This window comes from Bufo bufo, chromosome 2 (assembly GCF_905171765.1).
Source record: "Bufo bufo chromosome 2, aBufBuf1.1, whole genome shotgun sequence".
NCBI lineage: Eukaryota > Metazoa > Chordata > Amphibia > Anura > Bufonidae > Bufo > Bufo bufo.
In genome coordinates, this window is record NC_053390.1 from 128,759,356 (window position 1) to 128,831,444 (window position 72,089).

Consider the following 72,089-nt stretch of genomic DNA (forward strand, 5'->3'; position numbering starts at 1 on the left):
TAGATGGGGTCACTTTTTTGGAGTTTCTACTCTAGGGGTGCATCAGGGGGGCTTCAGATGGGACATGGTGTAAAAAAAAAACTGTCTAGCAAAATCTGCCTTCCAAAAACCGTATGGCATTCCTTTCCTTCAGCGCCCTGCCGTGTGCCCGTACAGCAGTTTATGACCACATATGGGGTGTTTCTGTAAACTACAGAATCAGGGCCATAAATAATGAGTTTTGTTTGGCTGTTAACCCTTGCTTTGTAACTGGAAAAAAAATATTAAAATGGAAAATCTGCCAAAAAAGTGAAATTTTGAAATTGTATCTCTATTTTCCATGAATTCTTGTGGAACACCTAAAGGGTTAACAATGTTTGTAAAATCAGTTTTGAATACCTTGAGGGGTGTAGTTTCTAGAATGGGGTCATTTTTGGATGGTTTCTATCATGTAAGCTTTACAAAGTGACTTCAGACCTGAACTGGTCCTTAAAAAGTTGGTTTTTGAAAATTTCTGAGAAATTTCAAGATTTACTTCCAAACTTCTAAGCCTTGTAACGTCCCCCAAAAATAATATGTCATTCCCAAAATGATCCTAACATGAAGAAGACATATGGTAAATGTAAAGTAATATCTATTTTTGTAGGTATTAATATGTATTATAGAAGTAGAGAAATTGAAACTTGGAAATTTGCTAATTTTTAAAAAATTTTGGCAAATTTGGTATTTTTTTATAAATAAAAATGATTTTTTTGACTCCATTTTACCAGTGTCATGAAGTACAATATGTGATGAAAAAAAACAATCTCAGAATGGCCTGGATAAGTCAAAGCGTTTTAAAGTTATTACCACATAAAGTGACACTGTTCAGATTTGCAAAAAATGGCCTGGTCCTGAAGGTGAAAATGAGCCCGGTCCTGAAGGGGTTAAACAATATTCTGGCTGCATTATATCTAATAAAAATGATAGTTGCCTAAGGGGCAAATTTTATTATTAATAGATACACTTTATAAGGGTTTTCCAGAACTGTAATATTGATGAGTCGACCTATCTTTAGGTTAGGTCATCAATATGAAAACAGTTGGGGTTGGCTTCCCAGCATCACCACTGTTCGGCTGTTTGAACAGTCTGCTGCACTCAGGAACAGGCATGAGACCATGGGAAAATGCAAATTTCAGAGCTCCGCAACCGGTTCAAACAGCTGTTCAGTGAACTGGCAGTAGTCAGACTGATCTTATAATAAAGTTGTTGTACAACCAGTAATATTGATGACCTATTCTCAATCATCAATATCCGATGGGGGTTGTTTGAAGAGGAGGCGCTACTTCCTCTTCAAGATTACACTGCTTGTCATCTCAGAAGTCTCGGTGGAGCAGTGTAATTACAAATACTTCTTTCAATCATTTGAATGGGATGATCACTTTTAATTACACTGCACTGCCGCTCTTGAAAAGGAAGTCTCCTCTTCAAACAGCTGATCTGACAAAGTACTGGGAGTCAGACCCCCACCAATCAGATATTGATGACTTATCCTGAGGATAGGTAGCCAATATTACAGGCTGCACACCCCTTTAATAACCTATCCTGATCCTATTTAAATTGATGGGCACAAGAATGTTTATGCCACCTTAATGTATTCAGGGGGGCTAGCTGCTTGTGGTCCTTTCCATCTTGCAGTACAATATCATCGGCAACAGTGTTAGGGCCCATGCACACAAATGTATTTTCTTTCCGTGACGATTCCATTTTTTTGCGGACCCTATGCGGATTCATTTCCATGGGTCCGTATAAAAAAAAACTGTTAATCCGTGTGTATGCTGTATCTGTAGGTCCGTATTTCATTTTCACAAAAAAATAGAACATGTCCTATTAATGTCTGCATTACGGACAGGGATAGTACTGTTCTATTAGGGGCCAGTTGTTCCGTTCCGCAAAATCTGGAATGCACACGGACGTCATCCAGAATTTTTGCGGATCTGTTTTTTACGGACCGCAAAATACGTACGTTACAGCCTTGTGCATGAGCCCTTACAGCAAGTCTTAGAGAAAAATGAAATACTTTTATGTGGGTTTGATTTAGAGCTTGATTCAGTGATTGTTTTCATTTTGGCTTAGATACTGAAATAACAACTTCATTTTTGATGCTTGCATTATGAAACACGTGTTTTTGATAATTCCTTATCATCACTGAATAATAAAGTAGTGATTAGCCTTAAGGCCACTGTCAACTCATGTTTTCAACTATTTCTGCAACTGTGATTAATTAAAACAGTGTGGTGTTCAGATTTTTGTCTTCACATTATAATTGCAGATTGGTAGATTACATCTGCTTTCAAAATATTTTTAGAAGCCCATCTCAGCAGTCACTTTAAAGAAATAGAAAGTAAGGTATTGTCTGCCATGCGACAGCTGGAAGACTTTATTTTTAATTGTGAATATTTGTTGACGTTTACCATTTTAAAGTGTTAATTTGCTCTTCTGAAAAATAGCTGCTAATGCTACTTAAAAAGCCACAGTTTTCATTATCAAGGTTCCGAACTTAAATAAAAGGTTATTTTAGAAATGAATGTAGGACTAAACAAAAGCAATGATTTATGCTTTTGCAGAACAATGGATTGGACCAGGATTAAGCTGGTCTAACAGAATAAAAGAGGATATACTGTTGAACTGAGGTTCTTAACAATACTGGGTTCTAGTCAGGGGTCGAGTCGAGGGGGAACGCGTGGGAACGGCGTTCCTGCACTTTTTTCATGGCAGGAACGCCGTTCCCTTTCAGGGCAAAAGGACCAGGAGGGGAAGCGGTGAAATCAGATTCACAGGGAGCGGAGCGGAGGCGAGGCCTTGCGTGACTCGCACTGTGCAGGGCAGGCTAAGTGAGGAGGGAGGGGGAGCGGCTTCAGTTGAGGACGAAAGAGGAAGCTGTGTGCAGCGGTGCTGGCTGCGAGTGACTCACTGACTGACTCCCCCCCTCCTGGCTGGCCTGAGAGCTCCCCTCCTCCTATCCTGAGCCTGCAACAAGTGCGACTGCCTGACTGTCTGCTGAGGTGAGCGTGGCTGGACCATCCGACCGGACCAGGGTCCTGGTTGTCCGGTCCAGACCAGTCTAAGTGTCTGTGACTGTCCCTGAGTGAGTCCGGGGGCCCGCCTGGTGGGAGCGCCGGTGGCGGTGACATAGTGATAACTTAAGCCCAGCAGCCCCAGACCAGACCAGTCAATACCCCCTCCTTTAGGAAACAAATCTCAGTCAGTACTCTCATCAGATGTGACTGCAGGCAGCACAGCAGCAGGCCAGAAGCGATCGATCAGCCAGGATTAATGTGCACAGCCTGGGTGGGAGGCCCCCCTTACCCTGGCCTTTGCTCATTGTAGATGTAGCAGTGCTGAGTTTGTCACTTGCCTAAGAATGAGGGGGGAAGTTTGTCACTTGCCTAATAATGAGGGGGGCAGTTTGTCACTTGCCTAAGGGAGGCCTCCCACTGTGCACATTAATCCTGGCTGATCGATCGCTGCTGCTCTCACATCTGATGAGAGATTTCCTAAGGGGGTATTGACTGGCATTAGGGACGAGCTGGTGGATGAGGGCAGCCACCCGGTCCTGCCTATGGATCACCCAGTTTGCACTTAGCTATGCCCAGGCCCCATGCCAGGGGGTCCCTGATGTATTAACTGACCAATAACATGGAGATCCCAGTGCCAGCTGCCTTGCTGGTGGACGATTGGCATATACTTCTGCTGTGGGCCACAGCAGAAGTATATGCCAATCGTCCACCAGCAAGGCAGCTGGCACTGGGATCTCCATGTTTATTTCATGTTAATTTTGCAGTTGCTTGTGTAAACTGGCACTTTACGATAAATGTTGCACTGAATTTTCAGCGAAATATTTTTTCTTTTCTTTTCTTTTTTTTTTTTGGGGGGGGGGGGGGGTTTGCAGTGGATCTTGGGTGAGTTCCCACACTTTTTTTTCCCAGGACTTGACCCCTGGTTCTAGTATTGTAGCAGAAGACAACTCAACTTAAAGACCATCACTTGTAGTGATGATTCTTATGTTTCTTTTTTGTTTTTTTGTTTTTACGTTTGATATACACTTTCTTAATTCTTTCAATATAAATTAAACGAGATGTGCCAAGTTTCCAAGTTATACCCTATTGACAGGATAGGCAATAACTAGAGATGAGTGAATTTTTCAAAAATTAGCCTAATTTTTGGGAACATTTTTTGTTTTATCCGAATTTATTTGTGGCAAATTTTGTTAAAAAACGGCTACTTCCTGGCTGTAGAGAGCCTTTATAGTGGTGTAGAACACTGTGTCTTGCAGTAACACGCATAGGGAGTCTGCTGTGGTAGTGAAATAATTCTGTGAGTCTGTATGACATGCAGATGACAGGTGCCGCTCTTAGAATCATTGCACACTTCACTTATTTGGCCAGTCATAAGGCCAAAACTGACCAAATAACTCAAGTATGAACTCAGCCTTACAGGTCGATGTTAGCACCAAGAAGAAGTGCACTCCTTTTACACCGTTGTCAGCTGATTCCACATAGATGTCTACAGAACCTGTTCTATTAATTGCTTATACAAGTAGATCCCCCGACAGAGTGGAGAGGGTGTCTGCAGTAAGTATGTTTTGACATCACTGATTATTTTGCCCTTCCTCTGATCAGTCAGAACAATAACCCCCAAAAAAATGCTGAACGGAAAATATATTTTTTCTTTTTCCACTAATACACGCCACAAAAGGACTTTACAACAGATAAGTGCACCGCTGAGCGGCAAATATATATATATTTTTTCCACTAATACACGCCACAAAAGGATTTAGAACAGATAACTGCAACGCTGAGCAGCAAATATATTTTTTTCTATTTCTGCTAATACACGCCACAAAAGGCTTTATAACAGATAACTGCACCGCTGAATGGCAAATATTTTTTTTCTTTTTCCACTAATACACACCACAAAAGGCTTTACAACAGATAACTGCACCGCTGAGCGGCAAATATATTTTTACTTTTGCCCCTAATACACGACAAAGAGGGCTGTAATTTTCGCACTTCACCACACAACGGCTAATGAGCCCTTTTTTCCCACTAATACAAGCCAAAAAATGCTTTAGAACATATAACTGCACCGCACAAGGGCAAATAAGACTTAGAAATATTTCCTTGTAATAAACCCTGTTAATGCCTGTATCAATCAGCACTTGCACCCTAATAAGAACGGTTTGCTGGAAGTACAGAGCTGTATAATGGCAATTTGGATCCCCAGTCAGTGCAGCAAGGTGTAATAGGAATGTTCCTATTACCCAGGCTGTCACCTCCCCTACTGAAACCTGTTCAACATAAATGCTGTGGAATGATTCCTCCCTATCTTTCCCTACACCTTGAATAATCTTTTCCTGCACTTGTAAATTGTTTTTATTAGCACAATTAAGTTTTTTCTAACACTGTCCCTTACGCCTGCACACATCTCTCCCTGCACTAAGTACACTGGAAAATGGCAGAATCTAAGATGGCTAATGCTATTTATAGGGCTGTGACATCATAGGGCTGGCTGGCTGCTGATTGGCTGTATGCATGGCATTATCGGTGAGCCCGCCTTCCCAGAGTTCCTTTCTCTATGTCCTTACACGTACAGCAGCCATTTTAGTAAAAAATGTGATTCGTTACCACGAATCGCGAGGAAATTCGGCTTCGGTGCAAATCAAATTTTTCCTGCAATTCGGATCGAATTCCACTTCATCAGCTTCGATTCGCTCATCTCTAGCAATAACTGGTTGTGGGAGGGTCCTACCACTGGGACCCCACCAATCAAGAGAACAGGGGTCTCGTTCCTGATTGATCGGAAGGCCGAGCATGCATCCTGATGTTCCATTAATTCTCTATGGAAGTGCCGGAAGTAGCTGAGCACTGTACTCCTGAGGATAAGGAATAACTTAAAAACTTGGCACAACCCCTTTAAATAATACAAAAAAAAAATCGAAGTAAGGATTGTACAATACATTACAGTACCCTAACAATGAATACTTATCTCTACCCTCCCCATGTCTCCCCACATGCTTCCCTCTCTTTCCTCTTACACTGGATACATGCTTTCTTATAGCCAACAGAATAATGCATATAAAGTTACCTTCTTTCTTTTTCTGAGGTAACTTTTCCTAAATTAATTCCCATCTACCGTATTTTTTGCCCTATAAGACACACCTGCCCATAAGACGCACCTAGGTTTTTGAGGAGGAATATAAGGGAAAAAAAATTGAACCAAAAGATGTGCTTTTGGTAGGTTTTGAACTAATGGTGGTCTGTGGATTTTATTAGCCCTTAAAAGTTATCAATACTCTTAATTTGGTTCTCTTAATGAGAGCACTAAACTAGTATTTTTTACTGGTTAACATCGTACCAGACTTTTTCCTTTTTCTTTATCCTAAGCATAGGATGCTAAGGATGCTGTCATGTCTCCAGGGGATGGGCAGGGTGAGCACAGACAGGTGAGTTTATGACATGAAATTTCCCCTTCTCTGTGTTGATATGCAACTGTAGTGAAGCCAGCTCCCTTCTCCATTATAGCTGATGCAGAGACAGAGAAGGCTGGATTAACTATTGAACATTCCCATCAGACATATCATATGTGCCGACAAAAAGGTAGGTGGTAGAGGACTCAAGTTTATGTGTTGGAACCAAACTGGAAGTGCAGCGGGACTGGTTCTTATGGCAGAACATAGAAGCAGTTTCAATATTAAAGGCATTAAAACCACTTGAAAACAAACAAATTTCTAGGAATCCTCTTTAACATATTTTGGAGCTCAATAATATTAGCTACATCTGATATTACAAGAAATTTTAGACTGGCATATTCTTATTCATAATCATAGTCATGGGTGCACATCCATAAGGCAAACATAATAAATAAAAATATAGAAAAATATAGAAATAAAAAATAATGGCTGCACATACATATAAGCAATAAAGCTGAGAAATGGGGATCATTCTAAATTCAAGTGGTACTATACCTACTATTGGAATCAATGGAAGCTCTTAGCGCACATTTTGATCAAACTTGTGTCGGGCCCATCCACCTCGCGTCAAGGTGGCTTCCGCAGAGGGGTCCCTATCACTAATATACCGCCTCTCTTGGACTTATCAAAGTCCACATTATCAGGGCAGTGAAGGAACCAGCTTCATTTGCACTTTGCTCAGAAGCTCCAGGCAGATGGGCGTGTGCTCAGTCTAAAAGAGGCGCCACCCTCAGATAAATATTACAAGAAAGTTGAGACTGGCATATTCTTATTCATAATCATAGTCATGGGTGCACATCCATAAGGCAAACATAATAAATAAAAAAATTATGGCTGCACACACATATTAGCAGTAAAGCTGAGAAATGGGGATCATTCTAAATTCAAGTGGAAGCCACCTTGACGCGTGGTGGATGTGCCCGATACAAGTTTGATCAAAATGTGCGCTAAGAGCTTCCATTGATTCCAATAGTAGGTATTATACCACTTGAATTTAGAATGATCCCCATTTCTCAGATTTACTGCTAATATGTGTGTGCAGCCATTATTTTTTTTTTATTTATTAGCTACATCTGGTCATAACCAATTAATAATTATGCTTTTTTGCCACCAATTATCTAACTGAACCAACTGCATTACCCATTTCTATATTTAAAGGCTATGTACACCTTTGGAGTCAATTTTTTTATGATTGCATTTAACTTATTTTTGGCTAAAAATCATATTTTCAATTGGCCTTTATTAAAAATATTGAGCTGTTCAGCCCCAAAGGGGTAAACATTTTTATACCTGTGTGACTGGTACTTTCACTTTCACTTTGTGGCAGTCATCTAATAAGCCTTATCTCTAAACTACTGAGAGGTCAGCAAAGGAACTGGAATAGATTTGAAGCATGTTGCACAGCTGGTAGTAGCAAGCACCAAAGTTATGTAGAGGTCGCCCCTCTACATAAAATTTGGTGCCTCCCCCGGCAGTGCAAAGGGATTAAGACTGGAGTCTAAATAAGTGCCCTCCATATTTTCCTAATTAGATCGTAAAGGTTTAGAAGGCACATTCACTTTAAATATATTTATCTTTATACTTCCACTTTAGCTACATTCTTGATCTCCTTCCAATACCCATCTTTCAATTTATTTGAATATCAGAAATTGTTTTAAAGTATCTTTTCTAATAAGAACATTTGCTCCAATCTCAGTGTTAGACATTAGACAAGCATCTCTTGAAAAGTAAAACCTTGCGATTTTGTGCTAATTATAGTGGGGGTGAGGAGTCTAAGAGCCCCTCCCGTTCTTCACCAGGGACCCCCACAATCGTGTTTTACTTAAACAGGTTTGCTCCCCCGGTTAGAAATGCACAACTGCATTTGGGGTTGAGCATTTCCTGCTTTTTGAGACCACATTATATTATGTAATTTGTATATGTATGTCTGGAGGTGTATAAACTCCAAATTTTAATGTGCCTGATTTTCATCTATAGGCAGCATTCAGTGCACCTATGAGGCCTGCATCATATCAGTCAGCTCTAGTTGGGACTCACAGCTTCCCCCCTCCTCCCATTGCATGTGTGGTTTCACACTGGAGGCAACTGGGAGCTGTTTGCTGTGAGTCGGACCTTACGCTTCTGTAATTCGCCCACTTGCCCCTGGTACTGCCCATATGGCACAAGTAGGTTAGCGTTAGGTCCTGTGCAATCTGAGATACCTTGACATGGTGTGCTGGCTCCGGTATGTCCTTCATATAAGGATATATTGGCTAAAGTCTCATTTTTAACATCAGTGTGAGAGTTTAGTTAGATTTTGTTGATTGCATCCACCACAGTAGTGCACCTATTGTTCTAAATGTTTATTTAAACAGGTTAGGTACTCAGATTGGATCCTCAGAATTGTCACTGGCTGCCAGTATTGGTATGTGTACAATTACTAGTGTTAAACGAATCAAAGCATTCAAAGCAGAATTCGATCTGCAGTTTAGAAAAAATTAAATTAGCTGTGAAGCGGAATTTCCTTGCACTTCGTGGTAACAAATTGGATTTATTTTTCTAAAATGGCCGCTACATGTGTTACAAAATGAAAGTAAGAAGCCCTGAAATTAGATATGACTCATAATGCCGTGCAGCTAGCATATCAGCAGTGATGTCATAGCCTTATAAAAAGCCTCATCCTGTGTAATCTCAGAAATTTCACTGTGAGCTAAGCTTAAGGAGAGACGTCACAAGCACTTATGCACTAGTGAGAGTGCTGCAGAAAGCTATTCATTGAAGAATATTGGATAGGGAGAGTGCAGGGACAGCGTAGGGAGATCATTGGGAGAGTGCGGTGACTGTGCAGATTGAGTGAAATCGCTGCATGCATCTTAATCATCTGCTGCCACAATCCCTATTAATCTGTTAGTTTATATAAAGAATTACAGTTCCAGGGTATTAAAGAGAGGTCTAATATATCACTGCATGCATCTTGTTTACCTGCTAGCACAATCCCAGTTAATTTCTTATTTTATATATAGAATTACTGTGCCTCAGTATTAAAGGACGGTTTAAAATATCTCCATCTGCATCCTGTTAAACTCCTGACACATTTACAGTTAATCTCTTATTTTATATACATAATAATTGTGCCGCAGTATTAACCCCTTAAGGACTCAGCCCTATTTCACCTTAAGAACCAGGCCATTTTTTGCAAATCTGACCAGTGTCACTTTAAGTGCTGATAACTTTAAAACGCTTTGACTTATTGTCACAACTGTGACTGATCCAGACAGGTCTGGGAGGAGAAGGTCGCAGCGACTTGCTACTCGCGATAGCTTGTGAGTTTGCTCCATGGCTCAGGGTATGTCATCCGGGTTTTGCCTTGTGAACCTTTTTGTCCTAAATGGGAGTTTGTAGGCATCCTTCTCAGGTGAGTCCTGTCTGCCACTCCCAGCTACTATATTAGTTTCAGTTTCACTTGCAGTCATTGCCAGATATAGTCCTTACTTCCAGTTCTATTCTGACCTTTGAAGGAGATCGTTTGATGGTGTTGCTGTGGAGCTCTTGTCCGGCGTGGACTGTCGTGATTGGGATCGCCTTCTCTGCTCGTGACTGGATAAGTCTATCTCTGCTATAGTTTGTTTGTTGCTGTCTTCTCCTGCTGTTCTCCTAGACATGAGTGATGGTGACTAGTGCTCCCATCGGCCTTTCCCCACTCTAGGCTTGTTAGGGTGACTGAGGGTTTAGGCATCCTGCTCGCCGCACGGGTTCACACCCCGTCTAGGGTATCAGGGCAGACAGGTGCCAGCTTAGGGTTAGTCAGGTAAGACTCCGTAGATAAGGGTCCCCCTTCCCCTCCGTCTGGTGCGACACGACTGCTGCTGGGATAGCAGTCGTGACAGTATATCTGGCCTTTTAAAAAAAAAAAAAAAAAAAGTGACATTTCTTTTTTTTTTGCTTTGTATTTTTCTGTTCCACTATGGATCCGGTTACGGTTTTGGCGAAACAATTACAGGGATATTCCTTGAAGTGGCAGGATTAAAAGCAACAGTGCTGCAGCAGCAATCCTTTAGTTCCACCGTTGCTATGGGAAACCAAGGTACTCCTGAGCCAAAAGTGGCTTTACCTGATAGGTTCTCAGGAGGGAGAGACCAATTTGTAACCTTCAGAGAAGCTTGCAAATTGTTCTTCAGGTTACGCCCTAGATCCTCCGGCGGTGAGGAACAACGGGTGGGCATTGTAATTTCTCTCCTGCAAGGAGATCCGCAGGCTTGGGCTTTCTCCCTACCATCAGACTCTCTGGCCTTACGATCAGTGGAGGAGTTTTTTGAAGCCCTGGGTCTCGTATATGATGACCCGGACAGGGTCTCACTGGCTGAGTCTAAGCTACGTAGACTTCAGCAAGAGAAATGGTCTGCTGAACTATATTGTTCTGAATTCCGTAGGAGGGCTACTGATACGTTATGGAACGACTCGGCCCTTAGGAGTCAGTTCTGCCAGGGGTTGTCTGAAAAATTAAAAGACGCGCTGGCGGTATACGAGGTCCCTGGGTCTCTGGAGGCTGCTATGTCTCTGTCCATAAGAATCGACAGACGACTCAGGGAGAGACTATTAAATTTTACGGAGGCCTCTATAGGGCAGGGATCGGTTTGTTATGATCCAGTCGAACCAATGCAAATAGGGGGCGCCACTAGACGGGTGAATCCTTCTAAGTTCTGCCGTAGGTCAGAGGTTTGTTTTCGTTGTGGGGGGAGGGGTCATTTTGTAAAGGTTTGTCCCTCAGAACCCAAGAGACCACAAACAAAGGAGCCGCCGGAAAACTAGAGTCCCCAGATTGTGCGGAGGATAACAGTCTGGGCGTATTCGTTTCCTCCATACGCATGTCTCAGTTTTTGTTGTCCGCTACCGTTGAGGCGGGCAATAAGACTGAGATCTGTTCCGTCTTTTTGGACAGTGGGGCGGGGGTCAACTTGGTGGATGCACGGTTTGCTCAGGCTCTGGGTTTTACTCCGGAACCGATACGCAGAACCATTCCTGTTTTTGCCATCGACTCCCCCCCTCTTACTCAGAGAGAGTTAACTCAGATCATCCATAATATCCATCTGCAGGTAGAGGACCTCCATAAGGAGCATATCTCTTGTTATGTCCTGGACGGTCTTCCGGCTCCTATGGTATTGGGGCTTCCCTGGCTGGTGACTCACAATCCAGTGGTGGATTGGCAGGCCGGGGAGATTGTGGAGTGGAGTGAACATTGTAAGGACAACTGCTTGAGTAGCAGGTGCTCTACACTCTCTGTAACATCTTTACCTGCCTTTCTGTCAGATTTTATGGATGTGTTCTCTGAGAAGGGTTTGTCAGGGGTTACCAGCTCATCGTCCATATGATTGCCAGATTAATCTATTACCTGGGGCAAAACTACCTAAAACCCGGTTATACAATCTTTCCGGCCCAGAGAGGAAGGCTATGAAAGATTATATTTCGGAGAGTTTGGCTAAGGGACACATCAGACCCTCTTCTTCACCTGTGGCTGCAGGGTTCTTTTTCGTTAAAAAGAAAGATGGGGGCCTACGTCCTTGCCTGGATTTCCGGGAATTAAACCGGATAACTATCCGAGATCCCTATCCTCTTCCTCTCATTCCCGACCTCTTTAATCAGGTTGCAGGTGCTAAATGGTTCTCCAAAATAGATCTCAGAGGAGCCTATAACCTGGTTCGCATCAAAGAGGGGGATGAGTGGAAGACGGCTTTTAATACTCCGGAAGGGCATTATGAAAATCTGGTCATGCCATTTGGTCTTACTAATGCGCCTGCGGTATTCCAACATTTTGTCAACGATATTTTTAGTCACCTTATCGGGAGATTTGTTGTGATATATCTTGATGACATCCTGGTCTATTCCCCGGATCTGGATACACATAAGATCCATGTGAGACAGGTGCTGCAGATATTAAGGGCCAACAAATTGTTTGCTAAGTTAGAAAAATATGTGTTCGCCGTAAAAGAACTGCCATTTCTGGGGTATGTGTTGTCAGATTCAGGTTTCATGGATCCAGAGAAAGTCCGGGCGATTAAAGACTGGGATCTGCCTGAGAACCTGAAGGCATTGCAACGCTTCCTGGGGTTTGCCAATTTTTATAGAAAGTTTATAAAGAACTATTCTTTGGTGGTCAAACCACTGACGGACATGACCCGAAAGGGATCCGATTTTTCCAAATGGTCACATGCAGCCAAAACTGCCTTTGCATCTCTGAAGGAGAGATTCACCTCGGCCCCTATTCTCGTACAGCCAGATGTCTCGCTTGCTTTTATTGTAGAGGTTGACGCATCAGAGGTGGGGATGGGAGCGGTACTATCTCAGGGCCCGTCCCCTGGTGAATGGCGTCCGTGTGCTTTCTTTTCGAAGAAATTGTCTACTGCAGAAAGGAACTATGATATTGGCAACAGGGAACTTTTGGCTATTAAGTTGGCTTTTGAGGAGTGGCGTCATTTTTTGGAGGGGGCGGTTCATCCCGTTAATGGTGATTACTGATCACAAAAACTTATTATATCTGGAGTCTGCTAAACGTCTCACCCCTAGACAGGCTTGGTGGTCGTTATTTTTTACTAGGTTTAATTTTGTAATAACCTATCGCCCGGGGGCAAAAAATACTAAGGCGGATGCATTGTCTCGAAGTTTTCCTGGAGGGGGTGATGTTGAGGTACCAGAGCCCATTTTTCAAAAGGGGGCGGTGGTCTCTGCATTACACTCAGGTTTAGAGGGGAGGGTGTTGGAGGCTCAGGGGGACGCCCCGGCCTCCTGCCCCTCGGGTAAACTGTTTGTGCCAGAAAATTTACGCCTGGAGATACTAAAAGAACACCATAACTCCACACTGGCAGGACACCCAGGTAGTAGGACAACCTCTGAATTAATGTCTCGTCGGTTCTGGTGGCCTAAGTGGCGCCAGGAGGTGTTGAATTTTGTGTCTGGATGTGCTACCTGTGCTCGTTCTAAGGTAGATCATACTCGTCCGGCAGGGCGTCTTTTACCTCTAGCCATCCCCAACAGGCCTTGGACGCACCTATCAATGGATTTCATTACGGATCTACCAGTATCAGCGGGGAAAACTGTTATTCTTGTAGTTGTTGACAGATTCAGTAAAATGGTGCACTTTATTGCTCTTGCCGCATTGCCTAATGCTAACACACTGGCTCAGATTTTTATTGACCTTCACGGGGGTCCCTTCCGATATTGTTTCGGATCGTGGTACCCAATTTGTTTCTAAATTTTGGAAAGCTTTTTGTTCTCGTTTAGGGGTTCATCTGTCGTTTTCTTCATCTTTGCATCCACAGTCCAACGGTCAGACTGAACGTACCAATCAAAACCTAGAGACATATTTGAGATGCTTTGTTTCCGAAAATCAGGAGGAATGGTCATCTTATTTACCGTTAGCCGAGTTTGCCATTAATAATCGTCGTCAAGAATCCACCGATAAGTCACCATTTTTTGGTGCGTATGGTTTCCATCCTCAGTTTTGTACGTTTAGTGAGGGGGGGCCGTCTGGGATTCCCGAGGAGGAACGATTTGCGTCTTCACTTTCTTTAGTGTGGCAGAGTGTGCAAGAAAGTTTAAAGAGAATTGGTGGTAGATACAAACGTTTGGCTGATAGGAGGCGCTCTGAAGGTCCGGACCTTGGGGTGAATGACTTGGTGTGGTTGTCTACCAGAAATATCAAGTTGAAGGTTCCCTCGTGGAAATTAGGTCCGAGATTTATTGGTCCTTATTAGGGATGAGCGAACCCGAACTGTATAGTTCGGGTTCGTACCGAATTTTTGGGTGTCCGTGACACGGACCCGAACCCGAACATTTTCGTAAAAGTCCGTGTTCAGGTTCGGTGTTCGGCGCTTTCTTGGCGCTTTTTGAAAGGCTGCAAAGCAGCCAATCAACAAGCGTCATACTACTTGCCCCAAGAGGCCATCACAGCCTTGCCTACTATTGGCATGGCTGTGATTGGCCAGTGCAGCATGTGACCCAGCCTCTATATAAGCTTGGGTCACGTTGCGCTGCACGTCACTCTGCTGATTGAAGCATAGGGAGAGGTTGCAGCTGCGACGTTAGGGCGAGATTAGGCAGTGATTAACTCCTCCAAAAGACTTCATTCTGTGATCGATCTGCAGCTGTGGATCATTGAAGTGCTAATATTGACTTGCTCACTTTTTTGAGGCTGCCCAGAGCGTTTTTAGATCACTTTTTTTCTGGGGTGATCGGCAGCCATTTTGTGACTTGTGGTGCGCCAGCACAAGCTATCACCAAGTGTATTTAACCATCAATAGTGTGGTTATTTTGTGCTATATCCTACATCAGCTGCAGGCTGAGCCTGTGTCACCGAAGTGCATTTAACCATCAACAGTCTGGTTATTTTTTGGCCATATACTACATCAGCTGCAGGCTAAGCCTGTGTCACCGAAGTGCATTTAACCATCAACAGTCTGATTATTTTTTGGCCATATACTACATCTGGTGCAGGCTGAGTCTGTGTCACCCAAGTGCATTTAACCATCAACAGTGTGGTTATTTTTTGGCCATATACTACATCAGGGGCAAGTTGAGCCTGTCACCCAGCGCCTAAAAAATAGACCTGACATTTCTATTCAACCAAATCTGTACTGTTTTAGCTGGTCAAGTTATTTGTAGTGACCGTAAAAGCACACTTTTTGTTCTGGGTTGAAAAACTATTCCCAAATTTGCCATTCTCAAAATAATTAGTTTCTGGTATATGAGGCCTACTTGAAATCTATCCCAAAAAGGATATCTTACATTGAAGGTACTGATAGTGTCATTCAGAAAAACCTAAGACACACGCTACCGTGCAGATAGAAGTCTGATTCTGAGATTAAACCTTAACCTGTCACACAGTGCAAAAAAAAACAGGTCTCACATTTCTATTCAAGCAAATCTGTACTGTTTTAGCTGGTCAAGTTATTTGTAGCGACCGTAAAAGCCCTTTTTTTTTTCTGGGTTGAAAAACTATTCCCAAATTTGCCATTCTCAAAATAACTAGTTTCTGGTATTTGAGGCCTACTTGAAATCTATCCCAAAAAGGATATCTTACATTGAAGGTACTGATAGTGTTATTCAGAAAAACCTAAGACACACGCTACCGTGCAGATAGAAGTCTGATTCTGTGATTAAACCTTAACCTGTCACACAGTGCAAAAAAAAAAAGGTCTCACATTTCTATTCAAGCAAATCTGTACTGTTTTAGCTGGTCAAGTTATTTGTAGCGACCGTAAAAGCCCTTTTTTTTTTCTGGGTTGAAAAACTATTCCCAAATTTGCCATTCTCAAAATAACTAGTTTCTGGTATTTGAGGCCTACTTGAAATCTATCCCAAAAAGGATATCTTACATTGAAGGTACTGATAGTGTCATTCAGAAAAACCTAAAACACACGCTACCGTGCAGATAGAAGTCTGATTCTGAGATTAAACCTTAACCTGTCACACAGTGCAAAAAAAAACTGGTCTCACATTTCTATTCAAGCAAATCTGTACTGTTTTAGCTCGTCAAGTTATTTGTAGCGACCGTAAAAGCCCTTTTTTTTTTCTGGGTTGAAAAACTATTCCCAAATTTGCCATTCTCAAAATAACTAGTTTCTGGTATTTGAGGCCTACTTGAAATCTATCCCAAAAAGGATATCTTATATTGAAGGTACTGATAGTGTCATTCAGAAAAACCTAAGACACACACTACCGTGCAGATAGAAGTCTGATTCTGTGATTACACCTTAACCTGTCACACAGTGCAAAAAAAAAACATGTCTCACATTTCTATTCAAGCAAATCTGTACTGTTTTAGCTGGTCAAGTTATTTGTAGCGACCGTAAAAGCACATATTTTTTTTTCTGGGTTGAAAAACTATTCCCAAACAAATTCCCAAAACTATTCCCATTCTCAAAATTGTGGTGAATGGGAACAATGAGGAAAACATCTAATAAGGGACGCGGACATGGTCGTGGTGGTGTTAGTGGATCCTCTGGTGCTGGGAGAGGATGTAGCGGTTCTGCCACAGCCACACGTCCTAGTGTACCAACTACCTCAGGTCCCAGTAGCCGACAGAATTTACAGGGATATTTGGTGGGGCCCAATGCCGTTCTAAGGATGGTAAGGCCTGAGCAGGTACAGGCATTAGTCAATTGGGTGGCCGACAGTGCATCCAGCACGTTCACATTATCTCCCACCCAGTCTTCTGCAGAAAGCGCACAGATGGCGCATGAAAACCAAGCCCATCAGTCTGTCACATCACCCCCATGCATATCAGGGAAACTGTCTGAGCCTCAAGTTATGCAGCAGTCTCTTATGCTGTTTGAAGACTCTGCTGCCAGGGTTTCCCAAGGGCATCCACCTAGCTCTTCACCAGGGGTGGAAGAGATAAAATGCACTAACGCACAACCACTTATGTTTCCTGATGATGAGGACATGGGAATACCACCTCAGCACGTCTCTGATGATGACGAAACACAGGTGCCAACTGCTGCGTCTTTCTGCAGTGTGCAGACTGAACAGGAGGTCAGGGATCAAGACTGGGTGGAAGACGATGCAGGGGACGATGAGGTCCTAGACCCCACATGGAATGAAGGTCGTGCCACTGACTTTCACAGTTCGGAGGAAGAGGCAGTGGTGAGACCGAGCCAACAGCTTTTGCAAAAGAGGGAGCAGTGGGCAAAATCAGAACACCCGTCGCCAAGAGACTCCGCCTGCTACTGACCGCCGCCATCTGGGACCGAGCACCCCAGAGGCAGCTTCAAGGAGTTCCCTGGCATGGCACTTCTTCAAACAATGTGCTGACGACAAGACCCGAGTGGTTTGCACGCTGTGCCATCAGAGCCTGAAGCGAGGCATTAACGTTCTGAACCTTAGCACAACCTGCATGACCAGGCACCTGCATGCAAAGCATGAACTGCAGTGGAGTAAACACCTTAAAAACAAGGAAGTCACTCAGGCTCCCCCTGCTGCCTCTTCTACTGCTGCCGCCTCGGCCTCTTCTGCTGCTGCCACCGCCTCGGCCTCTTCTGCTGCTGCTGCCGCCGCCTCGGCCTCTTCCTCTGCCTCTGGAGGAACGTTGGCACTTGCCGCCCAGCAAACATGGGATGTACCACCAACACCACCACCTGCGTCACCAAGCATCTCAACCATGTCACACGGCAGCGTTCAGCTCTCCATCTCACAAACATTTGAGAGAAAGCGTAAATTCCCACCTAGCCACCCTCGATCCCTGGCCCTGAATGCCAGCATTTCTAAACTACTGGCCTATGAAATGCTGTCATTTAGGCTGGTGGACACACACAGCTTTAAACAGCTCATGTCGCTTGCTGTCCCACAGTATGTTGTTCCCAGCCGCCACTACTTCTCCAAGAGAGCCGTGCCTTCCCTGCACAAACAAGTGTCCGATAAAATCAAGTGTGCACTGCGCAACGCCATCTGTGGCAAGGTCCACCTAACCACAGATACGTGGACCAGTAAGCACGGCCAGGGACGCTATATCTCCCTAACTGCACACTGGGTAAATGTAGTGGCGGCTGGGCCCCAGGCGGAGAGCTGTTTGGCGCACGTCCTTCCGCCGCCAAGGATCGCAGGGCAACATTCTTTGCCTCCTGTCTCCTCCTCCTCCTACTCAGCTTCCTCCTCCTCTTCTTCCACCTGCTCATCCAGTCAGCCACACACCTTCACCACCAACTTCAGCACAGCCCGGGGTAAACGTCACCAGGCCATTCTGAAACTCATATGTTTGGGGGACAGGTCCCACACCGCACAGGAGTTGTGGCGGGGTATAGAACAACAGACCGACGAGTGGTTGCTGCCGGTGAGCCTCAAGCCCGGCCTGGTGGTGTGCGATAATGGACGAAATCTCGTTGCAGCTCTGGGACTAGCCGGTTTGACGCACATCCCTTGCCTGGCGCATGTGCTGAATTTGGTGGTGCAGAAGTTCATTCGCAACTACCCTGACATGTCAGAGCTGCTGCATAAAGTGCGGGCCGTCTATTGGGCAGACTAGATGGGCCAAATGGTTCTTATCTGCCGACACATTCTATGTTTCTATGTTTCTATGTCTGTTCGCGCTTCCGGCGTTCACACCCTGTCGCTGCTCGCCTGTCTGCGCTACAGCGTAACTTCGGCCTTCCCGCTCACCGCCTCAAATGCGACGTACCCACCAGGTGGAACTCCACCTTGCATATGCTGGACAGACTGTGCGAGCAGCAGCAGGCCATAGTGGAGTTTCAGCTGCAGCACGCACGGGTCAGTCGCACTGTGGATCAGAAACACTTCACCACCAATGACTGGGCCTCCATGCGAGACCTGTGTGCCCTGTTGCGCTGTTTCGAGTACTCCACCAACATGGCCAGTGGCGATGACGCCGTTATCAGCGTTACAATACCACTTCTATGTCTCCTTGAGAAAACACTTAGGGCGATGATGGAAGAGGAGGTGGCCCAGGAGGAAGAGGAGGAAGAGGGGTCATTTTTAGCACTTTCAGGCCAGTCTCTTCGAAGTGACTCAGAGGGAGGTTTTTTGCAACACCAGAGGCCAGGTACAAATGTGGCCAGACAGGGCCCACTACTGGAGGACGAGGAGGACGAGGATGAGGAGGAGGTGGAGGAGGATGAGGATGAAGCATGTTCACAGCGGGGTGGCACCCAAAGCAGCTCGGGCCCATCACTGGTGCGTGGCTGGGGGGAAACACAGGACGATGACGATACGCCTCCCACAGAGGACAGCTTGTCCTTACCTCTGGGCAGCCTGGCACACATGAGCGACTACATGCTGCAGTGCCGGCGCAACGACAGCAGAGTTGCCCACATTTTAACGTTTGCGGACTACTGGGTTGCCACCCTGCTGGATCCCCGGTACAAAGACAATGTGCCCACCTTACTTCCTACACTGGAGCGTGATAGGAAGATGCGCGAGTACAAGCGCACGTTGGTAGACGCGCTACTGAGAGCATTCCCAAATGTCACAGGGGAACCAGTGGAAGCCCAAGGCGAAGGCAGAGGAGGAGCAAGAGGTCGCCAACGCAGCTGTGTCACGGCCAGCTCCTCTGAGGGCAGGGTTAGCATGGCAGAGATGTGGAAAAGTTTTGTCACCACGCCACAGCTAACTGCACCACCACCTGATACGGAACGTGTTAGCAGGAGGCAACATTTCACTAACATGTTGGAACAGTACCTGTGCACACCCCTCCACGTACTGACTGATGGTTCGGCCCCATTCAACTTCTGGGTCTCCAAATTGTCCACGTGGCCAGAGCTAGCCTTTTATGCATTGGAGGTGCTGGCCTGCCCGGCGACCAGCGTTTTGTCTGAACGTGTATTCAGCACGGCAGGGGGCGTCATTACAGACAAACGCAGCCGCCTGTCTACAGCCAATGTGGACAAGCTGACGTTCATAAAAATGAACCAGGCATGGATCCCACAGGACCTGTCCATCCCTTGTGCAGATTAGATATTAACTACCTCCCCTTAACAATATATTATTGTACTCCAGGGCACTTCCTCATTCAAATACTATTTTTTATTTAATTTTACCATTATATTGTGGGGCAACCCAAAGTTGAATGAACCTCTACTCTGCCTGGGTGCCGGGGCCTAAATGTGTGACAGTGGCCTGTTCCAGTGGTGGGTGACGTGAAGCCTGATTCTCTACTATGACATGAAGACTTATTCTGTGCTGACATGAAGCCAGATTCTCTGTTACGCGACCTCTCTCCTCTGCCTGGGTGCCTGGGCCTAAATATGTGACAGTGGCCTGTTCCAGTGGTGGGTGACGTGAAGCCTGATTCTCTGCTATGACATGAAGACAGATTCTGCGCTGACATAAGGCCAGATTCTCTGTTACAGGACCGCTCTCCTCTGTCTGGGTGCCGGGGCCTAAATGTGTGACAGTAGCCTGTTCCAGTGGTGGGTGACGTGAAGCCTGATTCTCTGCTATGACATGAAGACAGATTCTGTGCTGATATAAGGCCAGATTCTCTGTTACGCGACCTCTCTCCTCTGCCTAGGTGCCTGGGCCTAAATGTGTGACAGTGGCCTGTTCCAGTGGTGGGTGACGTGAAGCCTGATTCTCTGCTATGACATGAAGACAGATTCTGCGCTGACATAAGGCCAGATTCTCTGTTACGGGACCGCTCTCCTCTGTCTGGGTGCCGGGGCCTAAATGTGTGACAGTGGCTTATTCCAGTGGTGGGTGACGTGATGCCTGATTCTCTGCTATGACATGAAGACAGATTCTGTGCTGACATAAGGCCAGATTCTCTGTTACGGGACCGCTCTCCTCTGTCTGGGTGCCGGGGCCTAAATGTGTGACAGTGACCTGTTCCAGTGGTGGGTGACGTGAAGCCTGATTCTCTGCTATGACATGAAGACAGATTCTGCGCTGACATAAGGCCAGATTCTCTGTTACGGGACCGCTCTCCTCTGTCTGGGTGCCGGGGCCTAAATGTGTGACAGTGGCCTGTTCCAGTGGTGGGTGACGTGAAGCCTGATTCTCTGCTATGACATGAAGACAGATTCTGCGCTGACATAAGGCCAGATTCTCTGTTACGGGACCGCTCTCCTCTGTCTGGGCGCCGGGGCCAAAATGTGTGACAGTGGCCTGTTCCAGTGGTGGGTGACGTGAAGCCTGATTCTCTGCTATGACATGAAGACAGATTCTGTGCTGACATAAGGCCAGATTCTCTGTTACGGGACCGCTCTCCTCTGTCTGGGTGCCGGGGCCTAAATGTGTGACAGTGGCCTGTTCCAGTGGTGGGTGACGTGAAGCCTGATTCTCTGCTATAATAGTAAGAAGATTGCAGCACACAATTTTTCTTGTTGCTATTAAGTTTTAATTTTCCAAAAAAAATCTTTTTCATCACATAATTAGAGTTCCGGTGCACTAATCACAGCTATGGGCATAGAAGAAAACGACCAGACGTTCCGGCCTTTCACGGCCTTCCTCAGTGGTCTTAAATCTTTTGTGCTGTGTGTCAGGGGTTCTGCGCCGGAGGCATCCGGCGCAGAACCCCTGACACACAGCACAAAAGATTTAAGACCACTGAGGAAGGCTGTGAAAGGCCGAAACGTCTGGTCGTTTTCTTCTATGCCCATAGCTGTGATTAGTGCACCGGAACTCTAATTATGTGATGAAAAAGATTTTTTTGGGAAAATTAAAACTTAATAGCAACAAGAAAAATTGTGTGCTGCAATCTTCTTACTATTATAGTACGACTGAATAAGTCCTTGCACGCACCAGTGAACCCAACAGGAGTGCGGTACTCCAAGACTCAATACTATGACTCTCTGCTATGACATGAAGACAGATTCTGTGCTGACATAAGGCCAGATTCTCTGTTACGCGACCTCTCTCCTCTGCCTGGGTGCCTGGGCCTAAATATGTGACAGTGGCCTGTTCCAGTGGTGGGTGACGTGAAGCCTGATTCTCTGCTATGACATGAAGACTGATTCTGTGCTGACATGAAGCCAGATTCTCTGCTATGGCATGAAGAGACTGATTCTGTGCTGACATGAAGCCAGATTCTTTGCTATGGCATGAAGAGACTGATTCTCTGCTGACGTGAAGCCAGATTCTCTGCTATGGGACCTCTGTCCAATTGATATTGGTTAATTTTTATTTTTTTTATTTTTATTTTAATTCATTTCCCTATCCACATTTGTTTGTAGGGGATTTACCTACATGTTGCTGCCTTTTGCAGCCCTCTAGCTCTTTCCTGGGCTGTTTTACAGCCTTTTTAGTGCCCAAAAGTTCGGGTCCCCATTGACTTCAATAGGGTTCGGGTTCGGGACGAAGTTCGGTTCGGGTTCGGATCCCGAACCCGAACATTTCCGGGAAGTTCGGCCGAACTTCTCGAACCCGAACATCCAGGTGTTCGCTCAACTCTAGTCCTTATAGGGTAATTAAGATCATTAACCCGGTGGCTTTTCGTCTGGAGCTACCTCAGACTCTAAGGATCCATAATGTCTTCCACAGATCTCTGCTTAAGAGATATGTAGAACCTCCTGAACCATTGCCACTACCGCCTCCACCGGTGGTTGTTGATGGCAGTCTTGAGTTTCAGGTAGAAAAGATTGTTGACTCACGATATGTTCGCCGCTCTCTTCAATACCTGGTGCACTGGAGAGGTTATGGTTCCGAAGAGAGAATGTGGGTTCCAGCTTCAGAGATAAAAGCGGACAGACTCATTCGGGCTTTTCATAGCTCCCATCCGGAGAGGCCTGGTCTTGAGGGTCCGGGGGCCCCTCGTAGAAAGGGGGGTACTGTCACGACTGTGACTGATCCAGACAGGTCTGGGAGGAGAAGGTCGCAGCGACTTGCTACTCGCGATAGCTTGTGAGTTTGCTCCATGGTTCAGGGTATGTCATCCGGGTTTTGCCTTGTGAACCTTTTTGTCCTGACTGGGAGTTTGTAGGCATCCTTCTCAGGTGAGTCCTGTCTGCCACTCCCAGCTACTATATTAGTTTCAGTTTCACTTGCAGTCATTGCCAGATATAGTCCTTACTTCCAGTTCTATTCTGACCTTTGAAGGAGATCGTTTGATGGTGTTGCTGTGGAGCTCTTGTCCGGCGTGGACTGTCGTGATTGGGATCGCCTTCTCTGCTCGTGACTGGATAAGTCTATCTCTGCTATAGTTTGTTTGTTGCTGTCTTCTCCTGCTGTTCTCCTAGACATGAGTGATGGTGACTAGTGCTCCCATCGGCCTTTCCCCACTCTAGGCTTGTTAGGGTGACTGAGGGTTTAGGCATCCTGCTCGCCGCACGGGTTCACACCCCGTCTAGGGTATCAGGGCAGACAGGTGCCAGCTTAGGGTTAGTCAGGGGTGGCCATACTATTCCCATCCGTAGATAAGGGTCCCCCTTCCCCTCCGTCTGGTGCGACACGACTGCTGCTGGGATAGCAGTCGTGACACTTATCCAGGCCATTCTGAGATTGTTTTTCGTCACATATTGTACTTCATGACACTGTTAAAATGAAGTAAAAAAATGTATTTTTATTTATAAAAAAATACCAAATTTACCAAAAAATTGTAAAAAATTGAAAATTTCCAAGTTTAAATTTCTCTACTTCTATAATACATAGTAATACCTCAAAAAATAGTTATTACTTTACATTCCCCATATGTCTACTTCATGTTTGGATCATTTTGGGAATGATATTTTATTTTTTGGGGATGTTACAAGGCTTAGAAGTTTAGAAGCAAATCTTGAAATTTTTCAGAAATTTTCAAAAACCCAATTTTTAGGGACCAGTTCAGGTCTGAAGTCACTTTGCGAGGGTTACATAATAGAAACCACCCAAAAATTACCCCATTCTATAAACTACACCCATCAAGGTATTCAAAACAGATTTTACAAACTTCGTTAACCCTTTAGGTGTTCCACAGGAATTTATGGAAAATAGAGATACAATTTCAAAATTTAACTTTTTTGGCAGATTTTCCATTTTAATAATTTTTTTCCGGTTACAAAGCAAGGGTTAACAGCCAAACCAAACTCAATATTTATGGCCCTGATTCTGTAATTTACAGAAACACCTCATATGTGGTCGTAAACCGCTGTATGGGCACACGGCAGGGTGCAGAAGGATAGGAATGTCATACGGTTTTTGGAAGGCAGGTTTTGCTGGACTGTTTTTTTTGACACCATGTCCCATTTGAAGCCCCCTGATGCACCCCTAGAGTAGAAACTCCATAAAAGTGACCCCATCTAAGAAACTACACCCCTCAAGGTATTCAAAACTGATTTTATAAACGTCGTTAACCCTTTAGGTGTTCCACAAGAATTAATGGAAAATAGAGATTTCAAGGGTTAACAGCCAAACAAAACTCATTATTTATGGCCCTGATTCTGTAGTTCACAGAAACATCCCATATGTGGTCGTAAACATCTGTACGGGCACACAGAAGGGCACAGAAGGCAAGGAATGCCATACGGTTTTTGGAAGGCAGATTTTGCTGGACTGTTTTTTTTTACACCATGTCCCATTTGAAGCCCCCCTGATGCACCCCTAGAGTAGAAACTCCAAAAAAGTGGCCCCATTTTAGAAACTACGGGATACGGTGGCAGTATTGTTGGTACTAGTTTAGGGTACATATGATTTTTGGTTGCTCTATATTACACTTTTTGTGAGGCAAGATAACAAGAAATAGCTGTTTTGGCACCGTTTTTATTTTTTGTTATTTACAACATTCATCTGACAGGTTAGATCATGTGATATTTTTATAGAGCAGGTTGTTACGGATGCGACGATGCCTAATATGTATAATTTTTTTTATTTATGTAAGTTTTACATAATGATTTTATTTTTTAAGCAAATAAAATCATGTTTTAGTGTTTCCATAGTCTGAGAGCCATAATTTTTTCAGTTTTTGGGCGATTACCTTGGGTAGAGTATGATTTTTGCGGGATGAGATGACGGTTTTATTGGCACTATTTTGGTGTGCGTGTGTCTTTTTGATCGCTTGCTATTACACTTTTTGTGATGTAAGGTGTCAAAAAATGGTTTACTTAGCACAGTTTTTATATTACATTTTTTACGGTGTTCATCTGAGGGGTTAGGTAATGTGATATTTTTATAGAGCGGGTCGATATGGACGCGGCGATACCTAATATGTATACTTTTTTTTATTTATGTAAGTTTTACACTATGATTTCATTTTTGAAGGAAAATAAATAGTGTTTCTATAGTCTGAGAGCCATAATTTTTTCAGTTTTTGGGCGATTACCTTGGGTAGGGTATGATTTTTGCGGGATGAGATGATGGTTTTATTGGCACTTTTTTGGGGTGTGTGTAACTTTTTGATCGCTTGCTATTACACTTTTTGTGATGTAAGGTGACAAAAAATTGTTTATTTAGCACAGTTTTTAATTTAAATTTTTTACGGTGTTCTTCTGAGAGGTTAGTTCATGAGATATTTTTATAGAGCTGGTCGATACGAATGCGGCGATACCAAATATGTATACTTTTTTATGTAAGATTTACACAATAACAGCTTTTTTCAAACAAAAAAAATGATGTTTTAGTGTCTCCATATTCTGAGCCATAGTTTTTTTTTATTTTTTGGGCGATTGTCTCAGGTAGGGGCTCATTTTTTGCGGGATGAGGTGACGGTTAGATTGGTACTATTTTGGTGGGCAAACGCATTTTTGATCGCTTCATCTGAGGGGTTAGGTCATCTGATATTTTTATAGAGCCGGTCGATACGGACGCGGTGATACCTAATATGTATACTTTTTTTTTCTCCCCTATTTTTTACCAATTTTTTTTTACTTTATTTGGGGAAAATTACGTTTTTAATTATTTTTACTTGAAACTTTTAATTTTTGGGGGGGAAAACTTTATTTTTTCAACTTTTTTTTCACTTTATTTTTTGTCCCACTTTGGGACTTGAACTTTTCGGGGTATATTCCTTTACAATGCTTTCCAATACTTCTGTATTGGAATGCATTGGCTGTATGAGTAATACTGTGTGTACAGTATTAGTCATACAGCTTCCGGGGCCTGTGAGATCCAGGGGGCTGGATCTCACAGGCTCTTCCCCGGAAGGCAGCGCAGATGCCTCAGGAAGGCATCGTGCTGCCTTCCATGCCATTGGGTCCCCCCCACAGCCCCATAGGGACCCGATGGCACTGCTGCCACTGCCGCCCGCTCCATAAAAAGCCGCAAACCGCAGGTCTGAATTGACACGGGGGGGTTCACAGAATTTAGCCGAGGTGCCTGCTCAATGATTTCGCACTAAATTGGAAGCGGTGGAGTGCCCTGGCTCCTGCTCATCGCCCAGGAGAATGTCATCCTCTGTCTCCTCCACCCAGCCACGGACAATACCAGGGATCCCCGAAAAGTTTAAAGTCCCCCTCAAAGCCTGCTCTTCTTCCTCCTCCTCCTCCCCCCAGCCACCATCCTCCTTTGATTCCTCTTCAGACCCCTGCTGACTTGTCTCTGATGGAGTAGCTCTCCCGGGAATTCATTCAGCATTGCGACTTACTCATCTTCCAGCTCCTGCTCCTCGACGGCTTGATCAATGACATGATGCAATGCAAGCTCCAGAAAGAAAGCGTAAGGTACGATGTCACTGATGGCTCCTTGGCTGCGACTGACCAGTTTGGTGATCTCATCAAATGGCCTCATAAGTCTGCATGCGTCGCGCATGAGAAGCCACTGGCACGGTGAAAAGAAACCAAACTCCCCAGAACCTGTCCTGCCGCAGAGTTAGTACAGGTAGTCATTAACGGCACTTTGCTGCTGGTGCAGCCTATCAAGCATATACAAGGTGGAGTTCCAGCGTGTTGGGCTGTCACAAATCAGACGTCTGACAGGCAAGTGGTGTCGCCGCTGAACGTCAGCAAGGCGAACAATGGCCATGTAACATCTTCTAAAATGGCCAGAGATTTTCCTGGCTTGCCACAAGATGTCCTGGACCCCGGGGTATTTGGCAACGAATCACTGCACGACTAAGTTCAGGACATGTGCCATGCACGGCACGTGTGTCATTTTGCCCTTCTTCAGCGCGCTCAGCAAATTGCCACCATTGTCTCACACCACTTTACCAACTTTCAAATTGAGCGGAGTTAGCCACTGATCGGCCTGTGACCGCAGAGCTGAAAGCAGTGCAGGACCGGTGTGCTTTGGCTTCCAGGCACAACAGCCGCAGCACAGCATGGCAACGTCTCACGTGGCACGTCAAATAGGTTCGGGAAGCTTGGGGGGCGCAGCGGTAGAGGCAGTAGCAGTGGAAAAGGAGGAGTCAGCCGAGGAGGAGACTGAGGATGGAGTAGTAGGAGGAGAAGAAGAGGCAGGCCTGCATGCAATACTTGGCGGTAACACCAAATCCACACGGGAGCCACGGGTTACATGCTTGACAGCCATCACAAAGTTCACCCAGTGGGCAGTAAAAGTTATGTACCTTCCCGTGTTTGCTAGATCACGTGTCTGTGGTCAGATGTAACTTGGCACCGACACTATGTGCCAGAGATATATTCACTTGCCTCTGAAGGTGGTCATATAGCTCTGGGATGCCCTTCTGGGAGAAATATTTCCTTCCGAGGACATTCCATTGCGGTGTGCCAATGGATACAAATTTTCTAAAGGACTCTGAGTCCACCAGTTTATATGGCAGTAGTTGACCGGCTAGCAGTTCCGACAAGCCAGTGTTCAGCCATTGGGCAATAGGGTTATCCGGCGTCATCAACTTTTTACGCTCAAAATTTTGGCCACAGAAGCTTGCCTTCTGCCAGATGAACGTGACAATGGAATGGAGGAAGGTGAAGTGGAGGATAAATGGGAGTAGAGAGTAGAAGGAGAAGGAGAAGAGGCAGGACGTGGAGCGCTGGGGGTGTGGCTTTCTGGGTTCTGACTAGTGATGTCGCGAACATAAAATTTTCAGTTCGCGAACAGCGAACGAGAACTTCCGCAAATGTTCGCGAACTGGCGAACCGGGCGAACCGCCATAGACTTCAATAGACAGGCGAATTTTAAAACCCACAGGGACTCTTTCTGGCCACAATAGTGATGAGAAAGTTGTTTCAAGGGGTCTAACACCTGGACTGTGGCATGCCGGAGGGGGATCTATGGCAAAACTCCCATGGAAAATTACGTAGTGGACGCAGAGTCGGGTTTTAATCCATAAAGGGCATAAATCAACTAACATTCCTAAATTGTTTGGAATAACGTGCTTTAAAACATCCAGTGTGTGTATACGATCAGGTATGATGTTGTATCGATCAGGTAGTGTAAGGGTTACGCCCGCATCACAGACATTGACAGACCAAACTCCCCTTTTAATGCACCGCAAACAGTTCATTTGCACAACCGCAAACTCCCCATTTGCACAAGGTTGGATACCAAGCTAGCCACGTCCCGGTGATGTCATTGAAGGTTTCTTCCTCCACCCAGCCACGTACAACACCAAGGGTCCCCGAAAGGTCAATTGAATTGATTTTTCGAACGGGGAGATGGTTAAAAAAACGCTGGCTCCCTCCCCTTTGTTTTTATCCACGGTGACTGCGTCTGCGCCGTGCAATTTACTGTCACACCCGATATGAGTGGTATTTTCTGTAGTACTATTCTCATCAGTTTAATCCCTCTAACGTCCCCAATCTGGGTGCCATTTATTGAATAGATTTTTCGAACGGGGAGATGGTATCAGTGGTTGGCACTGGCAGTGGGCACACTACAGTCAGTAGAAGCGGGCCTGACACACACTGGCAGCAGGCAAGCAACTGAAATTACACTAAAGTGTAAAAATTAAATGCCTTATTTATCGGCAAGCTACTGTGCCACCCGGTATGAGTGGTTGGCACTGGCAGTGGGCACACTACAGTCAGTAGAAGAGGGCCTGACACACACTGGCAGCAGGCAAGCAACTGAATTTAGACTACTGTCTAAAAATTAAATGCCTTATTTATCGGCAAGCTACTGTGCCACCCGGTATGAGTGGTTGGCACTGGCAGTGGGCACACTACAGTCAGTGGAAGAGGGCCTGACACACACTGGCAGCAGGCAAGCAACTGAATTTAGACTACTGTCTAAAAATTAAATGCCTTATTTATCGGCAAGCTACTGTGCCACCCGGTATCAGTGGTTGGCACTGGCAGTGGGCACACTACAGTCAGTGGAAGCGGGCCTGACACACACTGGCAGCAGGCAAGCAACTGAATTTAGACTACTGTCTAAAAATTAAATGCCTTATTTATCGGCAAGCTACTGTGCCACCCGGTATCAGTGGTTGGCACTGGCAGTGGGCACACTACAGTCAGTTGAAGTCGGCCTGACACACACTAGCAGCAGGCAAGCAGCTGAAATTACACTAAAGTGTAAAAATTAAATGCCTTTTTTATGCAAAGTCCTGTGCCAGCCGGTATGAGTGGTGGGCACTGGCAGTGGGCACACTACAGTCAGTGGAAGTCAGCCTGACACACACTGGCAGGCAACTAACCTTAGATTAAAGTGTAAAAATTAAGTGCCTATTTTTTAAGCAAAGTCCTGTGCCACTCGGTATGACAGGGGTGGGCACTGGCAGTGGGCACACTACAGTCAGTTGAAGTCGGCCTGACACACACTAGCAGCAGGCAAGCAGCTGAAATTACATTAAAGTGTAAAAATTAAATGCCTTTTTTAAGCAAAGTCCTGTGCCAGCCGGTATGAGTGGTGGGCACTGGCAGTGGGCACACTACAGTCAGTGGAAGTCAGCCTGACACACACTGGCAGGCAACTAACCTTAGATTAAAGTGTAAAAATTAAGTGCCTATTTTTTAAGCAAAGTCCTGTGCCACTCGGGATGACAGGGGTGGGCACTGGCAGTGGGCACACTACAGTCAGTTGAAGTCGGCCTGACACACACTGGCAGGCAACTAACCTTAGATTAAAGTGTAAAAATGAAGTGCCTTTTTTTTAAGCAAAGTCCTGTGCCACACGGGATGACAGGGGTGGGCACTGGCAGTGGGCACACTACAGTCAGTTGAAGTCGGCCTGACACACACTAGCAGCAGGCAAGCAGCTGAAATTACACTAAAGTGTAAAAATTAAATGCCTTTTTTATGCAAAGTCCTGTGCCAGCCGGTATGAGTGGTGGGCACTGGCAGTGGGCACACTACAGTCAGTGGAAGTCAGCCTGACACACACTGGCAGGCAACTAACCTTAGATTAAAGTGTAAAAATTAAGTGCCTATTTTTTAAGCAAAGTCCTGTGCCACTCGGTATGACAGGGGTGGGCACTGGCAGTGGGCACACTACAGTCAGTTGAAGTCGGCCTGACACACACTAGCAGCAGGCAAGCAGCTGAAATTACATTAAAGTGTAAAAATTAAATGCCTTTTTTAAGCAAAGTCCTGTGCCAGCCGGTATGAGTGGTGGGCACTGGCAGTGGGCACACTACAGTCAGTGGAAGTCAGCCTGACACACACTGGCAGGCAACTAACCTTAGATTAAAGTGTAAAAATTAAGTGCCTATTTTTTAAGCAAAGTCCTGTGCCACTCGGGATGACAGGGGTGGGCACTGGCAGTGGGCACACTACAGTCAGTTGAAGTCGGCCTGACACACACTGGCAGGCAACTAACCTTAGATTAAAGTGTAAAAATGAAGTGCCTTTTTTTTAAGCAAAGTCCTGTGCCAGCCGGTATGAGTGGTGGGCACTGGCAGTGGGCACACTACAGTCAGTGGAAGTCAGCCTGACACACACTGGCAGGCAACTAACCTTAGATTAAAGTGTAAAAATTAAGTGCCTATTTTTTAAGCAAAGTCCTGTGCCACTCGGGATGACAGGGGTGGGCACTGGCAGTGGGCACACTACAGTCAGTTGAAGTCGGCCTGACACACACTGGCAGGCAACTAACCTTAGATTAAAGTGTAAAAATGAAGTGCCTTTTTTTTAAGCAAAGTCCTGTGCCACACGGGATGACAGGGGTGGGCACTGGCAGTGGGCACACTACAGTCAGTTGAAGTCGGCCTGACACACACTAGCAGCAGGCAAGCAGCTGAAATTACACTAAAGTGTAAAAATTAAATGCCTTTTTTATGCAAAGTCCTGTGCCAGCCGGTTTGAGTGGTGGGCACTGGCAGTGGGCACACTACAGTCAGTGGAAGTCAGCCTGACACACACTGGCAGGCAACTAACCTTAGATTAAAGTGTAAAAATTAAGTGCCTTTTTTTAAGCAAAGTCCTGTGCCACACGGAATGACAGGGGTGAGCACTGGCAGTGGGCACACTACAGTCTGTGGGCCTGCAGCTCCTCACACACAGGCAGGCCAGGCAACTGCAATATGTATATAAAGGAAAAAAAAAAAGCAGACTAATGTTGCAGCCCTAAAAAGGGCTTTTTGGGGTGCTGTCAGGACGCTGTCCTTACAGCAGAGATCAGATGAGTCTTTCAGGACTGGAGTGGACACTGAATTCACTAGCCTAGCTATCGATTTCCCAATTAAATCAGCAGCAGTTACAGTCTCCCTCCTCTCACTAAGACTGCAGCTTCAGAATGAATCTAAAATGGATGCTGTGCAGGAGGTGGGAGGGTCTGGGAGGGAGGGTATGCTGCTGATTGGCTGGAATGTGTCTGCTGACTGTGAGGTACAGGGTCAAAGTTTGCTCAATGATGATGTATAGGGGGCGGACCGAACATCGCATGTGTTCGCCCGGCAGAGGCGAACGCGAACAAGCTATGTTCGCCGGGAACTGTTCGCCGTCGGATAGTTCGGGCCATCTCTAGTTCTGACAGCGTTGCTCCCACTGGTCTCAGTGATGGGAGGCCAGGTGCCTTCTTAAGGCAGTCATACCTAGGAAAATTTTGGGCTTACCGTGACTTAAGCGTTGACAGCACAGGCTGCAGATAGCAACACTATTGTCAGCAGCTGACACGTTCAAAAAAGCCCACACTGCGGAGCCATGTGCCGACGTCCTGGGAGCACTAGAAGTCACCGTGCATGGTGGATGGCTCGCTCCAGATACACTTGCAGTCTGCTTTTTGCTTCCTGTACCCTGCAAGCTCTGCCTGCTTCTCCTCCCTCTCTGCTGCTCCGTCTTTTGCTCTGAACTCCCCTCCTCCTTCTCTCTTGTGGGCACCCATGTGACGTCAATCGACACATCATCAGCGTCATCTTCACCACCACTGACATTTGAGATCTCAGAGTAGGAAGCAACAGCGGGGACCTCCCTCCTTGGGCTGATCTGGGTACTGTCATCAGACTGCTGGGTGGTGGACATTTCTACCTCCTCTTCCTCATGTGATGTCAAGAATAGCTGCACATCGGTAAGATCTGGGAATGGATAAAAAATAATTCATCTGACTCGAGTGGAGGGGGCTATGGTGGTGGTGGTGTATTTGGGGGTGCACACAGCAGAGAGTGAGGAGGGTGCAGATACAGAGGTTGAGGAGGGTGCAGAAGCAGAAGGATGAGTGAGCCACTCAACCAACTCTGGTGCGTCCTTTGAAGTAATCGCATGCGCCTTCTCCAATTTCTCACTTAGGCTCCGGCCTGGGGCACCTGACCGACCCCTACCACCCCTGCGGAACGGCCTGCCTCTTCCTCTGCCTGTCATTTTCAAAATAACCCTGTGCCTAAGTCCCTAGAAAAGAGCAATATTTGTGGAAGCAGGTATATCGCAGGCCTCAATCAATATTTGGTGGAAACAGGTATATTGAACCCCATAATCATTATTTTATGGAAGCAGGTACAGATGTAGCATGGTTAGCAGTCCAGCTCTTAATTTAAATTTCTTAACTCATCGCGTTATCTTGAGACAAAAGCCATTGAAAAGCAATTGAAGGTGTTTGCTTAGATTTGATAGCACAACTCTGTATATCGCAGGGCTCAATCAATATTTGGTGGAAACAGGTATATCGAACCCCTTAATCAGAATTTTGTGGAAGCAGGAATATCAAACCCCTTAATCAATTTTTTTTTGGAAGCAGGTATATTGCAGCCTTCAATCAGTATTTTGTGGAAGCAGGTATATCAAATTCCTAAATCAATATTTTGTGGAAGCAGGTATATCGCAGGCCTCAATCAATATTTGGTGGAAATAGGTATATATCGATCCCCTTTATCAATATTTTGTGGAAGCAGGTATATTGCAGCCCTCAATCAGTATTTTGTGGAAGCAGGTATATCAAACCCTTTAATCAGTATTTTGTGGAAACAGGGATATCGCAGCCCTCAATCAGTATTTTGTGGAAGCAGGCATATCAAACCCCTTAATCAATATTTTGCTGAAGCATGTATATCGCAGGCCTCAATCAATATTTTGTGGAAACAGGTATATCGTACCACTTAATCAGTATTTTGTGGAAGCAGGTATATCATAGCCCTCAATCAGTATTTTGTGGAAGTAGGTATATTGCAGACCTTAATTAATATTTGGTGGAAACAGGTATATCGAACCCTTTAATCAGTATTTTGTAAAAGCAAGTATATCAAACCCCTGAAGCAGGTATATCACAGCCCTCAATCAGTATTTTGTGAAAGCAGGTATCTTGCAGGCCTCAATCAATATTTGATGGAAACTGTTTTTTCGAACCCCTTAATCAGTATTTTGTGGAAGCAGGTATATCGCAGCCCTCAATCATTGTTTTGTGGAAGCAGGCATATCAAACCCCATAATCAGTATTTTGTGGAAACAGGTATCTCGCAGGCCTCAATCTATATTTGATGGAAACTGTTTTTACAAACCTCTTAATTAGTATTTTGTGGAAGCAGATATATGGCACCCCTCAATAAATATTTGGTGGAAGCAGGTATATCAAACCCCTTAATCAATATTTTGTGTCAGCAGCATTTTGTGTCAAAAAAAATATTTTTTTTGCCACAAAAGTTATATCACACCACCATGTCTATTTGAGGCAACAGGTATATCACAGCTCTCAATCAGTATTTTGTGGAAGAAGGTATATGACACTCCTAAATCAGTTTTTTTGGGGGCAACAGGTATATCACACCCATTGCAAATAGTTGTTCCAATAGCGCTTGTCCCTCTATATAGCTGCAGTATTTCAGCAGAACCACACACAACTGCTGCACAATACAAATGCACTATATACTTTCTATGTTAAAAAAATATATTATAGGTATATCACACCGCTGAATCAGTTTTTTGCAATTAGTTGTTCCAATAGTGGCATAGTAGCAGCGGTATAGTAGCAGAACCGCACACAACTGCTGCACAATACAAATGCACTATAAAATACTTTCTTTGTAAGAAAGTATATTATAAGTATATCACACCCCTCAGTATATCAAACCTATCAATTGCACACCTATACCAGTCCTTAAAAGAACTTTTGTTGCCCTATTATCTAGCATTTGGTGTCCCTAACAGCCTGTCCCTGCTTCACAAAGCAACCTCTCCCTACACTGGCAAAATACAGAATGTAAAATGGCTGCCAGATCGGGTTCTTTGATAGGGTGGGGGTGGGTCCATGTGCTGAAACATCTAAATTGACTGTCCTGTCCCACCTGATGGATGAGCACAATGCAAAAGAATATGGCGCCGGCGGACATCGCCATATGTTCACATGTTTGGCGAACCACGAATGCGCAAAGTTCTCCGCAAACCGCAAGGCCATCTCTAATGGGAAGGGTTGGGGAGAATGGAGAGGGGGGTTATGGTAGGATCCGGTTAGATCAAGGTTTTTTTTTTTTTTTTTTTTTACTCAACATACCTTTTAGAATTTTAGCATTGAACATTCGAGGTATGGGATATAGTGTTAAGAGATGTGCCATTTTTAACTTGATTCATAAACATTTCCCTGACATAGTTGGTTTAATGGAAACGCATCTGACTGAACATACAGTCCATCGTACTAAAAAGAGTTCATGTTATCGCTCAGTTTACACCAGCTATTCCAGGGGTGTTACAGTCTTGATACACAAAAGGGTTGATTTTAAATACATCTCAATCTCCAGTGATGGGGAAGGGAGATACATTTTTTTTGTATGCAGGTAATGTGGTGAAAATGCTTATGAGCCAAGATCGGTCTCCGATTGCTCTCCGCTGGTGTTTGAATTTGACCTTTGTTGGGGTAGTGGTGGTGTTGTCACTCGGCGTATGAACTCTCATTGGCTGAGTATTATTGAAGACAATAGAGCTATTCAGGGTGAGATCTTAGCTGTCTGAAATATTAACATTGGTTCTGTGCAAATGTGTTAAGTTTGGGATGCTATGAAATCTTCTATTAGGGGAATTCTCATGACTAGGATAGCATTTATGAGGAAGGTCTTTGCATTGAGAGAAAGTGAGCTTAAAGAAGAGTTTAAGGAAAAAGAGCAAGTATTCTATGAGAATAAGTCAAATGTTAATAGAGAAAATATGACAAAGGCACAACAAAGATACAGAGGTTTCCTACATGAAAAAGCCCAACAAAGGTCTTTCTTTGCTGGGTATATTGTTTCTCGTGAGTCAGGGAAACCTGGTAAGTTATTATCTGCTATTTATCAAGAACCAGGGTAGTTTATCTTCTATACTTGCCCTGAGATCATCCCAAGGCAACATTGTTGAGAATCAGGATGAAAGCAGGGGTTTTTTTTATCGTTACTTTTCAGACTTATATAGAACTGAAAGCAGTGTCTCTGAACAGGAGGTGGAAAGGTATTTAGACCTTATACACTTTCCTAGGCTGTCTGAGGAGCAGAGGTCAATTCTGGACGTCCCGATTTCTGTGGTCGATTTACAAACAGCCCTAGAGTTGATTTGGGGTAATACCTCTCCAGGTTCTGAGGGTCTGCTTTTTTAGGTCTATAGGAGATATCGGGATGTGCTACTTCCTGGCTTGGTCTAGGTCATTAATGACTCAGCCAGGGCGGGAACATTTGCAAAATCTATGATGGAGGCTAACATTGTTTTGCCTGAAAAGAAGGGAAAAGATCCGCTGGACGTTGGTGCGTACAGACCTATTTATCTGCTCAACACAGACATTAAAATTATTGCAAAGGTATTGGCTATCAGACTCGACAAAGTTATTGAGAGCATTGTCCACCCTGACCAATGAGGCTTTATTACAAAAAAAAAGTACCCATTATAATATAAGGCGCCTCTTTAAAAAACATGCAAACAGCGCGGGGGGGGGGGGGGGCTCCACTCCATCCTATTACTGGATGCTACTAAAGACTTAAAGACTTTTTACAGGGTGGAGTGGGGTTTCCTCTGGCTAACAATGAGGCACTCTGGATTTGGGGAGTACTTTATAAATATGACAAGATTGTTATATACAAACCCGACGGCTCGTATTAATGTTAATTGAGTACTAACTCCCTATATTCTATTATCAAAAAGTATGCACCAGGGATGCCAGCTGTCTCCTTTACTATTTCATTTGTTTCTAGAACCTATGGCCTTAATGATTAGGCAGGAGCACTCTATAAAGGGCTTTGGAGTGGATGGGAATATCGTGAAAATACCTTTATACGCTGATATTCTTTTTTGCTTGAGCGATTTCACTAAGACACTACCTAATATTCTCTATAGAGTGGAGGAATTTAGAAATATGTTGGGTTTGTAAATTATTTGGACTAGGACTATTTTATTACCCTTAGAGGAAATGACATTAGTGAATATCGGGGACGTTAAGATAATGGGGCCACACAAATAATTTGACTGTTTGGGAATTACAATCTCTTCATCTGTGGATAGTTTTATCCCACTTAATATAACCCTATTAGTTAAAAGAATAAAATCTAAGATCGCAATTTGGTACCATTATCAATGGCAGATAGGATTGCGCTCATAAAATGATCATTCTCTCCCAATTTTTGCATTTGTTTATGGCCTCACCAATTTGGATTGACAATAGCACGTTTGTGGTTATTGAAAGGTTATTGAACTATTTAATTTGGGGGAGAAAACGTGTTAGGATGAAGATAAAATATTTATATTGTCCAGTTAGGGAGGACTTGCTGTATCTTTTTTCAGTGGTTATTATTTCGCAGCTCAGCTTCGCATGTTAACAGAATGTCAATTAAATTCAGTATTAACCCTTTCAAGCGACAGCCAGATTGGACCAAATGACGGAGCCCCATTTGTCAAATCTGACATGTCACTTTATGTGGTAATAAGCCATTCTTGTTACACATCATAATTCATGTTAGTGGCAAATCTGAGTTGATACATTTTACCTTTATGCATAAAAAAATCAAAAATTAATAGAAAATTTGGAAAAATTCACTATTTTCAAAATTAGAATGTGTTTGCTTTTAAGACAGATAGTGATACTTCATAAAATAGTTATTACTTTACATTCCCCATATGTCAACTTTATGTTGGCACTATTTTGTAAATATAATTTTATTTTTTTTAGGAAGTTAGAAGGCTTAGAAATTTAGAAGCACGTTTTTACATTTTTAAGAACATTTCCAAAACCCACTTTTTTAAGGACCATTTCAGTTATAGAGTCACTTTGTGAGGCTTACATAGTAGAAATGACATTTTAGAAACTACACCCCTCAAGTTAAGTCAAAACTGATTTTACAAACTTTATTAACCCTTTAAGTGTTCCACAAGATTTAAATAGAGGGGAAATTTTACATTTCATATTTTTGTGCAGATTATCCATTTAAATCTAATTTTCATCTAACACAGAAGACACTGAATTTCAAAAAGGCTAATTTCCCTGGGTTGAGGGCAGCATTTCAGGGCATAGACTGGGAGCAGCTACTGTCACATAATAATACAGATGATAAATGGGAGAGCTTCAAATCCACATTGAGTAATTGCACTAAAAAATGTATCCCTTTAGGCATGGGTGTCAAACATGCGGCCCGCAATGAATATCTTTGCGGCCCGGCAAAGATGCAGCATCGCGGACTGCTATGTATGAGCCGGGAGAGAGGAGGGGCTGGAGTCCGTAACTAGGGGCGGGGCCCGGTGCAGTCACTGTACTCTTACACCGGGCCCCGCCGCTCACCAAAGTATTTATAAACGTGAATCCTTATCCTGTTATTAAGTTGAACTAACGCTGCCCTCTCCCATTTTCCCATGTTCCCCTGTATCCCCATAGCACTTACTTAAGCTTCAATAGCAGGCAGAGCGGACGGCAGCATTAACGTCACTCACTGACGTCGAGCGCCTGCTCCGCCCACTTTATGAATGAAGCAGGCGGAGCAGACGCGCGACGTCAGTGAGTGACGTTACTGGTGACGTCCGCTCTGCCTGCTATGGAAGCGTGTTCGTAAGTGCTGTGGGGATACAGGGGGACAGGGGAACATGGGAGAGGGCAGCGTTAGTTCAACTTAACAACAGGATAAGGATTCACGTTTATAAATACTTCGGTGAGCAGAGGGCCGGTGTATTGGGGGACACTGTTATGAGGGGGATCTGTGGATGACATATAGCAGTGTCATCCACAGATCCCCCCCATAACAGTTCCATCCACAGATCCCCCCACCTCATAACAATGCCATCCACAGATATCCCACCCCATAGCAGTACCATCCACAGATATCCCACCCCATAACAGTTCCATCCACAGATCCCCCACCTCATAACAATGCCATCCACAGATCCCCCATAACAGCACCATCCACAGATCCCCCACCCCATAACAATGCCATCCACAGATCCCCCCACCCCATAACAATGCCATCCACAGATATCCCACCCCATAGCAGTACCATCCACAGATCCCCATAACAGTGCCATCCACAGATCCCCCATAACAGTGCCATCCACAGATCCCCCATAACAGTGCCATCCACAGATCCCCATAACAGTGCCATCCACAGATCCCCCATAACAGCACCATCCACAGATCCCCCATAACAGCGCCATCCACAGATCCCCCATAACAGTGCCATCCACAGATCCCCCATAACAGTGCCATCCACAGATCCCCCATAACAGTGCCATCCACAGGTCCCCCATAACAGTGCCATCCACAGATCCCCCACATGACAGTGCGTCATCCACAGATCCCCCATAATAGTGTCCTACACAGACCACCATTAATTCAAAGCCCACCCCAAAAGCACAACTTTTGGTTAAAAATATTTTTTTCTTATTTTCCTCCTCAAAAACCTAGGTGCGTCTTATAGTGAAGTTTAATATTTGTATATATATATAGGTCTCACTTGTGTTATTGGGCAACGGGATGTTGGGGGTCAGCAGTCATGAAACAACAATGTTGTTCTATGAAAATGTACGATTTTTTTTTTTTTTTTTGATGCGGCCCACATAAACTTAAATTTTGTTTTTTTGGCCCATGTTAGCCTTTGAGTTTGACATGCTTGCCTTTAGGTAACGGCTTAAATTAAACCCCCCATGGCTTACAGGTACTGTAAAAAGAGCAATAAATGACAAAAAGAGGGTATTTAAAAAATACTAATCAGAAGGTTTAGCTGTAGCGTTTGAAGATTACAAAGGGCTTAATAAAATCTGCAAAAGGGAGATAAAATTAGCAAAGATAAAAAACGAACAGCAGGTAGCAAAAGAAAGCAAAGCAAATCCCCAAAAGTTTTTTAAATATATAAATGCTAAAAAATCTAGGTCTGAGTAGGTAGGGCTCCTAAATAATCGTAAAGGGGGGGGGTAGTCACTGAAGATAAGGAAAAGGCAGAGTTCCTAAATAGGTTTTTTAGCTCTGTATATACAAAAGAAGAGAAAGGAGCTGATATCTCTGGCGCCGGGTTGTTAGTACATCCAGTGATATACTCAATTGGCTAACTGTAGATATGGTCCAAGAGAAGTTAAATAGGGTAAATGTGAACAAAACTCCGGGTCCAGGTGGATTACACCCAAGAGTGCTTAAAGAGCTCTGTTCAGTCATTGCTGTGCCACTGTTTATAATTTTTAAGGATTCTCTAGGGATTGGTACAGTGCCAAGTGATTGGCGCAAGGCAAACGTGGTGCCCATATTCAAAAAAGGATCAAGGTCCTCCACAGGCAATTATAGACCAGTTAGTTAGTGATAACCAGCATGGGTTTACCAAGGACAGTGTTGTCAGACTAACCTGATTTGTTTTTATGAGGAGGTGAGTAGTAACCTGGACAGAGTAGCGGCTGTGGATGTAGTGTTTCTGGATTTTTCAAAGGCTTTTGATACTGTCCCTCATAGACGCTTAATAAGGAAAGTAAGGTCTATTGGCTTGGAAAGTATAGTTTGTAATTGGATTGAAAGCTGGCTGAAGGACCGTGTCCAGAGAGTTGTGGTCAATGATTCCTATTCAGAATGGTCCCAGGTTATAAGTGGTGTACCCCAAGGTTCAGTGCTGGGCCCTTTATTATTTAATTTATTTATTAATGATATTAAGGATGGAATTAATATCACCATATCTATTTTTGCAGATGACACTAAGCTGTGTAGAACTGTACGGTCTATGGAAGATGTCCACAAACTACAAGCTGACTTGAACACTCTGAGTGATTGGGCATCAACTTGGCAAATGAGGTTTAATGTGGACAAATGTAAAGTTATGCATCTTGGTAGTAATAATCTCTGTGCTTCATATGTCCTAGGTGATGTAGCACTGGGAGAGTCACTTATAGAGAAGGATTTGGGTGTCCTTGTGGATGGTAGATTAAATTATAGCATACAATGTCAATCAGCTGCTTCTAAGGCCACCAGGATATTGTCATGCATTAAATGAGGCATGGACTCGCGGGGCAGAGATGTAATACTACCACTCTACAAATTGCTGGTGCGGCCTCATCTGAAATGCGCAGTCCAGTTCTGTGCACCAGTACATAGAAAGGATTCACTGCAGCTGGAACAAGTACAGAGGAGAGCGACTAAAATTATAAGGGGCATGGAGGGTCTTAGTTATGAAGAAAGATTAAAATAATTGAATTTATGTAGTCTTGAGAAGAGACGTCTAAGGGGGGACCCGATTAAACTGTGCAAGTATTTAAATGGGCCATACAAAAAATACGGCGAAAAGCTGTTCCATGTAAAATGTGCTCAAAAGACAAGGGGGCACTGCCTCCGACTGAAGAAGAAAAAGTTCAGTCTCCAGAAGTGTCAAAGCTTCTTTACTGTGAGAACTGTGAATCTGTGGAATAGACTTCCTCAGGACGTGGTCACAGCAGGAGCAGTGGACAGTTTCAAAATGGGTTTAGACGAATTCTTAAAAGTAAAAAATATAAATGCTTATGAAAACGTGTAGAAATCTGAGTCTAACTTCCTTCTGGGATTCAGGTCCCAACCTATCCCTTGGTTGAACTTGATGGACGTTTTTCTTTTTTCAACCGTATTAACTATGTAACTTAACTATGTAACAGCAAGGTTTAACAGCCAAAGAAACCTCAATATTTATTACCCTGATTCTGCAGTTTACAGAAACACCCTATACATGGTCGTAAGTTGCTGTTTGGGCACACTGCAAGGGGCAGAGGGAAAGGAGCGCCATATTGTTAAGGGAGGGCAGATTTTCCTGGAATGGTTTTCAGGTGCCATGTCACATTTAAAGAGACCCTGAGGTACTACTAAAAAGAAAACTCCAAAAAGTAGCCTCATTTTGGAAACTAGCCCCCTCAAGGAATACATTTAGTGGTGAAATGAAGGCTTTGAACCAACAAGCGTTTCATAGAATTTCCAATATAAAGTTGCTTTAGTCCCAATTTATTTATTTTCAGAAGGGGTAACAGGAGAAAGTGCCCACAATTTGTTATGCATTTTTTCCTGAATACAGCAACACCTCATACGTGGTGTGGGGATTCGCTCTGGTAGACAGGGTAAGCGGACTCAGTACAGAGGCAAAAACAAGAATGTAAATCAAAGTTCAGTGTTTTATTCACACAATAGAAAAAACAAGAAAAAAGTAACGGTTTTCAGTTTTTTTTGGTGCTTGTTCACGCCACACAAAGTCCACAGTGCACAAAAGTTTCACCTGGTCAGTAGATTTCCATCCACAGTCCACAGCAGGCTTTAGAGGCCTGTTTCCCCCAGCATACGGCTCTCACAGCTCCACAGCTGCACAGCTTTTCTGTCATGGAGGATAAATCCCCAGCTGGAACTGTAAGCCGTGTACCGGGTGGGCTCCCCAGGATACAGCAAAGTCACAGACAAGGAAAGCGACACTGACACCAGCTTAATATGCAAGAACAGAAACTTTACTTAGGCAAAAAGTAATAACACAGGCATAACCAAAACAATATAAATACGCATAGAAAACGCTATATCCCGGACCCACAGTCAATGTCCCTGCCCACTCGACAGGCCTAGTCGATGGCGGACACAGCAGAGCCTGCAAGTCGTGCTGTGCCGCTATAGAGGACTGACCTAGCCGATAGCGGACACAGCAGAGCCTGCAACGTCAATACTGCGCCACAGAACAGTCCTGAACAACCTGGCAATAACACAACCCTAACTAGCTATCTAGTTTCAGGCCTAGGCTTAGTCTCTCTTTTTCAGGCGCCACTAGTGTAAAGCATGGAGTAAACGGGTGTACTGACCTTCGTCCGTTCTGGGCCCTAGGATTCCGCTTACCCGGGATGACCACCAAGCTCTCAGCAACCGTGCGGCCTTGCTTGATGATGAGGCTTTCTGTCCACACACTGAAACTGGTCTTCCTGGGACAACCTCTCTTTCAAAGAGCTGCATTCAGTAAGGAGACGACAGCTACTCTCCTTCCTTTGAGTGTTCATTTACTGCCGGACATCTGCAAGCCAGGATGGAATCGGATTCTGTCCCTCACAGCACAATCCTTCCACCATGTCAGATCAACACTTCCTGGTTCACTCACAAGCAGCAGCATAAGTCATCACCTACTTTACATATGCAAATCCCAGAGTGTGCTGGTTGTAGCTGCAAAACAGTGGCCTCTAGTGCCCAGAATGCCAAATGACAGTTTAAGTACACTTTAAACATAAACCTTATACAGGCAGAGCTTATTCACAATCTCACATACCACCCCACTAGAAGTTGTCGCCCTCTGCAACTCTCCCCATACAAACTCATCCTGGGCATAGCGCTGTGGAGGCACACCAGCATTGGACCTCGCTGACCTTCTCAGATTGGGGGTTTCAGAAACGTTGGGGACATCAGGCATATTTGACAAGAGAGGAACTGTTGATTGCTCAGCATTGCATCTGGGTGGCAAACCTGCCATGGCTGGAACCTCTGTGGACACTTGGGCAGGGACGACCCACCATTCCTCCTCTTCCTCATCTGAGGGACTTTCCTCCATACCCTGAGCGTGAGGAGGCACCCCCTCTGCGCACACCGGTTCATCAAAATTGCAACGTCTCTACATATTACAGTGTAAGTTCCGTGAGGGTCCCCCTGTCCCTACTGGCTCTACCTCATAGACCGGAATAGCAGGGTCTACTCTTCTCTTCACCGTGTATGGAACTGCCTCCCACCGTCCATCCAACTTCCCTGACGGCCGTTTGGCTTTGACCATCACCTGATCACCAGGGACATAGCCATCTTTCTGCACTGGTCTTGGGTTAGAGTATACCACCTGTCCTAGGCGCTCCCCTACAACCTTGTGGACCGCTCTCAGCCGGCGGCGGTGCTCCTGCACCCATGCGGTGTTACTTCTCGGTGAGGGCTCCATCGGGTTAGGCATGTGGAGATCTTCAATCTCCCGTCTGGCTCGTCCAAACATGAGCATATGTGGAGAGTATCCGGTGGTAATGTGTACTCTGTTGTTATAGGCCCACATCAATTCAGGTAGGTACGCGAGCCACTGGGCTTTCTGACTGTCTTCCAGAGTCCGCAGCATCTGAAGCAAGGTGTGATTGAAGCGTTCGCACGCCCCGTTTCCTTGTGGGTGATATGGAGTGGTTCGGGAGCGTTCAATCCCATACAGTTGGTACAGTTCATTCATTAGAGTACCCTGAAAGCATGTTCCCTGGTCAGAATGTATCCTCCGTGGACACCCGAACACCTGTATAAAGTGCTTACAGACAGCTTCGGCGGCCGACTCTGCGGTTTCGTCTCTGGTGGGCACAGCCACCGCATACTTGGCAAAGTGATCTGTCATGACTAGACAGTACGAGTGTCCCGAGGTAGAATATCCAATCTGTACATAATCGATCATCAGAAGTTCTAGGGGCGCTGAGGTGCGGATGGTCTTCTCAGGAGCCCGCTGCTCAGTACTCTTACTCAACCCACAGGATCGACACTTAAGACATGCCGCGGCCACCATGTCGGCCAGATCTGGACAGTATACCAGCCGTTGGAGCCACTTGAACGTTTTGTCGCTCCCAAAATGAGCTCCCTTTTCATGAGCTTCCCTGGCGGCCTCCGGTCCCAAGGACATGGGAATGACAATCTGTTGCCGGTACTGTAGCTCTGACTGTAAGTATATCATCCGGCACAGGAGGCCCTGGGTAATTGTCAGCCTGTCCCACTGCCTTAACAACTTCTGACCCTCTGGGGTCAGGAGGGCTCGTTCTTCTGGCCGAGGCCAGATCTTGCTCCGAACCCATTCTTTCACTTTCCACAAATCCCGGCAGCTATCCTGGACTCTCTCCCAATCAGTCAACGTTTTCCCCAGCACCAGTGTCATTCCAGACGCCACCCCACTTGAATACGCCACATCCGGGAACAGAGGTAAGCGACCAAGGTCAGGAGTTTCAGTATCCTCTAACTCCTCATCGGAGATCTCTGAGTCGACTGTCCTACTGGAACTCGAGAGAGTGCATCGGCGTTGCCATTCTCCCTACCAGACCTGAACTTGATGCGGTATTGGTACTTAGAGAGGCGGGCCAACCATCTTTGCTCGAGTGCGCCGAGCTTGGCATTCTCCAGGTGTGGCAATTGTTTGTTGTCTGTCATCACGGTCACTTCTGCACCAGTCAGGTATTCTGCAAACCTTTCGGTCATGACCCACACCAGTGCCAGTAGTTCCAGTTTAAAGGAGTTATAGTTGTCAGGGTTGCGTTCTGACTCTCTTAGGGACCGGCTCCCATAGGCGATGACTCTCTCCCGTCCATCCTGGACTTGGGACAATACGACCCCCAGACCATGTAGGCTTCCATCAGTATACAGCAGGAATTGGGTATCAAACCGTGCGTAAGCCAGGATCGGGGAATTGGTCAGCGCCTCTTTCACCGCTTCAAAGTCCTCTTGTTGCCGGGGCCCCCAGTTGACAGGGCGTTTCTTCAGGCCCCCAGCCGTGCCTCTTAGCAACTCGTTTAACGGGCCCACCAGATGAGCGAATTTGGGTATAAACCTCCTGTAGTAGCCGGCCAGTCCCACGAACGCCCGTACCTCCCGTAGAGTACTTGGCCAGGGCCACTTCAGAACGGCCTCCACCTTGCTGTGGGCCGGTTTTACCCCTTCCTGGGTGACCACATGTCCTAAGTACTCTATCTGCTGTCGGAACAGCTGGCATTTTTTTGACTTGATCTTGAGCCCATGGTCTCGTAGCCGTCCCAAGACTTGCCGCAGCTTCTGGAGGTGATCTTCAAAGGAAGTCCCGAACACTACTATGTCATCCAGGTATATCAATACTGATTCGAATTTGAGGTCCCCCAGACAGTGTTCCATCAATCGCTGGAATGTCCCCAGAGCATTGGAGAGGGCAAAGGGCATCCGGTTGAACTCGTAGAGTTTTCATTTATGTATCTGAAGAATGCCTTCTCGCCTTTTTTCCCTGACTGAGCTAATTTCTCTTCTGCCTGTGCTTTGGAAGCTCTTATAACTTGTTTGGCCTCTCTCTGCCTAATCTTATAAATTTGTCTGTCATCCTCGTTTGTTTGTTTTTTATAATTCCTAAATGCTATCTTTTTGTTTTTAATGATTTTGGCCACTTCTGCTGAGTACCACAGTGGTCTCTTCCTTTTTTTGCTTTTACTGACAAGCCTAATGCAATTTTCTGTTGCCTTCAATAGTGCCACTTTTAAGTAGTCCCATTTCTCCTGGACTCCAATGAAACTGTTCCAGTCTGATAGGGACTTGTATACCACTAATCTAATTTTAGAAAAGTCTGTTTTTCTAAAATCTAAAACTTTTGTTTTTGTGTGGTGTGACTCAGTCACTGTACTTATAGTAAACCACACTGACTGGTGATCACTAGATCCCAAGCTTTCCCCTACAGTAATATCAGATACCAAATTCCCATTTGTGAATACTAAATCTAAAATGGCCTCCTTCCGGGTTGGCTCCTCCACTACTTGCTGTAGAGATAATCCCAGTAGGGAATTTAGAATATCTGTACTCCTGGCAGAACTAGCTATTTTGGTTTTCCAGTTTACATCTGGAAGATTGAAGTCTCCCATAATGATAACTTCCCCCTTCAATGTCATTTTAGCTATTTCCTCAACTACAGTAGTAGATCATCTAATTCTTTGACTTGGCTAGGTGGTCTATATATCACACCTACACGAGTTACCTTATGATTATCAAGCTGCACGGTAACCCAAACTGACTCTAAATTGTTCTCGCTAACTTGTATCAAATTAGCTTTTATGTTATCTTTCACATACAGGGCCACCCCTCCCCCCTTCTTGCCTTCTCTGTCTTTCCTGTATAGAGAGAACCCTGGTATTGATATATCCCAGTCATTACTCCCCTTGAACCACGTCTCAGTAACAGCCACTACATCTATATTCTCAGATGCCATTATAGCCTCAAGTTCATTGATCTTATTCCCTAGACTGCGAGCATTTGTAGACAAGACTCTGAGCTTGTCATTCCTTAACCTTTGTGCTACTGGCCTCTTCTGGCTTTGTTCCGGGGGGCAGTTGGACTGCTGGATTATCACTCTTTTGCCCCCCTTTCCTAGTTTAAATGCTTCTTAGCAAATACCTGGAACTGTTCACCGAGGACATTCGTTCCTTTGAGAGAAAGATGCAAACCATCTTTCTTGTACAGTTCTTTTCCATTCCAACAAGAGCTAACATGAGACACAAAGCCAAACCCTTGGTTCAGACACCATTCACCAAGCCATACATTGAATTCCTTAATGCGCATTTTCCTGTCATGCTGAAGGTTATGCACAGGCAAAACTGCAGAGAATGAAACAGTTGATGCAACCTCCCGTATAACCTTTCCAAGTGTGTGAAAAGCTTCTTTCACCTTTGAAACCTCATTGCAAGCCAGATCGTTTGTCCCAAGATGGAGAATAACATCCACTTCCCTTTCCTGCTTTGCTTGCCTAACAATATTAAGGATCCGTCGTCTATCCCTGCTAGCGGTAGCACCAGGGAGACATCTCACAACACCATTCTCCTCAAACTTCACACCTCTTATGATGGAATCGCCCACCAACAGCTGCTTACTATCAATCCTCACCTTCTCCTTTTTGTCTTTGGCTGCGGTCTTACATACTTTAGGCATGGGAGATGATTGTTTCTCACCCACTGTGCTTGAGCCATCCTCCATGTTGCTCTTGCACTCTGAAAGTGCTGCAAATGAATTATGGAGAGCCACAGACTGTGGGACATGCCTTCTATCCACAACTCTCAGTCTACCAGAACCTACAGTAACCCATCTCCCTATTCTAGGGGGCCTCTGTGGCAGTGGCATTGCAATGTTCTCAGCCTGAGTTTGTTTAGTGGTTAATTTAAAAATCTCATATTTCAAAAAGTTAATTTCCTGCTGCATTATGGAGAGCTGTCTACAGATCAGACAGTATCCAAACCTCTGAAGAGTGGAACCTGAAATAAAAGCACAACAATTCCTGCACATAACCAGGTCTGCCATTGTAAAGAGGGGAAAGATTTTAAACAAACAAATCTTACTTGTTTAGATTGTATCCACCTCCAGATTACCTCCTGAGTATCTCCTGAATATCTCAATGCTCTTGTAAATCAGCTCTTGGTAAGCAGTCTTGGAAAAGCAGCAAGCTATATCCGGGATGTGGGATAGCCCCTGGGAAGCTGGGGGGGGGGTGCCGTTTATGTGTAGCAAGACGCAGCAGCAGAAGAGGACTCAGCCGAGGAGGTTATGGAAGAGGATGGAGTAGGAGGAGTAGAGGAGGTGGCAAGTCGTGGCGGTGTCACCAACTCCTCTGCAGAGCCACGCATTACATGCTTGGCAGCCGTCAGCAGGTTTACCCAATGTGCAGTGTAGGTGATATACCTGCCCTGACCATGATTGCAGACCAGGTATCAGTGGTCAGATGGACCCTTGCCCCAACACTGTGTGCCAGACATGCCATTACTTCCTTTTGCACAATCGAGTACAGGTTGGGGATTGCCTTTTGTGCAAAGAAATTTCGGCCGGGTACCTTCCACTGCAGTGTCCCAATAGCTACAAATTTTTGGAAAGTCTCAGACTCCACCAGCTTGTATGGTAATAGCTGGCGGGCAGTTGTACCTAGGTGGGTGTTGGACTTCCCACGACTCAGTTTCTTTTGGCACAGGTTGCAAATGGCATCGCTGGTGTCAGAGACAGACACACAAAAAAAATACCACACTGCTGATCTCTGCAATGCCGTCATTCTGGTGGTGGCAACAGCATGCGTTGATTGGCGTGCTGTCTGACTGTCCCACTAGCTCCTTGCGATGACCTCCCCCTGCTTCCAACTCGTCTCCTCCTCCTCTCTGTCTCCCCATCTGAACTTTCCCCCTGTTCTTCTTCTCTTCGAGCGGGCACCCACGTGACATCCACGGACACATCGTCATCATCAACCACTTCACTTGTATCTGACAACTCAGCAAAGGAAGCAGCAGCGGATACAACATCATCATCATCACCACACCGTACGTCCATGTGTGCAATGCTGCCTGACTGAGACATATTCCTGTTATCTTCATCCTCAGGCAATAATGGCTGCGCATCACTCATTTCTTCCAACTGATGTGTAAATAACTCCTCTGACAGATCAAGTGAAGCGGCTGTGGTGCTAGTGTTGGTGGTGGCGGCAGGCGGGCGAGTGGTAACTTGAGAGGTGCCCGAAGCTGAGCTGGAGGAGGATGGTGCGTCAAGGTTCCGAGCGGAAGCTGTAGAAGATTGGGTGTCCTGTGTTAGCCAGTCAACTATGTCCTCAGAACTTTTCGAGTTCAGGGTACGTGTCCTCTGAACACTGGGCATTATTCTAGGGCCAAATGGAATCACAGCACCACGACCACGACGGCCCCTGCGGGGTGGCCTGCCTCTGCCTGTCATTTTTTTTAGATTAGTTTAGTTGTACTATGCGTGCAAGCTACTGTGACACCAGATATGAGTGGCACTGTGCACTGGCAGAAGTTGTCAGAGTAGACGCTGTAGGCCTGACACACACGCTTGCAGACAACTAACTGCTATTCAATCTATTACAGTCAAAATTGTAGTTTTTTATTTATTTAATCTACTGTGACACCAGATATGAGTTGCACTGGTGTGACACTGTGCACTGACAGGGCCTGAAACACACACACATGTTAAGGCAACTGACTGCTATTATTTCACAGTCAAAATTGTAGTTTTTAAAAAAAATATAAACTACTGTGACACCAGATATGAGCTGCACTGGTGTGACACTGTGCACTGGCAGGGCCTGAAACACACACGCGTTAAGGCAACTGACTGCTATTATTTCACAGTCAAAATTGTAGTTTTTTTTTTAATGTAAACTACTGTGACACCAGATATGAGTTGCACTGGTGTGACACCAGGGCCGGATTAAGAGCATCATGGGCCTGGTGCTGAGGATTTTGCTGGGCCTTTTTATGGAACTGCACTCAGTGTCTTAATTACATATATATTTTATGGATACCATTAAAGTATTTTGTTCCTGCAACTACCCCTTCATTTGGCGTCTATCTTGGCAACATGGAGGGGGACCACGGGAGGGGGACCCTGAGGGTGGGGGCACCCTCAGGGCACTATAGTGTCAGGAAAACCGCTTTGTTTTCCTGACACTATAGTGATCATTTAACATGACTATCAAGATTACTGTTTTCTAGCTGCTGTGGACTGTGGACAACAGCAGCTAGAAACAGGAATTTCCATAGAGCTGTGTTATGATTTATGGACACAGCACTCAGCATGCTTAGCCAGTCAGATAGAAGGCTGGCTAAGCATGCTGAGAGCTGTGTCTAAATAACATAACACATTAAAGGGATTCTGTCACCCGTCAGCTAAAAATATGCTGATGTTCAGGGCGTCTTCACGATTCCTAATGTGGGCTTATAAATGTCATCTGTGGGCTTATTTAGCTAAAAAACAGCTTTTACTAACCTGTCAGTCAAACAAGAAGCCAAATGGAGAAGTCCGCACGGGCGCATCAGGCAGAGCCCTGTGCGCAAGCGCGAGGTCTTACAGCAGAAGGAGGGGGGAGGGAGGGAGAGCGAGAGGCGGCACAGAGGATTAGGAGCCGGCGCAGAAGTCCGGAAAGGTGGCGCTGGGCACGAACGGCGGCGGGTGCGGCCGGCACCTTGCATCCATTAACATCCCCTTGGGCACCTTATTTGTTTGACTGACAGGTTAGTAATAGCTGTTTTTTAGCTAAATAAGCCCACAGATGACATTTATAAGCCCACATTAGGAATCGTGAAGACGCCCTGAACATCAGCATATTTTTAGCTGACAGGGGTCAAACCTGGTGACAGAATCCCTTTAAAGAAATTACTGTTTCTAGCTGCTGTGGACTAGCAGCTAGAAACAGTAATTTCTTCAATGTGTTATGTTATTTAGACTGAGCTCTCAGCATGCTTAGCCAGTCAGTAATTTTCATAGTGCTGTTATGATTTATGGACACAGCTCTCAGCATGCTTAGCCAGCCTTCTATCTGGCTGTGCTTCTTGAGAGTCACAGTCCACAGGCTCAGAAACAGCCTGTGGACTGTGACTCTCAAGATGCAAAGCCAGATAGAAGGCTGGCTAAGCATGCTGAGAGCTGTGTCCATAAATCATAACAGCACTATGATTGCCCTCCCTTCCAACTGGATGACTTTATCTGATACCTGCCCTGCTCCAGAAGCTCCTGCTGTCTCGCGGGCTGGTGTGGCTGAGCGTGCAGGAGGGATAACCGCGGGCGCACTGAGGTCATATCCGCGGGCCGCGGCATTACAGGAACAGCACCAGCTGCTCTGACGTCCTGCCGCCGGATAGCCTGTGACGTATATCCTGCGGCAGGACGTCAGAGCAGCTGGTGCTGTTCCTGTAATGCCGGCCCTCAGTGCGCCGCGGTTATCCCTCCTGCACGCTGCGCTGTGTACAATAGTGATGGGAAGTTCGGATCTTTCAGATAAATCGGTTCATGAATCGGATCTTCAGTTCACTTGCTGAGTCACTGACTGCTGAGCTGACTCGCAAGTGAACCGAATACTCTAGGTGCCGGTGCGCATGCGCAGATGCTATCCATTCGATTCACTTGCTGCTGCTGACTCAGTCGGCTCTTCAGCTCTCTAATGAGTGAGTCAGGATCAGGAAGAGTGATTGATTATAGTGAAGGGAAGGGAAGCTGAGGCTGACGCCGGACAGGAGTCAGGAGCTGTCACTGTGTTGTGCATTGTCTGTTGTGCATTGTTACCCACAGTGACAACAGTCTGACACTGACAGTAGTGCAACCAACCAAGTGAAGTGAAATGTGAATGCACAGGGAAAACTATGTGCTGAATTGATAACAGTATTACAGTAACACAGTCACTGGCTGATAATAAAACAGTCCCCACTTAACGGAATCCATAAAGGAGATGTGAACCCACCCTTAGTTATATAGCTACTGAATGAGATGCCTTTAACATATATATCTCCTGAGAAGCCAATTTGATCCTAAAGGGTTAATTCAACCTGTAATCTAAACTCTGTGTCCTCTGTCACTTCTCTTATCTCTCTGCTCCTGTCCCTTAATCTTATCACTGCTGCAACAAAAGCAGCTGAGAGCCTCAGTGTAACCTGTTCTGGACTCTGACTCACGGCTCTTTTAACTCAAAGAATCAAATGAGTCACTAACTGAGTCCGGTCTTTAGATTCTTTTAACTTGTGACTCATTCGATTCATTTCTATTCTTAGACTCCCTGTACTACTGAGACGACTCAGAGCTGCTAGTGCTTGCCTTGCCTCAGCTCTGATTGGTTGAGGGGCGGGGAGGGGCTGTCAGAAGCAGCTTCCACTCTAGGATCATATTACGCTCCTCCCAAGTCCCGCCCTCAGGCTCCCTGCTGCCAGCTGGAGGTGAGCGTCTATGCATTGTCTGTGCGCTATGTGACAGCTGACAACAGAGGACTTTTAGCGCGGGCCGCTCCCGACGGCCTTTTGGCTGGCGGATGGGCCTATTTTATGGTAGGGGCCTGGAGCTGCAGCTCCATCAGCCCCTACGTTAATCCGGCCCTGGTGACACTGTGCACTGGCAGAGCCTGAAACACACACGCGTTAAGGCAACTGACTGCTAATATTTCACAGTCAAAAAAGTTTTTAGTTTTTTTTTAAATGCAAGCTACTGTGACACCAGATATGAGTGGTGGCACTAGGCAAGTGGGCACAGTATACGCTGTGAGCCTGACACACACGCTGGCAGGAAACTGCAATTAGATTACACAGGGAAAAAAAAAAGCAGACTGATGTTCTAGCCCTAAAAAGGGCTTTTTGGGGTGCTGTCCTTACAGCAGAGATCAGATGAGTCCTTCAGGACTGCAGTGGACACTGAATACACTAGCCTAGCTATCGATTTTCCCTATTAAATCAGCAGCAGCTACACTGTCCTTCATCTCACTAAGAATGCAGCTTCTGAATGAATCTAAAATGGATGCTGTCCAGGAGGTGGGAGGGTCTGGGAGGGAGGGTATGATGCTGATTGGCTGGAATGTGTCTGCTGATTGTGAGGTACAGGGTCAAAGTTTACTCAATGATGACGAATAGGGGGCGAACGCGAACAAGCTATGTTCGCCGGGAACTGTTCGCCGGCGATTAGTTCGGGACATCTCTACCCACTAGCCAGGTCAAGAGTTGAGAAGAACTTTGCTTGGCTCAGGGCTGATAATGACTCCTCATTCCACGGAAGGGGGTAGGCATCCCGGACGGTCTGAGCATTCAGCTTCCGATAATCCACGCAGAACCGGAGACTCCCGTCTTTCTTCCGCACCAAGACTACCGGAGCAGCCTACGGACTTTGACTCTCCTGGATCACCCTGTTCTCCAACATGCTGGCCACCATATCTTTCACCTCCTGATACATCTTAGGTGGGATCTGCCGGTAGCGTTCCCTGATCAGCGCAGCATCGCCGGTTGGGATTTCATGTTCGATGGCAGTAGCACACCCAAAGTCCTCATCATGTCTTGAGAAGGCCTTCTGAAATTCCCAGAGGGTGTCTTCCAGCAGCTTTTGTTCCCCCGGGGTCAGGGTTCTGCAGTCCACTCCCATACGGGCCATGATCACGCGACCGTTCCACTCCGCTGACAGGGTTTCCCTTGAATGGATCTCCACAGCATAGGTCCAGGCTGATCTCCTATCCGGCTGCAGCGTGAAGCCCCTTCGTTGAGCGATACCACCTTCGGACACATAAACTTTGGCCAGCAGGGTGTTTGCGGGGACGGTTAACTCGCAGTCCTCAACATTACAGCAGCGTATAGGCACACATCCGTCCTTCACAATGGTGAGGGCCCGGGCTACCAGTGAGCGAATCTGCGTTTCTTCTTGATAAGCGGGTTCAATTAGGACCTCCAGTCCATTCCCCCACTGGCAGCATCAATATTCGCTCTTGTCGAGGTGGAATCTTCAGCGGGGTCCTCCGGAGCACCCTCACATCTCCAGTGGCCTGACCGAACAGGTTACTCTTTTGCAGACTACAGCTCCTCACCATCTGTTGTAAGACCTTCTGGGTAGGCCGGTGTGCGGTGGCCCGTTTTCAGTACTTCGACCCTTCCTTAGCATAGAGTTGATGGTCTAGATCGCTCAGTATATTCATGCTCAGGGTCACGTCCATTCCTTTCTGGGATGAATGGTCCACCAGCACGACCCCTTTCTTGCCGATGTCTTGCCCAAACAGTCAGACCCGCATCCAGACTATCCCTCGGACATCCATCTCTCTATTATCGTCAGCCGTCAGCCTGATGAAGCTCCCGTCCTCGGGCTCCATCATATGCCCGAAGTGCTTCTCGAAGAACTCCAGAGGCATTAGGGTACACTCTGACCCTGTATCAACTAGGCAGCAGACCTTTCGGCCTTCCAACTCGGCTTCTAATATGGGGCTGCTGGCATACAAGTCACGTTCTTCACGCAGAGGGGTTAACTTCTGTTGCACCGCCGCAGGACGCCCAGCTACTGCAGCGGTCGGAAGTTTAACGTCGGCTCAGACGCTACCTGTTCTGGGCACTCTCTGGCCATATGGCCGTACTTTTGGCAAGCCCAACAGAGGGGCCCTCTTCTGACCGTCTCCCTCACCGGGGTTGTTCTGGGTGGAGTGGCACGAGGTGCGGGGACCTGTCTCCGGACCCCGGGATGGTTCTGCCTTCATCTGGGACACTTCCAGCCGAAGCTCTTTCAATTCCACCCGCAGGGCCTGGACCACATCCTTCAAGGACTCTGATTCTTCAGACCCCAGCCTGTCCCTTGTAACATGCGTGCTATTCACCACTCTTGCTGCCGCAGATATGGGCTCTTCCTCTCTCTCTACAGCTGCTAAGTAGACACTGTAGAATGTTATATCGGCCATTGTTCGGGTCATCTCTTGTAATTTATCTTGTAAGAATTTATTGGAGAGCGCCACTATGAACTGATCTCGTAGGAGCCGGTCCACCTCCCGGAAGGCACCCATAGCCTCAGGGTCTCGCCGTTGTATTTTATTCAGTGTCTCCTGTAGAGCATTGGAATATTGCATCAGGGTCTCGCCCTCTCGCTGGGGTCGGTTAAAGAAGTGACTCCGTAACTGTACCACTTTGGCCCGCCCCCCTTGGGCTCTCTCTAGCAGGGAGAATATCTTCTCTAGGGTATCTCTCTCGGAGTCAGGCCTTACCATCACTTCCGCCTGACGTCACCCTCTAGGGCTCCCAAAGCAAATTCGGCCCGCAGTTCGGGGGTTAGGTTACACATTTTAACCGTACTTCGTACCCTTTCAGTTCAGTCCTGCAATGTCATGTTGTTACCGTCATACTTTGGCAGATGACACAGCAGCGCCCCTACAGGGATGTATCCTACTGGGGTAGCCATATTGTTGGGGGGAAGCTGGACTTGCGCCTGTGCACCCTGGGCTGGGCCCTGATCCGGCAAGACTGGCGCCGGGGGACGATCTCCCGCCGCGTTCCCGTCCATAACAGTCGCTGTATCCTGCCGACTACGCCAAGTTGTAAGCCGTGTACCGGGGTGGGCTCCCCAGGTTACAGCAAAGTCACAGACAAGGAAAGAGACACTGACACCAGCTTAATATGCAGAGCAGAAACTTTACTCAGGCAAAAAGTAATAACACAGGCATAACCAAAACAATATAAATACGCATAGAAAATGCTATATCCCGGACCCACAGTCAATGTCCCTGCCCACTGGACAGGCCTAGCCGATGGCAGACACAGCAGAGCCTCCAAGTCGTGCTGTGCCGCTACAGAGGACTGACCTAGCCGATAGCGGACACAGCAGAGCCTGCAACGTCAATACTGCGCCACAGAACAGTCCCAAACAAACTGGCAATAACACAACCCTAACTAGCTGTCTAGTTTCAGGCCTAGGCTTAGTCTGTTTTTCAGGCGCCACTAGTGTAAAGCATGGAGTAAATGGGTGTACTGACCTTCGTCCGTTCTGGACCCTAGGATGCCGCTTACCCGGGATGGCCACCAAGCTCTCACAACCGTGCGGCCTTGCTTGATGATGAGGCTTTCTGTCCACACACTGAAACTGGTCTTCCTGGGACAACCTCTCTTTCAAAGAGCTGGATTCAGTAAGGAGACGACAGCTACTCTCCTTCCTTTGAGTGTCCATTCACTGCCGGACATCTGCAAGCCAGGATGGAATCGGATTCAGTCCCTCACAGCACAATCCTTCCACCATGTCAGATCAACACTTCCTGGTTCACTCACAAGCAGCAGCATGAGTCATCACCTACTTTACATATGCAAATCCCAGAGTGTGCTGGTTGCAGCTGCAAAACAGTGGCCTCTAGTGCCCGGAATGCCAAATGACAGTTTAAGTACACTTTAAACATAAATCTTATGCAGGCAGAGCTTATTCACAATCTCACAGAACGCGCTGGCTGGGTTTTTATATCCCAGCCAAAACCCGGCCTGGAACCGTGGGGAACAGCCACCCACCCTGCTCTTTGGCTGCTCCCAATAAGAACCGGCCTGACACTTCAGGAAAAAAATCTGGTTCTTACCTCACCGAGGCCAGGAACCTCGGTGACGCATATCTTCCATCAATGATGGCTCCTTGTTCCTTCTTACATACAGTACAGACCAAAAGTTTGGACAAACCTTCACATTCAAAGAGTTTTCTTTATTTTCATGACTATGAAGGCATCAAAACTATGAATTAACACATGTGGAATTATATAAATAACAAACAAGTGTGAAAAGTAGCCACCTTTTGCTTTGATTACTGCTTTGCACACTCTTGGCATTCTCTTGATGAGCTTCAAGAGGTAGTCCCCTGAAATGGTCTTCCAACAGTCATGAAGGAGTTCCCAGAGATGCTTAGCACTTGTTGGCCCTTTTGCCTTCGCTCTGCGGTCCAGCTCACCCCAAAACATCTCGATTAGGTTCAGGTCCGGTGACTGTGGAGGCCAGGTCATCTGGCGCAGCACCCCATCATTCTCCTTCATGGTCAAATAGCCCTTACTTTCAAAGTTTTCCCAATTTTTCGGCTGACTGACTGACCTTCATTGCTTAAAGTAATGATGGCCACTCGTTTTTCTTTACTTAGCTGCTTTTTTTTTGCCATAATACAAATTCTAACAGTCTATTCAGTAGAACTATCAGCTGTGTATCCACCTGACTTCTCCTCAACGCAACTGATGGTCCCAACCCCATTTATAAGGCAAGAAATCCCACTTATTAAACCTGACAGGGCACACCTGTGAAGTGAACACCATTTCAGGGGACTACCTCTTGAAGCTCATCAAGAGAATGCCAAGAGTGTGCAAAGCAGTAATTAAAGCAAAAGGTGGCTACTTTGAAGACCAAGAATATGACATATTTTCAGTTGTTTCACACTTGTTTGTTATGTATATAATTCCATATGTGTTAATTCATAATTTTGATGCCTTCAGTGTGAATCTACAATTTTCATAGTCATGAAAATAAAGAAAACTCTTTGAATGAGAAAGTGTGTCCAAACTTTTGGTCTGTGCTGTACCTCCCCCCTTTGTTCAACCCTGAGGCGGTGAACACTTGCCAGTGTACACAGGACAGGACATCCGCGTTTCCTGTAACCTGCCTGCCCTGTGTTCCACTGAAAACTTTACATTTTGCAAAGATAAGAACCACCTGGTGACCTGAGCATTCCTCTCTTTGGCCTGGCTCATCCATTTAAGAGGGGAGTGGTCGGTCACCAGACGGAACCTTTTTCCCAAAAGATAGTAGCAGAGAGACTCGATTGCCCACTTGATAGCCAGGCACTCTCTCTCCACTATACTGTACCTAGTCTCAGCTGGGGTGAGCTTACGGCTGAGGAAGACAATGGGATGCTCCTCCCCGTCAATAACTTGAGACAGTACAGCACCGAGACCTACCTCGGAGGCATCGGTCTGCACTATAAACTCCCTTTTGAAGTCGGACGTCACCAAAACCGGGGACCCACACAGGGCCGACTTCAAAGCGGAGAAAGCCTTTTCCGCCTGCTCATTCCAGTGGACCGTCACTGACTTGCTTCCCTTCAAAAGGCCTGTCAATGGTGCGGCCACTGTAGCAAAATGGGGTACTATATGAGGTTTGTCCCCAACCATACCCAGGAACTACTTTACTTGCCGAGTAGTGACAGGTCGGGGCCAATTCCTAATTGCCTCAATTTTGTTCACCTGAGGTTTGATCATTCCGCGCCCAATGACATACCCCAGGTACTTGGTCTCTTCTAACCCTATTGAGCACTTTTTTGGGTTAGCGGTTAAGCCAGCCTTCCTAAGGGAGTCCACTATAGCCTGTACTTTAGGTAAGTGACTTTCCCAGTCAGTGCTATGGACAACGATATCATCCAGGTACGCCAAAGCGTATCGACGATGTGGACAAAGTACAATATCCATTAGCCTTTGAAACGTGGAGGGAGCGCAATGTAGACCAAAGGGTAATACCTTGTACTGATACAGCCCCTCTGGCATGACAAAAGCTGTTTTTTCTTTGGCAGCCTCAGTCAAGGGTACCTGCCAGTACCCTTTGGTGAGGTCCAACACAGAAAAATACCGGGCTTTGCCCAACTTTTTAATAAACTCATCCACTCGGGGCATGGGATACACGTCAAACTTGGACACCTCATTAAGTTTGCGGAAGTCATTACAGAACCGCAATGTCCCGTCTGGCTTGGGTATTAATACTATCGGAATGGACCACTCACTTTTTGACTCCTCGATGACACCCAGCTGGAGCTATCCTCCGTGATAGCTTGTCACCAAGCCTCGGGTACCTGGTACGGTTTTAACCGGACTTTCGACTGAGGCTCAGTGATAATGTCATGCCGGATTACGGACGTGCGTCCAGGGAGGTCTGAGAACACATCCGTGTTCCGACTAATGAACTCCCTGGGTTCCTGAGCCTGTTTAGAGGAGTGGCTGTCAGCAATTTTCACGGTGGCAGCCGCTTCCCCTGCTTCAGACCGAGGGCCGAAACCGCTTCCCCTAGGAACCCTGGTCGTGGGCTGTCTTCCGTACAGGTTTCCCTTTCCTTCCATGGCTTGAGCAGATTCCCATGGTACACCTGCTGTGGCTTTCGCCTCCCTGGCTGTGTACTTTGTAATCTACCTCTCCAATTTTTTCAAGTACCTCGTAGGGCCCCTGCCACCTAGCTAGGAACTTACTGTCTACAGTCTGAACCAGAACCAACACCCGGTTAAAGTTTCAGACCCGAGCCTGCCGATTATAGACCGTACTCTGGGCTCGCTGTGCTGCCTCCATATGCTCCCTAACCAGAGGTAACACTGTTTCCATCCGTCCCTGCATCTTGGTGACATACTCAACAACACTTTTGTGTGGTGTGGTTTGTTGTTCCCACGCCTCTTTGGCGACGTCCAATAAACCACGAGGGTGTCTGCCATATAGCAGTTCGAGAACCGGGTAGAGGCCTGGGGCACTTCTTGCACTGCAAACATGAGATAGGGCAGAAGAAGGTCCCAGTCCCTCCCATCCTTAGACACCGCTCTTTTCAACATATTTTTTAGCGTCTGGTTAAACCTCTCTACCAGGCGATCCGTTTGCGGATGATACACGGATGTCCGTAATTGTTTTATGTGGAGCAACTTACAGAGTTCCCTCATGACCTTGGACATAAATGGGGTCCCTTGGTCAGTTAGAACCTCCTTAGGCAGACCCACTCTAGAAAACATTTCCATTAACTCCTTAGCTATGAGTTTAGCTGACGTATGATGCAGTGGCACCGCCTCCAGGTACCACGTGGCATAGTCGAGGATGACCAGGATGTGCTGGTGCCCTCTAGCTGACTTCGGTACTGGGCCTATGAGATCCATAGCTATCCGCTCGAATGGAACCTCAATAATAGGGAGAGGGACCAGGGGACTACGGAAATGTGGCTGGGGGCTGGTTATCTGGCAGGTTGGGCAAGATTTGCAATACTCTTCTACCTCTCTGAACACACTGGGCCAGTAGAACCTCTGTAGAATCCGGTCTTGCATTTTCTGCTGGCCCAGGTGTCCCCCAAGAACATGTTGGTGGGATAAATCCAACACGAGCTTGTGATACGCCTTTGGCACCAACAGCTTTTTAATATGCTCACCCCGTAGTTGATTTACTCGGTACAGCATCTCCTGTTGAACCACAAAACAGGGGAACATAGACTCGGCCCCCGGATGTTGCGGCTCACCCTCAACCACTACTACATTTATCCAGGCTCGAGATAGAGTTGGGTCCTGGTGCTGTGCTGTACCAAAATTATCTCCGGAGACGTTGAGGTCTGCCATCTCCGGACCCAGCTGCAAATCCTCCACGTCTCCTACCATTACACTTAGCAGGGTTGTCTCCCCCTCCTCCACCAAAGTGGCAGTCACCCCTACCACTGGCCCTTCAGACTCAGGTTCCCGGGATTCTGGTCTCCCTCCTGAGCCGGGCCACTGTGCTAGCGTTGCATCTGTCTCATGTGTATTGGTGACTTTTGTATCCGGCCAGAGTGGCGGGAACCCGGGGAAGTCTCTCCCAATTATTAAATCATAAGGTAGCCCCGTGGCGACGGCCACCTCATAAGTCCACCTGCCGGCCACCATTTTTAGACAGACCAATGCGGTAGGATTTTCCTTTCTGTCCCCTTGGATACAGACTACGCCGACCTTTCGACCAGTATACTCAGCAGGCTGCACCAAGGCGGCTCTTACCAGGGACACCAGGCTCCCTGAATCCAGCAGTGTCACCGCCAGAGTGCCCCCCACTTCTACCTGGCACAGGTGGCTATTGTCCATAGTCTCGGAGGTTCCTGTGGCACACAACTTTCTGGCATATAATGAGTGGCAGTAGCCATAGTTGGTGTCCATGGGTTCCCCCCAATGGGGACAGTCGGCCCTTATGTGTCCAGGCTCCTGACAATGCCAGCAGACCACCGGGGTTGGGTCTGCAGGGGGTACATGCCGGGCGGGTCTAGCTGGCGCCGGCCGCAGGGTCTGGGGTGGAGTCTTCTGGGGTTTGACTGGCCCCCTCCCAAAAGAACCCCCCTGTAGACTTCTGGTGGCCTCGTAGCGCTCGACCAGGTCGACCATCTCCAAGGCATTACCCGGAGACACCTGGCCGATCCAGTGCTGTAGAGGGTACGGGAAAGCCCTCCAGAACACATCTGCCAGCAGGCGGTGCAGCATAGCCGTGGGAGTCAAAACATCAGGCTGCAGCCATTTTTGCAACCGGTGTAACAGTTCATAGTACTGTGGTCTAGCAGGTTCAGCCGGATTAAATTCCTTAAATTCCCACTGATGTACCCGCTGGGCCCGGACCAACACATTCACCCCCAGTCTCACCAGGATCTCACCTTTTATGGTCAGGTAGTCGGCCGCTTGATCATCAGGGAGATCAAAGAAAACTTGCTGGGGTCCAGACGCCAGGAACGGAGCGATGACCTCAGCCCACTGGTCTCGGGGTAACTTTTCTCTCACAGCTACCTTTTTTTATTGGCATCATTTTGGGGTACATAAGACTTTTTGATCACTTGCTTCTTTTTTTTTACTTTTTCTTTTTTTACACTTTTTTTTTATCAAGACCCATTTGGATCTTGAAGATCCAGGGGGCCTGATTGCTATACAGTGCAATGCAATAGTCATCTATTGCAATGCACTGTATTGTCAGTGCTACATTTACACTAAGGCTGATCAAACCCTCAGGGTCTGATAAGACTTAGGTACATGGCAACCATCGGGCCGCTACCATCGCAGCAGCGGTGGCCTGGTGGAAGAGAGATGGAGCTCCCTCCCTCTCAACCGCATGGATGCCGCTGGCAGCTGCTGAACGCGGCATCTATGGGGTTAAATGGCTGAGATCGTGCCAGCACTGATTTTGGAAGTAGCAGCAGAGAGGACACACCAGGGCTATGACACTTTATAGTGTCACAGCCCTGGTAAGCAGATTGGACGAGACTGTATGTCAAAATGCAGTAAGCTAATTGCAATTTGGACGTACAGTTACATCCAAAAGCATGAAAGGGTTAAAGGAGTCAGTTCACAATTTAGGATACAATAATATTTTTGTGTTATTAGAGTCTGGACAACTAAATCAGAAAAAAATATTAATTGTAGTCACTTGGTAAAACTTATTGTTAAGGTGTGAGATTTTATAATGAAGTTGTGAGACACTCTCCTGTTCCGCAGTCCACTGGGGACTCCAGGGGTCCTCGTAGGGTTCAGCCTGTGGAGAGAGGTCGGGGGTGCTTAGTGGGTCTGCTGGCACTGCATCGCAGCGGGCCTCTGGGTCCCCTGCCTCAACCTGCGGAGCCTGCGGCTTCGATTCCTTTGTGGATGGATACGGTGGTGCATCTGCATGGGCGCCGGAGGGGAAGACCGCCGGGGTCCTGGAGGCAGATTAGCTGGGCTGTTGACAACACGCCGTGGCCGGTCCTTTCTCCGGTATCACCTGCGGGTTCCGGCGTCCGTGGCGGCGCGGTCCAGAATCCGTGCTAGGCCAATCAAGCGTCCGCGCGCAAAGCTCGAGAGGTGGTTAGCAAAGGGATACGCAGCCAAGCGTACGCGCATCTTATGTAGTACGCCTGCTGCTGGCAGGAAAAGCATCTGTACACAAATTTTAAGTAGATTAGGGGATAGGCCGCACAAGTGTTAGGGATTAGGATCATCATGTGACCTATGAGGAATCGACACCTGGCACTCTGTGATTGGCTAGCAGGTACTTAAAAGGTGATCTCCCTGGCTGGTCAGTGCCCACTGTTGTTCTGACAATCTGGGTGTATGTTGGTGATCGTTTCTCTCCAGCTTACCTGTGTATGACTCTGCTTTGCTTGACCATTCTCTAGTGACTTCCCTCCAGATACTTTATCTTGGCTGAACAATCTATCTCGTGTATGACCCCGGATCAGACCCTGGATATTCTGTGACGTCCCTCTGTACCACGCTTCTCGGACTGATATAACGTGTATGAACTTTGGCCAGGTCACAAACTGCTTCCCTGGTCTCTCCCTACAGAGGTTCTTATTTGGCTTGAATACCTGTGTATGATCACTGGATGTTGACTGAATTATCGTCGACTCAATAAATCCACTGTCGTTTAAAACATCTGTCTGGTTGCTTGGGATTCTTCACCATTACAGAAGTTACTTGATTTTACGCACTTTGGGGAAATGTTCATTTGCGGCCATCATAGAGTCAGAGCGCTACCCCTATGTGTGCGGAGTAGCGCATCTTTTTGTGCCTAATCACAGTGTATTGCCACTCCTTTACACACTCACATTAGTTGCTCCTGATGATATCACGGTCGGCGTGGCTATCACATACGTGACACAGAGGGAGGGAACGAGGAAGGCCCTGCCCAAGTGAGAGGGAAGATGGTGACCCCTGACTCACCTGGCGGCTGGCACCTGGCTGCCCTGACGTCCCTAGACGGGTTCCTCACCCGTACGCCGATCACGTGCCTAAAGCCCTGGCTTTCCCTGAGCTGAGCCCTAGATAGTGAACAGGGCGATGGGAACACTAGTCCGCACCACTAACTCTAAGGGAAAACACCAAGGGGAGGACAGACAACACAGACTCAACATATAATCCCAGGTGGGCGACAACAGGAGACAACAATAAGCCCAACAGGGATCCGGAGGGTAGCACTCTTGAACGACAACCAGGATTCACCACTCCAGTGGGTCAGTATAGATGTCCAGGCAGGAAGCTCTATAACTGGCAACTAGAGAAGTGTGAGGGGAGAATATAAGGAGGTAGGGAGTGGTAGACAAGAAACAGCTGAGGAGGAGAAGCTACGGATCCCTGAGAGAGACAAAAAGGATAGCAAGGCAAACACAGAAAACAATCACTAAGAAACAACGTGATCTTTAGATATAGAGCGCGCAGCCACCCGCTGCGACTTCCTGACCCCGGGTATAACGGAGTCAGACGTGGCTCTTGATACCCTCGTGACAGTATTCCCCCTTTCACGAGGGGCCTCCGGACACTCAGGACCAGGTCTCTCCGGATGAGAGGCATGGAAAGTCTGAATTAACCTGTTGGCGATTACCTCTGACGCTGGAACCCACATTCTTTCCTCGGGACCGTAACCCCTCCAATGCACCAGATACTGAAGAGAGCGGCAGACCCGACGAGAATCAACAATTCTGGCTATTTGAAACTCCAGATTACCAGCCACAATGACAGGAGGAGGTGGCAGCGGCGATGGTTCTAGAGGTGGAACATACTTCTTGAGTAACGATTTATGGAAGACGTTATGGATCTTAAAAGTCTGAGGTAGCTCCAGGCGAAAAGCCACAGGGTTAATGACGGCTACTATTTTATAGGGACCAATGAACCTAGGACCCAGTTTCCAAGAAGGAACCTTCAACTTAATATTCCTAGTAGACAACCACACATAGTCATTCACTCCTAGGTCCGGACCTGGCGACCCTTTCTTATCGGCCATGCATTTATATTTACCACTCATCTTTTTCAAGTTAACTTGCACCTTCTGCCATACCGATGAAAGAGATGAAGAAAACCTTTCCTCTTCGGGAACCCCAGAAGACCCCCCCTCTTTGAAAGTACAAAATTGGGGATGAAAACCGTATGCACCAAGGAATGGTGACTTGCCAGTGGACTCCTGATAATGATTATTTATGGCAAACTCAGCTAACGGTAAATATGATGACCACAACTCTTGGTTTTCAGACACAAAACACCTTAAATATGTTTCTAGGTTTTGGTTGGTACGCTCAGTCTGTCCATTCGACTGAGGATGGAAAGCTGAGGAAAAGGACAAGTGAACCCCCAAACGGGAACAAAAAGCTTTCCAAAACTTAGAAATAAACTGGGTTCCCCGATCCGAAACCACATCGGAAGGGACCCCATGAAGCTTCACGATTTCACTGATAAACACCTGAGCGAGAGTTTTAGCATTAGGAAGTGCGGGTAGCGCAATAAAGTGTACCATTTTGCTAAACCTGTCTACTACTACCAAGATAACTGTTTTACCCGCCGACAACGGTAAGTCAGTGATGAAATCCATTGACAGATGTGTCCATGGCCTATTGGGGATGAAAAGTGGCAATAAAGACCCTGCTGGACGTGTACGAGAGACTTTCGCGCGTGCACAAGTAGAACAAGTAGACACGAAATCCATTACATCCTGACGCAACCTTGGCCACCAAAAACGACGAGATAAAAGCTCCAAGGTTGCTTTACTACCCGGGTGCCCAGCAAGTGCCGAATTATGATGTTCTTTTAATAATTCAAGACGCAGGTTTAACGGTACAAACAATTTCTCTGAGGGGCAAGAGGCCGGGGCGTCCCCCTGAGCCTCTAACACCTTTCCCTCTAGAACAGAGTGTACAGCAGAGACAACCACTCCTCTTTGTAAAATAGGTACCGGATCACAAACATTACCCCCTCCAGGGAAACTACGAGATAATGCGTCTGCCTTGGTATTTTTTGCCCAGGACGATAGGTGATTACAAAGTTAAATCTGGTAAAGAATAGCGACCACCTAGCTTGTCTAGGGGTGAGACGCTTAGCCGATTCTAGGTACAGAAGGTTCTTGTGATCCGTAATCACCGTGACGGGGTGGATTGCTCCCTCTAAGAAGTGACGCCACTCTTCAAGCGCCAGTTTAATCGCCAACAGTTCCCTATTTCCAATATCATAATTCTTCTCCGCAGAAGATAATTTTTTGGAAAAGAAAGCGCAAGGACACCATTTGCCAGGAGACGGACCCTGAGACAATACAGCTCCCACTCCCACCTCTGACGCATCTACCTCGACAATAAAAGGCTGGGAGACATCAGGTTGAATTAGAACAGGTGCCGAGGTAAACCTCTCCTTTAGAGAGGAAAATGCATCTTTAGCGGCGTCAGACCATTTGGAAAAATCCGTCCCCTTCCTAGTCATGTCGGTAAGGGGTTTAACGATCACTGAATAATTTTTAATGAACTTTCTATAGAAAGTAGCGAAACCCAAAAACCGTTGTAGGGCTTTAAGGTTCTCAGGAAGATCCCAATCTAAAATTGCCTGGACCTTCCCAGGATCCATGCGGAAACCTGAAGCAGATAATAGATATCCCAGGAACTGTAATTCCTGAACAGCGAAGACACATTTTTCAATTTTCGCATATAATTTATTCGTCCGTAGGACCTGCAGTACTTGCCTGACATGCACCTCATGTGTTTTCAGATCAGCCGAATAAATTAAGATATCATCTAGGTATATGACTACAAACCTGCCGATGAGATGACTAAAAATATCATTAACGAAATGTTGGAAGACAGCAGGGGCATTGGTCAGACCGAAAGGCATAACTAGATTTTCATAATGCCCCTCAGGGGTGTTAAAAGCTGTCTTCCACTCATCCCCTTCCCTGATACGAATCAGATTGTAGGCCCCCCTAAGATCAAGTTTGGAGAACCACTTAGCACCCGCAATCTGATTAAAAAGGTCAGGAACGAGAGGAAGAGGGTATGGGTCACGGATGGTTATCTGGTTTAACTCACGGAAATCTAAGCAAGGACGCAGGCCCCCATCTTTCTTTTTAACAAAGAAAAACCCTGCAGCCACGGGTGAAGAAGAGGGTCTGATGTGTCCCTTAGCCAGACTCTCGGAGATATAATCTTTCATGGCTTGTCTCTCGGGACCCGAAAGATTATACAACCTGGACTTGGGTAATTTTGCCCCGGGAATCAGGTTAACCGGGCAATCATAAGGACGATGAGGTGGTAGTTTCTGACAACCCTTTTCAGAAAAAACGTCCTCAAAGTCCGAAATAAATGTAGGTAGGGAAGCTATGGAGGCGATTAAGCAATTGTTATTTAAGCAATTCTCTCTGCAATGCTCACTCCACTCCAATATCTCCCTGGCCTGCCAATCCACCACTGGATTGCGCGCTACCAACCAGGGAAGACCCAATACCACCGGAGAGGGAAGGCCCTCCAGAACGTAACATGAAAGACACTCATTATGGTGGTCCCCTACCCGAAGGTGTAAATTACGAACAATGTGGGTGAGGTTTCTCTGAGACAGAGGAGCAGAATCTATAGCGAATACGGGAATAGGTCTCTGCAGCGTACAGAGAGACAAACCCATAGTGCGGGCAAAATGGGCATCAATCAAGTTTACCCCTGCTCCACTGTCTAGAAAAAAAGAAATAGACTCCGTCTTAACACCAAAAACAATGACCGCTGGTAACACAAATTGAGATGTTCGTATGGAGGAAACGTATACCCCCCGGCTGACATCCTCCGCACAGCCCCGGGTTAGTAGTTTTCCGACGGTCTTTTGTTTTTGAGAAAGGAGGGACAGACATTAATGAAATGACCCCTCCCCCCACAGAAAAAACAAGCCCCCCCCCTACGGCGAACCTCGGGAGGACGGACCTGACGAGAAGTTCCGCCTAGCTGCATAGGCTCATCTAAGTCAGTACAGGCTGACTGTTGCTTGGGAGAGGTAACCAATTGCTCCGGAATTTTCGATCTCTCCCTAAGACGTCTATCTATTCTGATAGAGAGGGACATAACAGCATCAAGGGAAAGGGGGGTCTCATACAGCGCCAGTGCATCCTTAACCCTTTCAGATAACCCAGAGCAGAACTGACTCCTGAGAGCCGGGTCGTTCCACTGAGTATCCGTAGCCCACCTACGGAACTCTGAGCAATATTCCTCTGCTGACCGATCTCCCTGTAGAAGTCTCCGTAACTTCGACTCAGCCAGGGCGACTCGGTCAGGGTCATCATATATGAGACCCAAAGCCCCAAAAAATCCCTCCACTGACCGAAGAGCCTGAGAACCAGGGGGTAACGAGAACGCCCAGGATTGCGGATCCCCCTGAAGCAGGGAAATGACAATCCCTACCCGCTGTTCTTCATGACCTGAGGAGTAAGGGCGCAACTTAAAATATAATTTGCAGGCCTCACGGAACGTCGCAAATTTGTCCCTTCCCCCAGAAAATCTGTCGGGAAGAGCAACCTTGGGTTCTGTGACAACCTGGTTACCCATAGCAACCGCTGGGGGTGCGGTCTGCTGCATTTGCTGCTGTTGTTGGAGAACAGACGCCTTCAATCCTGCCACCTCCAAAGACAGGCTTTGAAGCTGTTCTGCCAAGGCATCAATAGGATCCATATTGGATTCTAAGTAGAGAGAGAAAAAAAAAAAAAAAAAATTATATAATTTTTTTTTTTTTTTCTCAAAAAGTAAGGGCCAGTTATAATATCACGGTCGGCGTGGCTATCACATACGTGACACAGAGGGAGGGAACGAGGAAGGCCCTGCCCAAGTGAGAGGGAAGATGGTGACCCCTGACTCACCTGGCGGCTGGCACCTGGCTGCCCTGACGTCCCTAGACGGGTTCCTCACCCGTACGCCGATCACGTGCCTAAAGCCCTGGCTTTCCCTGAGCTGAGCCCTAGATAGTGAACAGGGCGATGGGAACACTAGTCCGCACCACTAACTCTAAGGGAAAACACCAAGGGGAGGACAGACAACACAGACTCAACATATAATCCCAGGTGGGCGACAACAGGAGACAACAATAAGCCCAACAGGGATCCGGAGGGTAGCACTCAGGAACGACAACCAGGATTCACCACTCCAGTGGGTCAGTATAGATGTCCAGGCAGGAAGCTCTATAACTGGCAACTAGAGAAGTGTGAGGGGAGAATATAAGGAGGTAGGGAGTGGTAGACAAGAAACAGCTGAGGAGGAGAAGCTACGGATCCCTGAGAGAGATGTAACGGGGTTTTGGTGGCGCCCCCTAGTGTCTATGGGGTCCCTAACCCTAGTTAACTCACTATGCCTGACAGGCGGATCCTGAGCCTCCGCTATCTGGGAGTTGGGGTACATGTCTGCGGCAGTGCCTCCACCCAGTGGAACATCCGGGGTAGGGATGTGAGGCTCCACTGGGAACATACTTGGTGCAAATGAGACTGACACAGCCTAACTGGAATTAACTTTATATAATGCGTAACAAAATGAACCAGCATACATAGGAAAATACAATAGCGTAACACAAATAACAGAGTAATGTGGATTCTTCCTCACCCACCCACTAGCACACCTGCGTCCCACCCCCTATCTTCGCCCTAATGGCCGTTGGTGCACATAGGAGAGTTGGGGCCCTTATAAGCTCTTGCTCCGCAGGGTCACTGAAGAAGCCTGAGCTGTGTAATGTCCGTCACTGGACCTCAGAGTCTTTATTGTGGTGAGGAGACAGGTGCCCTGTGGTGATACAGGGAGAGGTTTGACTTACCCTCTCCGCCAGGTTCTATCTCTGTGCTGCAGTCTCTCAATGCCAGACCCATATCCTCTCTCTGGCTGAGCAAATCGTAGCTTCTAGAAACTTTTCCAGGACCTTCCTCTTTAGAGCTGTGCAGCCCGCGTCGTTTTAGGACCTGCGATGATGTCACTAACCATGTGACTCATTTCAGCCAGTCATGTGGTCAATGCTCAATGTCTTATTAACAGCATACTGAGTCCACCTACTGGGCATTTCAGATAACGCAGCCGGTGTAACTTCACAGGGTTACATGCTCCCCCTTGAAAAATACTTGCCTTCCACTGGCAAGTCCGAACCAGGGGGCTTAACAAAAATTCAACAGAAAAATGTTTAGCATACATACAGTACAGTTGGCACAGTAATATCCTAGCTAGCTATTTATTTAGGGTAAAGAGTCACTAACATTTACCACTTCAGCTAGTGCATGTAGGAAAGTGGCCATTTTAGATGCTGCTTGTGTCAGCGGGGCATAACTGGGCTCTCCTATATTATCATAAACTAAGGCTCTAGGGGGTTGCCGCACTCTGGTACTGTGTCTCAGTTCTCGCTGTGGGAGAGGATCTTGGGACATCAACTGTGGGACTTCGACTCCTGCCTTCGAAGTAGAGTCTCTAAGGGAAGTTCCAGGCACAAAACATGGACTTTCTGGATTCAACCTTGGAGGACTTTGTGACCCAGGAGAGGTTCCGGGACTTTGTGGAACCACCGGAGTTAAAGGAGGCAATTGCTGTGTTTCTTCTGCGGGTGATGCCCACCACTGATCCTCTGCACTGGGAGTTCCCGAGGTCTCCTCTGCCCCATTTCCAGGACTCTCTGCTGGGTTTTCCTCCAGTTCTTCACTACTCTCTTCCTCTTCATCAGCATACACAACTGGAAGCAGATGGTTTCTATGCCAAGCCTTTATTCGGCCCTCCGGGCCCCTAATGTTGTACACTGGCAGTCCTTCCAGTTTGGACATAACCTCAAACAGGGTATCTTTCCATCTGTCCGCCAGTTTGTGTTTTCCAGGCACACCTAGATTCCGGAGGAGAACTTTATCCCCTGCTTGAATGTCCCGATATCTCACCTTAGAATCATACCTTCTTTTGTTCCGTTCTTCCATTTTTGCTGCCGCTTGGGTGGCCAACTCATAGGCCCGATGAAGGTTTTGTTTGAGGTTCCTCACATATTGAAAGTGTGAAGTTGAATCTGTTCCATCAGGAGACACTCCCAAACGGACATCTATCGGTAATCGAGCTTCTCTTCCGAACATTAGGAAATAGGGTGAGAACCCTGTAGATTCATGCCTTGTACAGTTGTATGCGTGGACCATGGCTTCCACATGTTTACTCCAAGACCGCTTCTCGACTTGCTTGAGAGTCCCTAGCATATCTAGGAGGGTCCTATTGAACCGTTCTGGCTGTGCATCACCCTCCGGATGATAAGGTGTGGTTCTGGACTTCTGCACCTGCAACATGTCCAACAGCTCCTTGATCAACTTACTCTCAAAGTCTCTACCTTGATCAGAGTGTATCCGATTGGGTAGTCCATAGTGAATAAAATACTTCTGCCAAAGGACTTTGGCTACAGTCACAGCTTTTTGATCTTTAGTGGGGAAGGCTTGAGCATATCTGGTGAAATGGTCCGTTACCACCAGCACATTTCCAATTCCCGCTGTATCGCTCTCAATGCCAAGATAGTCCATGCACACAAGATCCATGGGTCCCGTACTTTTCAGATGACCCATAGGGGCAGCTCTCACAGGCAGGGTCTTCCTCTGGATACACCTCCTGCATGTCTTTACATGTTGCTCGACATGTTCCCTCATGCGAGGCCAATAGAACCGATCTTGTACTAGGCCATAGGTCTTGTCCACCCCGAGATGCCCATGTTGATCGTGGAGAGCTCTCAGGACCATGCCACGGTATCTGTGGGGTAGTACCAATTGTTTTCTGTCAGGGTGATCATGATACTTCACGACCCTATAGAGTACTCCATCTTCAAGATGTAGTCGGCTCCATTCCCTTCGGTATAATTCTCTTTGACTCACAGGTAGAGAAGTCAGCAATTTAGGATTCTTAGTCTTTATTGCTCTGATAACTATCCCAATATACCAGTCCTGCGCTTGAGCCTTCTTTTTGTCTTCTGTGGTTATACTGGACCACTGTTGAAGCATGACTGGAGCATGGAACACCTCAGGCACGGCTTCTGGAGAGTGGCTAATGGAGTCTATCCCCCTTAGCTCGGCAAACTCTTCTTGACTCTCGGCCACCACATACATCTGACAAAAGGCTCCTACCCCCGGCCCAGGGATCTCTTCCCACTCCTCTTGTTCTTGGTGAGGAGGGAGTCTAGGTCTGCGGGACAGGGCATCTGCGCTGACATTTTTGGGCCCAGGCTTGTACTTCAGGCTGAAACTGTAGCTTGATAAGGCAGCCAACCACCTATGTCCTGTGGCATCCAGCTTAGCTGTAGTCTGAATGTAGGTAAGTGGATTGTTGTCAGTCCTTACTTCGAATGTTGCTCCATACAAATAGTCATGTAGCTTATCCACGATGGCCCACTTGAGTGCCAGAAATTCCAATTTATGGACTGGATAGTTCTTCTCTGCACCTGTAAGGCTTCTACTTATGTAAGCCACCGGCCTCAATCCTTCTGGATAACTTTGGTGCAGTACACCCCCTAGACCTTCCATACTGGCATCCACATGGAGGATATATGGTTTCTCAGGGTCTGCATAGGCTAAGACAGGAGCTTCTGTAAGTCTCTTCTTCAATGTCAGAAAGGCATCTTCACATCCTGAAGTCCATTTCTCTCCAAAGGGGTCTTTAGGAGATGGTGCCTTAGCACCCGTTACGTCAGAGGTAATCTTCAGTAGGTCATGTAACTCTCGAGCAATCTTTGAGTAGTCTTTCACAAACCTTCGGTAGTAACCACAGAATCCGAGAAAGGACCGCAACTCACTGATGTTATCTGGTCTTGGCCAATTCAACACTGCTTCAATTTTAGCAGGATCTGTGGCTACTCCTTCAGCGGAGACTATATGCCCCACATAAGTGACAGAGTTCTGGGCAAATCGGCATTTGTCCACTGATAGCTTCAGGCCTTCAGCTTGAAGTCGATCCAACACCTTTAGCAATCTTTGTTCATGCTCCTCTGGTGTCTTCCCGAAAACAATTAGGTCATCTAGATACACTAGACACTCTTTGGGATTCATATCCCCCACAGTTTTCTCCATCAGCCTCTGAAAAGTAGCAGGAGCTCCTGTGACTCCCTGTGGCATTCTGGTAAACTGGAAAAACCCCAAAGGGCAGATGAAAGC